At 41.7% G+C, this 60,948-nt stretch overlaps 2 protein-coding genes and 2 long non-coding RNA genes across 5 annotated transcripts; 1 reads left to right on the forward strand and 3 right to left on the reverse strand.

The window, feature by feature from the left end:
* The first annotated feature begins 4,527 nt into the window (after positions 1–4,527).
* Positions 4,528–6,682, forward strand: LOC115685733 (protein NTM1-like 9). 2 transcript variants are annotated; one of them, XM_030610824.2, is made up of 5 exons: positions 4,528–4,680; positions 4,770–4,973; positions 5,092–5,351; positions 5,846–5,956; positions 6,079–6,682. In XM_030610824.2, exons 2-5 carry the CDS (start codon positions 4,799–4,801, stop codon positions 6,487–6,489), a joined length of 957 nt encoding a protein of 318 aa, XP_030466684.1. In that variant the 5' UTR covers positions 4,528–4,680; positions 4,770–4,798; the 3' UTR covers positions 6,490–6,682. The 2 variants fall into 2 exon arrangements, with proteins under 2 accessions (XP_030466684.1, XP_056161039.1); XM_056305064.1 differs by having other exon boundaries at positions 4,637–4,973.
* Positions 6,683–15,517: 8,835 nt separating this feature from the next.
* Positions 15,518–17,368, reverse strand: LOC130135538 (uncharacterized). The gene is made up of 2 exons (XR_008814856.1): positions 17,186–17,368; positions 15,518–15,800 (listed from the first exon to the last, which is right to left on the reverse strand). It is a non-coding gene; the product is annotated as an uncharacterized LOC130135538 (long non-coding RNA).
* A 6,207-nt stretch (positions 17,369–23,575) lies between these two features.
* Positions 23,576–25,393, reverse strand: LOC130135537 (uncharacterized). The gene is made up of 2 exons (XR_008814855.1): positions 25,143–25,393; positions 23,576–23,858 (listed from the first exon to the last, which is right to left on the reverse strand). It is a non-coding gene; the product is annotated as an uncharacterized LOC130135537 (long non-coding RNA).
* Positions 25,394–37,150: 11,757 nt separating this feature from the next.
* On the reverse strand, positions 37,151–38,138 carry LOC115685721 (uncharacterized). The gene is made up of 2 exons (XM_056305010.1): positions 37,782–38,138; positions 37,151–37,705 (listed from the first exon to the last, which is right to left on the reverse strand). Exons 1-2 carry the CDS (start codon positions 38,136–38,138, stop codon positions 37,151–37,153), a joined length of 912 nt encoding a protein of 303 aa, XP_056160985.1.
* Between the last annotated feature and the right edge of the window lie 22,810 nt (positions 38,139–60,948).

A 60,948-nucleotide genomic window follows, 5' to 3' on the forward strand; every position in this document is an offset into this window, starting at 1 on the left:
GTTGCGTGGCGATATAGAACGTTTAATGGGGAAGAGATAGGACCCCTCCGATCTTTTGATATCCCGTTTAACGGGAAGGGTGAGATTGATCCCCAGTGCCCAGATGGAGACATAGTAGACCCCGATACCTCAGACGAGGAGAGCATGAGCTCCGATGGTGTTCCTGTGGAGTACGAAGTCGATGAGGTTGAGCCGATGGATATGGAGCCGGATGAGGATGAGCTGGAGCAGCCGATGGAGGAGGATCCCGAGCCCGAGGCAATGGACGCAAAGGACGAGCCCGAGGAGGCTGAGTCCGAGTTAGACTCGTTGGATTCTGATGAGGAGCTACCAGACAGTTCTTCTTCGTCGGAGTCTTCTGATTCTGACCCGGACTGGGTCCCCTAGGTTGACCTTAGCCCTAGATGGAGCGGCTGCACCTTTTTTACTGAAGCCGTTTTAGCTCAGTAACCTTTGGCCACTGACCCTTTTTGACCTTAGTGGCTGTTGTTTGTTTTTTGTGGTAGTTTGTACTTCCCGTAAATGGATATTGTATCTACTTTTAATAGTAATCAAATGTATATGTTTTAATCATAACGATCTTTCGTGTTGTGCTATCCTTGGTTATCTTATTTATTGTACGGGTGTATATATATATATTTATATACGTCGCTTTCGCATGTGTATTGATTCTCTGAGAGTTGGGTGTTGGGTTGGCGACGCGTCCTGGGACGTCGCAACAAATTCGACCTACGTTGGGATGCTCGCGCTTCATGAGGTGCGGGGCGTGACAAAATCTATGGCCGACAAATCTTAGATCATCAAGGCCGGCTTGGTCTAAACAAGTGCCAAGCTCATCGAAGGTAGGGATCCAAGAATTGGAGCTGCCTAATCTATCGGAGTGGCTTCTGATGGCGTTAAAATCACCAGCAACAATCCAAGGCTCACCGGCAAACTGGAGGCTTGACTGAATAAGATCAGACCAAAGTGCACGTCTAGCCATAAAGGTGTGCTCCCCATATATCACCGAGATATGGCAAGACAAGTTCAATGACAGTAGATGCATACGCCCATGAATGGCTTGAGAGGAATTAGAGAGGACAACAAAATCCACTTGTGAAGGGTTCCAACCCACCCAAATTCGTCCACGAGGGGAGAACATGTAGTTAGAGGACCAACACCAACCCGGTAACAACCCAGAGGAAATATTGTCAAAAAGAAACGGGTTGACTTTAGTCTCGAGTATACCAATAAAAGAAAGATTGTTAGATATAACTAAGGACCTAATCTCCGCTTGTTTGAGGGGGGTTCATGAGAACCCTTATATTCCAAACACCAAAAAACATATGTACAGGAGAGAAAGGAGTTACCTCCTTTTTGTGCTTTTTGTGCCACCCCGTTTTCTAGATTTCAGGAGAGGCACCTTGGTCGTCACAGGGGAAGTGTCAGGACACTCGGTTTGAGGTTTGCAACCTTGGTGCACCGAGGATCTCAATCTAGCAGTCGTCGGGCAGGGGAGGGAGAGAGCTCCTCCGGGTCGCTGCCAATATTACTGACTAATTCAATTTCAGGAGTATCCGAATCAGAACTATCCTCAGGGGAGGCCCGAGAAATCAAGCCTGGATCAGGGAGATACTGTATAACCGCAGAAGTAGCCATAATCTTGGGGGCGTGAGAGGAAGATGCCAAGGCAGGGGTGGGCATATGAGCAGCACCCAACTCTGTTGTAGAGGAAGAAGCCAAAACAGGAGTGCGAGTATTTCTCTTGCCGACTATCTCCCATATGTCTTCCCCAGAGGGAGGGGCATCTGCAGCAGCAGCTACTTGAGTTGTAAGCTTCTGAGTGACAGCATGAACTTCACTAGGTGGAGTACATCTGTGGCCAAAAGTTCCACAAGCAAGACATGAGACCGGTCGCCATTCATAGTCGACCTTGATCGACCAGGTTTCATCGTTCCAAATGACATCAACTGAATCAAGCAATGATTGAGTAGCTTTGACCTCGATGCAAACCCTGGCATATGAGATCATCCTCATTTTTTCAGTTTGAATATCCACATGTTGCGGCTTGCCGATTACGCTAGCAACCGCACTGATGCCCGAGGCTGACCACAGCGCATGAGGAATGTGCCTTAACTTAACCCACACGGGTAGCGACTGATGTTGGTCCTTAACCAATCTCAAAGCTGGATGCCATTGCTGGAGTATTAATGGCACCCTAAGGATAGTGAGCGGGCCTCCATTCATAATTTTCGGCCGAAACGAGGTGTCGAGGATATGAAAGAAATAGAAACCATCGACATTGGCTAGGACATCGACCACTTGAGTCTCCCAAAGATTCTTGACTGCATTTTCCGTCATCTTGAAAGGTAATTTCTTACCTACGAAATAGCCAACGAGGCACTCCTTCCATTTCGGGTTGATGTCTTCAAGGATTTCCTCTGACATTCAGGCGACTGGTTTACCATCCTTCATGGATGGTGGAATATAGGAGAGGTTAAAACCTTTCTCAGCAGATCTTGCAACAGCTGCCCAGGATCTCTGGGTTGGCACCGGCAGAGGTTCACGAGGTGTTGGCTTGGCAGATGGTTCCCCTTTACTGTGGTGACGCCTATCCACAGATCGATCATTTACATGCGGGTGTTGGGTTACCCGACCAACATCAGAGTCAATAGAAGGCATCTTGGAAGAGTTTCTTCTTCGACTATGACCACGACTTCTATGGCGCGGACCTTGTACAGCCGGTGACTTATTAGAGGATGCACTAGCATTTTTAACCCCAATCAAGGGGGTTTGCTTTGCGGGGACCACAGGCGCGGGTCGCGGGTCAACTTCAGAAGGACCAACATTAACACCAGAGGGGTGTTTGGATGGTACCTTAGGTAGCTTGTTCGCCAAATCCGAAGGGGGCTTCGGTAAGGAAGGGTCCGCAGAGATGGTGACTTTTTCAGCCATGGAAACCAACACTAAAGAACTTTCATGGGAGGTCAATAGTTCGACCTTGGAGGTCAGAAATCACCAATTCGAACAATCCTACTCCCGTAATTCGGGATTCCAGCAGAAACCAGAAGAAACCCAGGGAGAATCCAGATCTATCCGCAAAACCACTTGAGAAAACCAAACAGATATCCTAACGGTAAGAGGATAGGATACTTACCGGTAGTTCCAGGGTCCAAGTTCCGAAGAAACAACGGACGGATCAACCAGGGTCACCAGAAAACCAGCGGGTGAATAGTGGTGCGAACTCCAGAAAACCAAGACAAAGAAACCCAGATCTGCTTGTAGGTCCCGATCAAGGCACCACTCATGGATTCCTTTGAGTATGACCTAGAGTAGAACTAGGTGAAGTAGGACACCAAATTTCAGAGGGATTGAGCCGCCGGATTACCCAGAATCGCAGCACAACCGGCCGGGTGAACAGGGATACGAACTCCAGAAACAAGAGAGAAACTTGGGAGCCTGTAGTGAACAGTACCCGAGAATTGTGAAAAGTTATCTAAACTAGTTTTTTGATCACAAATAACCCTAAACTAGTACATTTGTGATAAATTTACCCTCCGTTAGTTTCGATTAATTTGGATTAATGCCACAAAAAACTGCAAACTTATACACTTGTGACAAACAAAGGGTACAACTCCAAACTGGTATACCCGTCAACTGCCACGTGTTATTCAACTCAACAATTTGACAGTAAAAGTTAACGGAACTAACAGAAGGTAAATTTATCACAGGTGTACTGGTTTGGGATTAATTTGTCACAAGTTTACCAGTTTGGAGTTTTTCGTAGTATTAACCTTATTTTTTATTAACATATTTTTGACACTTACCAACACTAGTTGAGATTTATTAGCACGAAATAAAAATCCATGTATTTGGGAGGGGGTAATCGAAATAGTTCACATGGGAAAAGTCGTGGGAACGTCAATATGTTCCATCCGTTCAATCTTTCATTTGCTCTTACTTCCCCGGAATCAAGGAATTAAAAAAAAACAATTATGCAAAGTCACAATACCGGATTTTAGTTAATTATTAGACGGACACCACTTTTGCTTACTTGATCTTCATGGTTACGTGCCCGTGCCTCATGGGTGAGGATGATACTTTGGTATTGAAAATCCAAGGGAGGGTGTTCAGTGTTATACTTTGCAAAAGTAGAGAAATTATACTTCCCAAAAGTAGAAGTAGAGAAAAAGACCATAAAAAGAGATGGGAATCCAAAGTTGTTCACACGTAAAGAATCGACTTAGGCACATTGCATCAAAGTGCAAGGCAAGCCAACTTTGCCTCCCATGCTGACCAAATTTCCTCCACGTATAGGCCCATATGATCATAATTGGATTTACTTCCCTTAATTAACTCCAAATTATCATTTAATTAGTTGTGACGTCCACGCAAAAAAAAAATGAAAACATAGTTTTAGGGTCGTCAAATCTTTTTGATGCGATGTAGTTAAAAAGAATTTATTTTTTTAGCAATCACCTAAGACCAATTAGAACTAGTTTAATCCGCGTTGTGGGCTTCGAAGAAGCTGTTCTTAGCGAAAATTTCGTTATTTTGAGCTAGAGGTGGGATCCACTTGAACAGTAGTTCCTTCTTTATCAAGCTAAAAGGAAATTTCTGGCTTTATTTGTGTTTATAAATTGACCCACTTGGAAGCGTTTGGAGTACAGCACTGTCAAGCAAAGCCAAGCCAAGCCAAGGGTAGACTCTCTTTCCTGTGTTTGTATTCTCTTCCTCTGCTTATTTCACTTGTCCCATTCTCTATCCTTCTCCTCTTTCTTCCATCGCAGAATTGAATGTGAGACAGCAACCGTATAGCATGGCAGGATCAATGGATGCGCGGCAGGTGGGATACGGATTCAAACCGACGGATGAGCAACTCGTTGGTCATTTCTTAAAAAAGAAGCTCAAAGGACAAATGGAAGGTAATTGCGCAATTCCCGAGCTATACATCTACAACTGGGAGCCTCCGGATTTATTTTTCCTATACGATGGTAACTTAAATTGAGTTCTTAGAGTTCTCTATTTCCCTATTTTCTTATGGTTTGATGGTAATTTGTAGTTGCCTATAAGACTTTAGTGAAATAACAGCTAAACAATCTTTGGTTGTAGTGTTTTCAAGTGAATCATCAGATGAACCCGAGTGTTTCTTCCTTTGTCCCCGTGGTCGTCAGAGGAAGACCCAGTTGGGATTTTGGAAAGAGACGAGTAAAAAGCGTGTTATCCAAGCACCGGACACCGGTAAGCCAATGGGGACCAAGAGGATTTTGGTTTACTATGAAGGTCAACAACCAAAGGGCCGCAGGACTGATGTGGCCATGCATGAATATCACCTAAATTCAGATGTTTCAGATAGTGAAATTTCGGACCCGGTACTCGACTTCTCTACTTTTGCTTCCCCTAATTGAACATCTTTAACATAGTTACAAGTGCAGGTAAAATTGATTTCTTTTCTCTTGATATGTTCCCCATTCAGCTTCTTGAGGTTTCTGGCTTTGTGATTTCATGATTGTGCCATAATTTAAGTGCGATTTACCTTTAACTCCAGCTGTACTTTGAAAATTAGTTTTCGCTAGTCAGAACTTTTCCTGCTGTATTTTGTAGAATTTCATAAGGAAGATCGAGAAACGAAACTTACCAATAATCATTTTAAGTTTTGGTTCCAGTGACTACTGACGGTTAGGGCTGCCAAAAATAGAGTGATTCTGCAGCAACAAAGGGGAAATTTTTTTCCTGAAATTTAAATTACTCCAACTTTGATAAGTGATGCGTGATGTATCTCATGTATAAAATACTTTCGGGCAACAATGGAGTTTCGGTTGCTGTGACCCTGATACTCATCACCAGTATCATTTTGTCTTTGTAGACGCCGTTGGTTCTCTGTCGGATAATAAACAGGAAAGGTAAGAAAGCAAAGTCAGCAACAGCGAGTGCTTCTACCGATTTAAGCGGCCTGAGTAATCCGAATAGTGCACAGGTGATCAAATGTTGCTTTAGGTTGATACAAAGCAACCTATGATCCAGAGATACATCTAACGATACTAAAGTTCGAGTAATTTTTGTTCTTTCTTTTTTCTTTTTTTTTCTTTTTCCGTTCAGGCAACTCCAGGAGTAATTATTGAATCCAACAATCCAACCGACACATTGTATACTGGTTTACCCAACTGGAACATGCCTATTCCTGATCAGCAGCTTCAAATGTGCAACGAGCAACATTTGTCTAATGTTGATAATCGGTATGTTGACGGACATAGCGATGGACGATGTTATATGCCATATTCTTTGAGCGACGGCATGGATCTCACGGATTTCTTGAACTTTGAAGAGAGCACAGGGCAGACTCAAACGTGCAAAGAGCAACATTTCGGAAGTGATGATAATCGCCATGTTGACGGACCTAGCGACGGACATCATTATATGCCATATTCTCCAAGCAACGGTATCAGTCTTGAGGATCTCTCGAACTCCGACAAGAGCAACGATTCGTATGCCAAACTACATCATGCGTAGATTATGCTCTATAGATTAGTTGTTAATCATGATAATGGATTGCCAGTGTTTGGTGGTCCTTTATAGATGTTAATCTCAGCCTAGCTTGTTATATCAGTGATAATGCTATGTACCAACTATGCTTCTCTGAGGATGGGACGTTATATCAATCTTGTATGCTTGTATATTGTAGTATTACTTTTTCATCACATTTGTATATTTATCTCGATATGATCTACTCAACACTAGTCAGGCATCAATATCTATTCGTCAAACCTTTGAGAGGGCTTGCAGTACGAGACTTTCCTCCATTGTTGTAAAATCCCAAGTCCATACTTATGTGACACGTCAAGTGATTTGTAAGTAAAAGACCCTTTCCTCATCAGTGCCTCGATTACTCCAGACGGCAGGTTTCTCAGTCTCTTTCGATTTCTTGCCTCTTACCCTTTCTCGCGGCCTCTCCTCCCTCTTTAATGGCAGTGCCACCCCACCATGACGACATAGGCAAAGTAAGGGAAAATTTTAAATAAAGTTCTAAAGTGAGATTATTTTTTCTTAGCGCCAAAGTGACATTCGAATTCGACTAGCATTTTTTGGAATTTATAAAACGTGTAATTCGTAGGTGTGCTTATAGTAAAATCTCGTCCTAAGGGAAGCGATCGCTCTCGGTTATCGTTTTTAAAATTGAGATTTATTTAGAATCGCTATTTCGATCGAATTTGGCCGTTATTTAGAGCCAGAATTTTGGTGTCAAATTTCTCGGAGTTTCGTGGCCAATTTAATTGGACGGTGTCGATATTATTGTGGCCAGCGTCAATATTGCCCGAGATATGCGAAAAGTGAAATTTTGACCGGGTGCGGATTTGGACAAGTAGACCTCCCTCGTAGTGTGTTTTAGTTATTATCTTTTGGCCTTTTTCCTAATTTATAATTAGGGTATTTCGTGGGCTGTTGGATTATTTTCGGATTTGAACGATGGTCGTCGGATCGCACTCAAGTACGTTTGACTTTCTCTCTCTTCTCTTCTCTCTCTCCTCCCCCACGTCGCCGTTGCCCCACGCCGCTGACTTCCTCCTCCTTCCCCGCTGCCCTCCTCCACGTTGTTGACTCCTCATCTCACGCTGTTGACACCCACGCCCGCTGCTCCCACCATGCCGTTTCTGCCTCTGTTTCGCTGACTTGCTGCTGACTTCTTGCTGCACCTTCACGTGTGCTTTGCTGACCATTGACCCATGCTGCCCCATGCTTTGCTTCACGTGCTTACGTCCATCATTCTTGCTGCCGCTGCTTCTTCTTCTCTTTGTTGCTTCTTCTTCACTTCATGTTGCTGCTGTTTTCTTCTTCATTTTGCTTCTTTGCTTCTTGCTTTTTCTTGCTGCTGCTCACCGAGACCGACCAGCTCCTTGCTCAGCCACCCTCGGCCACCGTGAGTGCCGGCGCTCGCCCGTCCAGCTGCGTGAGCTCGGCTCACCGCCGGAGTTCTTGTTGCCTCTTCTTCTTGGTTTGCTTGCTTAGGATTCCTAGTAAGTGGCTTCCTAACCCTTGACTAGGCTAAGGGGTGACTAATGGACATGTTAGAGATGGTTTAAGGACTGTGGATAGTTGGTTTAGTGGCTGGTTGTGCTTGGTTTGCTTGGTGGTGCTTGTTGGTTAATTTTCGGTAAGGTTGCTGCTGTGTCGCTGGATTTTGCTATTTTTACTGTGACTTGTGTGGGCCGAATTTGAGGAAGTGTTCTTCATGAAGTTTGACATATATTAAATCTGTAATTTTTAGAGATCATTTAGTGCCATTCGTAAGTCCATCTTTTGACCGAAATAAGTCTGCCGGAAACACTGTTCCTCCGACCTTCGGGTCTGTTCGAATTTTTATAAATTTTTCTAGACCTATTTTCAAAATACTTCCTTCACAAAAATTGTTGGAGACATTTTTGGCTATGACATATAAAAATTTCAAATCGTTCTAAGGAGATTTGGTTACTACTTCAAATGCATTTTGGAAGCCGGATGGCCAGTCCGAATGAAATGTTTTATGTCCGACTTTGGATGACAAAAAGAGGTGGTTCTAGACAGAAATGGATCTTGTGTTCTTCATGAAAAATGTTCATCAAGATGTTTTGTATAACATATGCAAATTTCAGAATTTTTGGAGTTGAATTAATATTTATTTCAAAGAAATTTCGGTTGTTGCGCAAACTGCCCAGAATAGCCCGAATGTGTGCAATTCCGGTTTTCTCTCTCTCGGGGACTATTCGATGTTATCGTGGCGTTTGACGGATTTAGTTGACATTGGGCTAATTTACAAAGATAAGAATTGATAATGATTGCTGAGGTGTGTGCATGGTCACGACACGTTCCGTCTAGGCGGGAGTTCTAGACGATGCCGTTGGGTACCCGGCTTGCCGGGGGGTGTTCGATCCCCAACGTTGCCGTCTGGTACCCGGCTTGCCGGGGGGTGTTCGATCCCAGACGATGCCGATCGCGGTGGAGGCCGGATCGATGCTCCTAAGTGGAATGCCGTTGGGTACCCGGCTTGCCGAGGGTGTTCGATCCCCAACGTTGCCGTCGCCGGCGTAGCGGGACGATGCTGGTTACGCGCGGAAGACCGGCGGGAGTTCGGTGGCCCGAGGGGTCGTTAATAATCTGGACATTTATAAACGTGTGCTATGCATTGGAGAATGCCATGATTGAATTTAATGTTGAGCACGTCTGGGTTATTAACCGTGTTATGCATGATTATACCTTGAATTGCGTTGTACAAGCTTGATGAGCAATTGGCCATGTTATGGCGATATTCTAACGTGCAGGGCTTGTGTATGTGCCGAGGCGAGGTAAGGGCGCCTGTGATTGTTATGACATGTTGGATGTTGGTATTGCATGTTTAGAATTGTTCAGGAGGTACGCTTTGGCCTAAGCGAGGCTTAGGTAGTTGCTTATTGAGAAATGTTCTCATGGTTGTATAACCAAACCATTTCGGACCGCGACCGTGATTGATCCGGAGGCATTTGCCAGGATACTACGGGGATTGAGGATAGATCGAGTTACCCCGTCTTTTGAGTGTACCTTTTTGTAGAGGAGTTAAGCTTACCAACCACCCGATCCTTGTTGTTGTACGTGGTTCGTAGATAGTGGCCTCGTAGAAGGCTTGCAAATGTATGTGTTGTAATCGACGTTATGTTTTTAAAAGTGTCTTGTTTATGTGTGTTCTTTGTCTTTCTACTATCCCAATGTTTATATGTTGTACGGAGAGTTCGAGGTTGCTTCCGCATGCATTACCCGTTAGTGTTTCGATTGGGTCGGCGACAAGTCCTGGGCTGTCGCGTACATTACGACCACAAAGGGATGATCGCGCGCTTGTAGGGTTCGGGGCGTGACATAGCCCAAAGTGGATTTTGTATCAAATTAGATTATAAAGTGCCAAACTTAGTCTCAAATAAGATCTGAAGCTCACCGGCTGGCCAAATCTTCGTCGGCCGGCAAGCACATTCAACTCATGCAACACTTTCCAAGCCATGGCCAAGGGCATTTTTGTCCAATAGTATGTTTTTAGTTTCTTTTTCTTTTTCTTTTTCTTTCTTCTTTCTCTCTTTTTATTTTTTTTTCTTTCTTTTACGTTTTCTTCAACTCAAAGAAAACAAAAAAGAAAGAAACCAAGGAAAAAGGAAAAAGGAGAAGAGAAAGTGTCACATGAGTTGTCGATGGAAGGAAGGAGAAAGAAAAATAAAACAAAAGAAAAGAAAAGGCATAAGGACACTAAAAGTGCCGAAAGAAAAGAAAGAAAAAGGAAAAGGAAAAGGAAAAGAAAAGGTGTCACATGAGTCATCGGTGGAAGGAAAAACAAAAAATAAAACGAAAGAAAAGAAAAGAAAAGAAAAGGCATAAGGACACCAGAAGTGCCGAAAGAAAAGAAAGAAAAAGGGAAAGGAAAAGAAAAAGTGTCATATGAGTCGTCGGTGGAAGGAAGGAGAAAGAAAAATAAAACAAACAAAAGAAAAAGCATAAGGATATTAGAAGTGCCAAAAGTTTTATAAAACGCTCACTTTAGTGTCAAATATTTTTGCCAGATCACTTAAGTGACAAATTGGAGGAAAAACAATCACTTAAGTACATCCGATGATAAATACCAATAAAAAATATTACGTGACTTTTATAATAAGGGCGCTTTTAGCAGGTTTTTCAGATTTAATTTGATTAAATATCAAGTTGGAGGTCGCTTCAGCTTCGCAACAATGAGACGGGGACTTCTTTTGGTCGGATTTGCTTTTGTTGTTCATCTGTGGTGTTTCACGATAATTCTCTTTCTAATAACACTGAGCCTCTAGCAAATTATTTCGATTTCAGTTCAAGGTTGAATGGTTGATTTAGGGTTTTGCATTTGGGAATTTCCTGAATGGTTGATTTAGGGTTTATATTTAGGGAAAAACATGTAGACGACATCGTTTAGGGGTATATATGATGATTGGGCACGCCGGCGAGCCACATTGGTCATAGAATTTAATAAAATATGACCACGTTGGATTTCTGGCGACCCATATCGGAGTTGGCACTAAGTGATTTTTTTTTAAGTGGCACTTAAATAATCCGAAAAAAAACTTTTGATACTAAAGTGAGCGCCATATAAAACTTTTGGCACTTCTAATGTCCTTATGCTGAAAGAAACTTAAAAGAAAAAGAGAACAAGGAAGAAATAAATGTTGAGAAAATCACCAATGTGGTGATTGTTGGGAAAATCCCCTATGCTGTTTTGAAGATGACAAAGACAATTAAAGGCTACTAATGTGTGTATTGGTTGAGTAGTGCCAAGTGATATATGCACAAGTCGAAATTCAGATGTTGTCATAAATAGCACAAAAACAATCTGATATGAGGAGTGCTCTGCCACTATCAAGATATTCTGCTGATATTTAAGATGAACAAGATATTGGATAATTAAAGATGTCTACAAGCTGGAAGGATCCTCAGATAAGGTGAACATCTGGAAGGATCTTGATTGAGGATGAACAAGCCGAGAAGAACAGGGATGTTCGTGATGATTTGGAAGTACAAAGATCGGGTGAATAGTTGGATGGACATGGTGATGGTGAACAAGCTTAGAACGTGAATGTTTGGTAAAGCTTGGAAGGACCATGAGAATGAACAGCTTGATAGAGTCGAAATTGCTAATATGTTTGGATAGACCAGAAAGATCAACATCGATATTGGGTGAGAGCAGCTGTCTTATACAGGTGAGATGGAAGGTTGTGATGATTTTTAAGGACTACATGATATTCATGGTGTGATCCATTAGGAGAAGATCGCAAGATATCCTTGTATGTTTACCAACAAACAGCACCAATGGACCTAAAGATCAGCTAACTGATGATGTTTATATCGAGGTTGAGACATCATGTCATTAGTGATGTTTGAATATCCATGTGAGGATGTTCGAGATTATAGCTGTTACAAAAATTGAGAAGCCTTGCCAAATCTATGATTAAGAACATTAGATGGGGTGAGTCTAGGGTCCGGTCACAGGAAAAGTTGGAAAATTTTTCCTATTTGGTTGATTTCTGATATAGGCTGTTTAACAATAGTAATCTGTTATGAATTGCATAACTCATTACAAAAGACAGATTTAACTTTCTGTTGTTAACTAGGGATATGGCCAATTCTAAGTATCACAACAAATATACACGACTTTATCCACCGTAGGAGTGACATTCCCTCCTAAACTTCCAATTGCTAACTCTCTGTTTGATTTAAACCTTGAAGTTCATCAAGGATTACGCCAAATAGTGTTGGATATTTCAACAGTTTTGAAAACTTGAAAGCCCTTATTTTGTAACGGCTTTTGTAACGTCATGTTCCCTCTATTTATTTTGTGCAGAGTATAGATGAAGCCATGTTGTATCCTAGGAGGATAGCACTTGTCACACTATGAATCGTACTTCAAGAGGTGGAATTATTCTTAAGGACAATACTTGCACGCCTCATATATTTGTTCTTATTTTCATCTTTTCTAACGGATTTTTCCAACAAATTTAAGGATAATTCAGATTGCCAATAATCTCTGTTTTAATTGAATTTTAGAATCTATTTTACGTTTAGATTTTCTTCGCTACCTTGTTTTTATATTTTGCTTCTATGTGTCTTCTCAAGCAAAACCATGGGTGAACTTTGTTTGTCATTCGCGCCGTAACACACGACAAAAGCGATGGAGACCAATTATGACGGAAGAGTCAATGGCGAGATTATTGATGGGGGGAGGAGTAGAATGATTCATTGGATAGCGATATTACTAATTCAGGTAAGTGAATTCTTTCCCTTCGATGGTGGTAATTGGTAGACTCCGTCATTAATGAATGTGGTTAATCTCTTCCGGTTATTCTTATGGAACCTGAAGTCAGTGAACGTACAAGTAGCTTGTGATCCTTTCATTCAAATTTTGAAATTTGACGTCTTGTAAGCGGAGTTTCTGGTGAATTCCTGTTTTGTATGTTCTCTTCGAATTTGACTGATCGAATCAAGCAAATTCTATGAATTTGTGTTTCTATACTTCTTATGGAGAATGCCTACAAATTTTCCAATTACCTAATTAGAGAAATCTTTAAACCGGCTTTGTGATTCTTTGTGGCAACTTAGAAAGAGAAAGAAAAGGAAAACTGAAAAAGAAACGGAAAGTAATCGAGCTAATCATTTATTTATTTATTTTCTTTTTGGGGATTAAAATGGTAAGTACTCAAGTTTCTGTGGCTTTTTTAACGGGTAATTTGACACTCTGATCTCATGAATTAGGTTACTGAAATATACATCCAATAAGTCTCAAATATCCCCTCGTTCTTCAACCTCGGGAGCATTCACACATGTTTCTTTTATGATATTTGTGCTATGTTCATTTCTGAATCATCCGTCGTTTACATGAAGAGATAGGATATCGTGATCAGCTAATCTCTTGGTTCTTGATTATTTGTAATTAGTCAACAAAATTTATGCAAATTGCACTACAAAAAAATGAGGATTTAGCCACGAAAATTAGCCACGAAAAAATATTCGTGGCTAATTTGCTACGGAATTTGTGACGAAAACTAAATTCGTGGCTAATTAGCGACGAAAAATTTTCCGTAGCTAATTTGCGACAGAATTTGCGACGAAAAAAAAATCGTGGCTAATTTGCGACGAAAAATTTTCCGTGGCTAATTTGCGACGGAATTAGCAACGAAAAATAAATTCGTCGCTAATTAGCCACGGATTTAGCCACGAAAATAAAAATAGTCGCGAAAGTGAAGAGAGAGTTTATTTTCGTGGCTAAATCCGTGGCTAATTAGCCACGAATTTTGCCACGACTTTATTTCGTGGCTAATTAGCCACAGATTTAGCCACAAATGTAAAAAAAGTAGGAAAAGTGAAGTGAAAGTTTATTTTCGTGGCTAAATCCGTGGCTAATTAGCCACGAATTTTGCCATGAATTTATTTCGTGGCTAATTAGCCACAGATTTAGCCACGAAAATAAAAATAGTGGCGAAACTGAAGAGAGAGTTTATTTTCGTGGCTAAATAGCCACGAATTTTGCCACGAATTTATTTCGTGGCTAATTAGCCACAGATTTAGCCACGAATGTAAAAAAAAGTAGGAAAAGTGAAGCGAAAGTTTATTTTCGTGGCTAAATCCGTGGCTAATTAGCCACGAATTTTGCCACGAATTTATTTCGTGGCTAATTAGCCACAGATTTAGCCACGAAAATAAAAATAGTGGCGAAACTGAAGAGAGAGTTTATTTTCGTGGCTAAATCCGTGGCTAATTAGCCACGAATTTTGCCACGAATTTATTTCGTGGCTAATTAGCCACAGATTTAGCCACGGATGTAAAAAAAGTAGGAAAAGTGAAGGGAAAGTTTATTTTCGTGGCTAAAGCCGTGGCTAATTAGCCACGAATTTTGCCACGAATTTATTTCGTGGCTAATTAGCCACTTATTTAGCCACGAACGTAAAAAAAAGTAGGAAAAGTGAAGCGAAAGTTTATTTTCGTGGCTAAATCCGTGGCTAATTAGCCACGAATTGTGCCACGAATTTATTTCGTGGATAATTAGCTATAAATTTAGCCACGAATATAAAAAAAATCAGGAAAAGTGAAGTTAAAATTTATTTTCGTGGCTAAATTCGTGGCTAATTAGCTACGGATTTAGCCACGAATTTTATTCCGTGGCGAATTTTGCAACGAAAACAGAAGTTCGTCGCTAAATTCTTTTATCTGCCCGCCCTCACCCCGATTCTCTCTCTCTCGGATCCCCCTCGTTGTTCTCCCTCCCTCTCCCACACCCCCAAGCCTCTCAAGTCGCCACGATCTACAAAATCCAACCTCTAATTTGCTTGCGTCTTCGGCGAATTTGATGCCTCATCGTCGTGAATTTGCGGAGTCCGATCCCGAATCCGTGGCGCTTCTTGCGGCCTCCGGCGATCGCCGCACGCGTCTAGGGTTTTCCTGACTCCAAACCCGATCGATTCGGCGGCGCTTCCGACGATGGATGGCAACAATAGTCCCCTCCCCCTTCTCCCTTTGTTCTCGCCTCTCGCCGGTGGTTTCCGCCCCCTCGGAGCTCGGAATCAGTGGTTTTCCGGTTCGTTATCTCGAGTTTCTTCCAGCGGTTCGCCTGAATTCGGCGAGGTGCGATCGAGATTCGCCATGGCTAGCTCCGGCGATGGAGAGAACGGCGAGAACCGCCGGACGCGACTGGACCGCGACGAGCCCGGCGATCTGTCGTCGATCGACGCGTCCTCGGTGGAGTCCGGGCCGAGCTCGAGGGTCTCGAGGGCGAGGAGATTGGGATGGCGGAGAGGGCGACGGCACGTCTTCATCGGGAGGCGACGGAGATCTGTTGATGCAGCGGAGCGATCGGGAGGATAGGGTTCTGCAGTGGCTGCAGGTTGTCACGCCCCGAACCCCTACGGCACGCGACACCGCCTCTGGTCGATTCAAGCGACGTCCCAGGAATATCGTTGACCTCAAAACCACATCAGAGATTTACTACCACAGCGGATATCAACAATTAAACCCGGACAATTAAAACTGGGGAGAATTGAGAGAATGTACATATCTTTTTCATTTCCTTCTTATACCATAATATTTACATTTATAAACTGTCCCATACATGTACATGCACACCGCCTTTCTCAAAAACCGATACTCCAAGGAAGAAGACCTGGGTTTACTACTACTCCAAAAATGGTGCTCGCCAAAAACCCACTCTGAGTCTGATTCCTTGTCCTCTGAGTCTGAGTCCCCTTATACCGTCCCATCCACTGAGGACTCCAAAATGTTCTGGTGGCGGTGGCGGAAGATTCATGGGTCCTGTCGGGGTTCTGAAATTGTTGGTTGAAACAACCGTGAGAACACTTCTCAGTAAGTTCACTCCTAAACCCAACCTAGGCCATCACGTACCTCCAGACAATTTCACCAAAACACAATCACACACTTATATTCACGCACGCTGAAACATCACATCGCAGGCACATTAAATAATATTACCAGGCTCAATCATGCGCACAACAGTATTCAAACTCAATCATGTCAGATGTAAACACGCGCATGTGCCACTCTCATCCCATTATTCTCTCCATTCTCATTTTCCATTTCCACTCGCCAGTGGCCCGCGTTGAAGTACACGCCTCAGGCACACTGCGACCATTCTTTTTCCCACTTTCACTCACCAGTGACCCGCGTTGAAGTACACGCCTCAGGCACACTGCGACCATTCTTTTTCCCACTTTCACTCGCCAGTGACCCGCGTTGAAGTACACGCCTCAGGCACACTGCGACCATTCTTTTTCCCACTTTCACTCGCCAGTGACCCGCGTTGAAGTACATGCCTCAAGCACACTGCGACCATTCATTTTCCCCACTTTCACTCGCCAGTGACCCGCGTTGAAGTACACGCCTCAGGCACACTGCGACCTCTTTCCACAACACTTCCGGGCCCGCGTAAACGTACACGCCTCAGGCTCAACATCTACCACCTACTGCGCAACCCGCGTAGAAGTTCACGCCTCAGGCTGGCAGTCTTCCGGTAATACCGGGCATCGTCCCGCGTTACAGTACACGCCTCAGGACGGTACAATTTTCCACAATTTCTCATGCCATGCCACACACCATTCTTTCTTTCTCAAGTACACGCTCAATACGCACCACCATCCACTGGCCCATTACACGCGGCCCGCACACGCACCATTTAACACACAAATCATGCTCACTCAGCATAGGACATGGCAATATCAATAATTAATTTAATCTAACTCACGTGTGCACCCGATAAGCATATTCAGTCACTTAATTGCACAGCAACACACTCAATTTAATCACCACAATTGATTAATAACTCAAATATACATCAAACGCGATAATTCCCATTTTTCTCCAACCAAATGGCGTCGGATTAATTCCGATCCTTCACGGGACTTTCTCGGCATAGTATCTAGGTTCCAAAAATTCAACTTGCGTCCCAATCGGACCATCACAGCTCGGTGAACAGTAATCCACAGCCAGTGAACAGTGATTCGAGGCATATGAACAGTAATTCGCAGCCCCTAATTTTCTGAATTTCCAATAAATATTACCCGAATTAATTCCTAAGGCCCGCCATAAAATTTCCACTCTCTATTCATACCATTCCGCACCTAATTCCATACTGATTTGTCCGAAATTACCCGTTGATACCCGAAGTCCTAATTTAGGTTTAGGCGCGACTTACCCGCGTTCTAGACTTCCTCGGCTAGAACGGAAAGCGGCGGCGCTTAATCGGGGACAACGGCGACGACGTACAACTTCCGGGTGGCGGCGATCGGCTTGGACGGCGACGGTGTGACTTGCGCGTGGCCGAGGGCCTCTCGGCCAAGAGAGAGAGGGAGGGAAACCGAGAGAGAGAGGGACGGCGGGAGGGAGTGGTGGTGGCGTATGGCGGCGTGGACGGTGGCTTGAGGATGGTCCGGTGTGGTGGTGGTGAGCGGCGGCCAAGGAGCTCACGGCAAGAGGGAAAAGTCACGACCAAAAAGAAAAGGGGGAGGGATTCACGAAGGAGGGGGATTTTCACGGGAAGGGGAGGAAAAAGAAGAGAGGGAAGAGAGAGAAAGGGGGTCAAGGGTTTAAATATCAATTTTGACCACTTTTTGGCAATTTACCAAAATGCCCTTCTCTCACACAACTAACCCTTTATTAATTCCCAAGGGTAAAATGGTCCAATTCTCCGTTTTTTTGCCCAAATCGAATTTTTCCGAAGGATTTGAGCGCACCAAAAATTCACACGTGTCACGTGCAACGTCGTCCTAGTGTTCCGGCGTGACTTCCTAATTTTCCGGTGTCCAATTTAGGCAAAAATTCAATAATTAAATTCTATTAAACGCAACTCGAGTGTTTCTCGGGCTAACGGGCGGCTTGCTGGGGAAATTCGCGAAATCGACTCATGACTGATACTAAATCGAGTCACGTGCAAGTCCGTCCGGTGCGTGACGACCTCGATTGTCATTAAAATCGCGAAGATCAATCACTTGATCCGAGGGGTACGATCGTTCGGTATAATTTCGGAATCGTTCGGCAAGTCGTTTCGTGGTCCAACGGAATCACCCGCGATCCACTACTAGGACAGTGGCGAACTGACCCCTAACTATCCTTGGATCGGCCAACAGTGGCTCAAAATCTCACTTGCGCGATTTAATGGTCGAAATCTATTCACGATCGAATTTTCTTTAGTCGTGCGAATTAAATTCCTCTATTAGCCTTTCCCTAACGGTTAGCATTCCCAAGAATGATCAGTTCCGGGCGAGAAATTTACTACAAGCACATCTCATAAAATTCAACTATTTAATAAATTCCAATTGGCGAAAATTTCGGAATGTCACAATCTTCCCCCCTTATGAAATTTCGTCCTCGAAATTTACAGTTTCACTACTACCCAAGATTCACAACTATTACTGCTACTCAAACAATTGGGGGTATTGACGTTGCATCATTTCTTCGCCTTCCCAGGTTGCACCTTCAGTCCCGTGGTGCTCCCAAATAACTTTGACCATCGGGATTGTCTTGTTCCTCAAAACCCGCTCCTTTCGATCTTCAATTCTGACCGGTTTTTCAACATATGACACTTTGTCATCTATTTCTATTTCTTCGTAATTTAGTACATGCGCGGGATCTGGTTCGTACTTCCTTAACATTGATACGTGGAACACGTTGTGCACTTGCGACAAATTTGACGGTAACGCAAGGCGATACGCCAAGTCTCCAATTCGTTCCAATACCTCGAAGGGTCCCACATACCTTGGACTCAATTTCCCTTTCTTCCCGAATCGGGACAATCCTCGTATGGGCGACACCTTTAAAAATACGTGATCTCCTACTTGGAATTCTAGAGGTCTCCGCCTTCTGTCTGCATAACTCTTTTGGCGGCTCTGCGCTGTCTTCAGCCTTTCACGAATGATCTTAACCGCTTCAATCGACTGCTCAACCAATTCTGGCCCTGTTATAGCTCGTTCTCCCACTTCGTCCCAACACACGGGCGTTCTACAAGCACGGCCATATAACGCTTCAAACGGCGCCATTCCAATGCTGCTGGAAACTATTATTATACGCGAACTCCACTAGGGGCGGTTGCTCTTCCCATTTACCACGAAAATCCAGCACACACGCCCGAGCATATCCTCTAGGGTCTGAATCGTCCTCTCAGACTGGCCATCTGTCTGAGGATGATAAGCTGTACTGAACTGCAGCTTTGATCCTAACGCCGTCTGTAGACTTTTCCAAAAATTGGCGGTAAACCTAGGATCACGATCCGACGTTATAGACACTAGTACCCCATGCAAACGAACTATGTGTTGCACATACAACTCTGCATACCGTTCTAACGCGAAATCCTTTCGCACTACCAAAAAGTGTGCCGACTTGGTCAATCTGTCGACAATCACCCAAATAGTGTCATGACCTCTTTGACTTCTCGGCAATCCCGACACAAAATCCATGGTTATATGCTCCCATTTCCACTCGGGGATTTCCAACGGTCGCAACAATCCTCCAGGCTTACAATGTTGCGCTTTCACCTGCTGACACGTCAAGCACTTAGCCACGTGCTTAGCTATATCCGACTTCATACCATTCCACCAATAAAATTGTCCCAAATTCCGGTACATTTTGGTACTGCCGGGGTGAATACTATACTGGCTACGATGCGCTTCAGACAAAATTTCTTCCTTAACTCCTGCATCGTCTGGCACACATAACCTTCCACGAAATTTCACTATACCATCCTCGGATATCTGAAAATCCGGCTTTCTCTTAGTAACGTCCGTCCTAATAACCTTCTGTATCTCCGGGTCCATAGACTGCAAAGCTTTAACTTTAGCCTGGATCTCCGGCTCAATCCTCAACGTCGCTAACAGGCTCGAGACTCGACCTACTTCCAACTTGAACTCTGAATCTCGCACTTTCTCCAATAAAGTCCACTCCTTGACCATCAAATGCGCGATGCTTGATTTCCGGCTCAACGCATCCGCTACTCGATTTGCTTTTCCAGGGTGATATAGGATATCACAATCATAGTCCTTTAACAATTCCATCCAACGTCACTGCCTCATATTCAATTCTTTCTGCGAAAATAAATACTTGAGACTCTGATGGTCAGTATAAATCTGGAATCTCTCTCCACATAAATAATGTCGCCAAATCTTCAGGGCGAACACTATTGCGGCTAATTCCAAGTCATGCGTCGGATAATTCAATTCATGTGGCCTCAACTGCCTGGATGCATAGGCTACCACTCGCCCATGTTGCATTAATACACCCTAACCCTTTCAACGACGCGTCACTGTATATCTCATATCCTCCAGGTCCTGATGGAATCGTCAATACTGGTGCCGTCGTCAACCTCTGCTGCAACTCCTGGAAACTTCTTTCACATTTGTCGGTCCACTCAAACTTCGTTTCCTTTTTCAACAAATGGGTCAACGGCATTGCTATTGATGAAAATCCTTCTACAAAACGACGATAATACCCCGCTAAACCCAGAAAACTCCGGACTTCCGTTACCGTCGTTGGTCTAGGCCACTTCATCACAGCTTCAACTTTCGATGGATCCACAGAAATCCCTTCTCCGGAAATCACATGCCCCAGAAACGCTACTCGACTGAGCCAAAATTCACATTTGCTAAGCTTAGCATATAACGCGTTCTCCCTTAAAGTCTGCAAAACCTTTCTTAAATGGAATTCATGTTCCTCAGAACTTTTTGAATACACCAATATATCATCAATAAAAACAATCACAAACTGATCTAAGAATTCCTTAAACACCCGGTTCATCATATCCATAAAGGCAGCAGGGGCGTTCGTTAATCCGAACGGCATCACCGTAAATTCATAATGCCCGTATCTTGTCCTAAATGCCGTCTTCGGTATATCCTCCTTCCTAATTCTTAACTGATGATACCCCGTTCTCAAATCAATTTTTTAGAATACCGAAGCCCCTTGTAATTGATCAAACAAATCGTCAATCCTTGGCAAAGGATACTTATTTTTAACTGTCACTTGATTCAGCTGCCTGTAGTCTATACACAACCTCAATGATCCATCTTTCTTCCTTACAAATAAAACTGGTGCTCCCCATGGAGATGCACTGGGTCGAATAAACCCCTTATCTAACAACTCTTGCATCTGCACCTTTAATTCCTTTAACTCCGATAGCGACATTTTATAAGGTGCCCTCGAGATTGGCTTAGTTCCCGGTGCCAACTCGATCACAAATTCTACCTCCCTTTCTGGCGATAATCCCGGTAATTCTTGAGGAAACACATCGGGATACTCACAGACTACCGCTATATCCTCAAGTCTCGGCTCTTCAGCCGTTGAATCCACTACTGCAGCTAAAAATCCTTGACATCCCTCATTCAACAATTTTGCCATTTCCACCGAGGATATCAACGGAATCGAGGGTCCTCCTCGACTTCCCACAAATTTAAATTCCGGATGTCCAACCGGATTAAATTGGATCACCCTGCTATTGCAATCCATTACAGCCCTCTGCTTAGACAACCAATCCATCCCTACTATCACATCAAAGTCATACATATCTAGAACCGCTAGATCAATCAATTCCTCCCTATCCCCAATCACAATCTTGCAGTTTGGACACCCCAACGGAATCAACATTTTATCATTCAAGGGAGTTATCACACATAGCACAACATCAAGCAATTGCGGTTCTATTCCTACTAACTCCACAAACTGTTTCGATATAAAGGAATGCGACGCTCCAGGATCAAATAAAGCATACGCAGCATGGTTGCACAGAGAAATCGTACCTGTGACAACCCCTGGTGCGTTCTCAGCCTCTCGTCTGGCCATCGCATACACTCGTCCTTGCGCTTGAGGCCTATTCTGATTTAGATTCGCTGTTTGAGCCGCTCCAGCTTGATTCTCATTCCAAGGTGGCGGCAAAGCAGGCGGTCTATTCTGCCTAGGATTGGGGCAATTCCTTATATGATGCCCAAATTTTCCGCATCCAAAGCACACTCCACCCCTGGTCGGACAAGGCCCGTTTCCATGACGACCTCCACAATTTCTACATGGACCATTCCCAATCCAGATAGGCTTTCCAATATTCCTTTTAACTGATGGAGTAAAACGCCTATTATCCACCATCGGCCTCTTTCCCGGATTACGGTTATTCCAACCCTGGACAAACCTCGGTCCAGATGCGGCGGCTCTATCCATCTGATCCCGCTCAAGAATCTGGGCCCTATCAAATATCTGCTCATACGTTCCCAGATTTACCAATAACAATTGGCTGCGGATATCGGCCCTCAATCCATCCAGAAATCTTCGCGCTTTATCCTCAGGATGTTCCACCATTCGCGGCGCGAACTTAGACAATCTCGCAAATTCCGCCTCATACTGATCTACTGTCATCTGGCCCTGGCGGAGTCTCATAAATTCTGCGAGTTTTCTCTCTCTAGCACTAGCTGAAAAGTATTTCTCATAAAAACTCTCGGTAAAAACAGCCCAAGTCTTGGCTGTACCTTCAGGAAAAATCCTATCCCTGGTGGCTTTCCACCAATCGTTCGCGTTATCCTGTAGCTGATAGACTGCCAGCGTCACTTTCTCATGATCATTACACTCCAGCACCTCAAAAGCCTTCTCCAGTTCCTCTACCCACCGAGGTGCAGCCTCCGGGCACCTTTCCCAGAAAACTTAGGTGGTTTCAGCTTTATAAACTGCTCTACCAGCTGATGCATCGGTCTATTCCCAACTCCTTGCCCCTGCCCTTGATTCTCATTATCATTAACAGCAGCAGCGGCCACAGTGGCCTCGGCAGCTTGGGCAAACGGAGCAGCTCTTTCCTGATTCTGCCGTTCTATTATATCACCAATCCGTTCCAACGTTCTCATTACAGCTTCCATTCTCGGGTCCACAACAGGTCTAACTTCTATTCCGGGGTTTGCTGCTACTCCAGCATCCACTCCAAGATCCTCGACGGCTCTAACTCGAGCACGTCCTCTACCCCGGGGTCCTCTACCAGCGCCCCTTCTTGGGACTCTTCCTATTCCTCTTCCTTCGCTGCTCATTGGCACGATTCTACCGTTCTACTACCTGCTGTAATTCCACTCAGGAATTAGCAGTCTAAACCAACTAGCCCAATCTGATTCTAAGCAGCGAGTTAACACAAAAATTCACTCAACAAACAATTTCCCCACTACTAATCACGAAACCACAATCGTAAAAGCCTGAACACTTACCTCAGGTCCAGACGTACCTGCAATTCAATTACCACACAACAATCGATTTACTCAAATAATCACAACAAACAATCTGGAGTACGTGTAGCACTGGGTATATCTATAGTTCACTAGAGTCTCCCTAAATTCCTACCCCAAAATTCTCTGCTCCTTATCACTCCAATTCGACCAATCTTAGATCGAGTTGACCTTGCTCTGATACCAATTCAAACAGGGATGTCACGCCCCGAACCCCTACGGCACGCGACACCGCCTCTGGTCGATTCAAGCGACGTCCCAGGAATATCGCTGACCTCAAAACCACATCAGAGATTTACTACCACAGCGGATATCAACAATTAAACCCGGACAATTAAAACTGGGGAGAATTGAGAGAATGTACATATCTTTTTCATTTCCTTCTTATACCATAATATTTACATTTATAAACTGTCCCATACATGTACATGCACACCGCCTTTCTCAAAAACCGATACTCCAAGGAAGAAGACCTGGGTTTACTACTACTCCAAAAATGGTGCTCGCCAAAAACCCACTCTGAGTCTGATTCCTTGTCCTCTGAGTCTGAGTCCCCTTATACCGTCCCATCCACTGAGGACTCCAAAATGTTCTGGTGGCGGTGGCGGAAGATTCATGGGTCCTGTCGGGGTTCTGAAATTGTTGGTTGAAACAACCGTGAGAACACTTCTCAGTAAGTTCACCCCTAAACCCAACCTAGGCCATCACGTACCTCCAGACAATTTCACCAAAACACAATCACACACTTATATTCACGCACGCTGAAACATCACATCGCAGGCACATTAAATAATATTACCAGGCTCAATCATGCGCACAACAGTATTCAAACTCAATCATGTCAGATGTAAACACGCGCATGTGCCACTCTCATCCCATTATTCTCTCCATTCTCATTTTCCATTTCCACTCGCCAGTGGCCCGCGTTGAAGTACACGCCTCAGGCACACTGCGACCATTCTTTTTCCCACTTTCACTCGCCAGTGACTCGCGTTGAAGTACACGCCTCAGGCACACTGCGACCATTCATTTTCCCCACTTTCACTCGCCAGTGACCCGCGTTGAAGTACACGCCTCAGGCACACTGCGACCTCTTTCCACAACACTTCCGGGCCCGCGTAAACGTACACGCCTCAGGCCATGTTTTTTGCCCGCGTAAACGTACACGCCTCGGGCTCAACATCTACCACCTCTTGCGCAACCCGCGTAGAAGTTCACGCCTCAGGGGGCGGTCTTCCGTAATCCGGGCATCGTCCGCGTTACAGTACACGCCTCGGGACGGTACAATTTTCCACAATTTCTCATGCCATGCCACACACCATTCTTTCTTTCTCAAGTACACGCTCAATACGCACCACCATCCACTGGCCCATTACACGCGGCCCGCACACGCACCATTTAACACACAAATCATGCTCACTCAGCATAGGACATGGCAATATCAATAATTAATTTAATCTAACTCACGTGTGCACCCGATAAGCATATTCAGTCACTTAATTGCACAGCAACACACTCAATTTAATCACCACAATTTATTAATAACTCAAATATACATCAAACGCGATAATTCCCATTTTTCTCCAACCAAATGGCGTCGGATTAATTCCGATCCTTCACGGGACTTTCTCGGCATAGTATCTAGGTTCCAAAAATTCAACTTGCGTCCCAATCGGACCATCACAGCTCGGTGAACAGTAATCCACAGCCAGTGAACAGTGATTCGAGGCATATGAACAGTAATTCGCAGCCCCTAATTTTCTGAATTTCCAATAAATATTACCCGAATTAATTCCTAAGGCCCGCCATAAAATTTCCACTCTCTATTCATACCATTCCGCACCTAATTCCATACTGATTTGTCCGAAATTACCCGTTGATACCCGAAGTCCTAATTTAGGTTTAGGCGCGACTTACCCGCGTTCTAGACTTCCTCGGCTAGAACGGAAAGCGGCGGCGCTTAATCGGGGACAACGGCGACGACGTACAACTTCCGGGTGGCGGCGATCGGCTTGGACGGCGACGGTGTGACTTGCGCGTGGCCGAGGGCCTCTCGGCCAAGAGAGAGAGGGAGGGAAACCGAGAGAGAGAGGGACGGCGGGAGGGAGTGATGGTGGCGTATGGCGGCGTGGACGGTGGCTTGAGGATGGTCCGGTGTGGTGGTGGTGAGCGGCGGCCAAGGAGCTCACGGCAAGAGGGAAAAGTCACGACCAAAAAGAAAAGGGGGAGGGATTCACGAAGGAGGGGGATTTTCACGGGAAGGGGAGGAAAAAGAAGAGAGGGAAGAGAGAGAAAGGGGGTCAAGGGTTTAAATATCAATTTTGACCACTTTTTGGCAATTTACCAAAATGCCCTTCTCTCACACAACTAACCTTTATTAATTCCCAAGGGTAAAATGGTCCAATTTTCCGTTTTTTTGCCCAAATCGAATTTTTCCGAAGGATTTGAGCGCACCAAAAATTCACACGTGTCGCGTGCAACGTCGTCCTAGTGTTCCGGCGTGACTTCCTAATTTTCCGGTGTCCAATTTAGGCAAAAATTCAATAATTAAATTCTATTAAACGCAACTCGAGTGTTTCTCGGGCTAACGGGCGGCTTGCTGGGGAAATTCGTGAAATCGACTCATGACTGATACTAAATCGAGTCACGTGCAAGTCCGTCCGGTGCGTGACGACCTCGATTGTCATTAAAATCGCGAAGATCAATCACTTGATCCGAGGGGTACGATCGTTCGGTATAATTTCGGAATCGTTCGGCAAGTCGTTTCGTGGTCCAACGGAATCACCCGCGATCCACTACTAGGACAGTGGCGAACTGACCCCTAACTATCCTTGGATTGGCCAACAGTGGCTCAAAATCTCACTTGCGCGATTTAATGGTCGAAATCTATTCACGATCGAATTTTCTTTAGTCGTGCGAATTAAATTCCTCTATTAGCCTTTCCCTAACGGTTAGCATTCCCAAGAATGATCAGTTCCGGGTGAGAAATTTACTACAAGCACATCTCATAAAATTCAACTATTTAATAAATTCCAATTGGCGAAAATTTCGGAATGTCACACAGGTGCTCGATATGCAAGTGGTTGGGGCCTGCCGCGCGGATGAGAGATTGAAGCCGTTGTTGAAGTCGAGTGAGTCGAGCAGCGCGGCTGCGGATCGGTTGTTGGCTCACCTCAGTCAGGTACTTATTGTTTCGATCCGGATTAAGTGTCTATCTGGCTCGAAGCGTTAGGGTTTTTTAGCGACGAATTTTGCCTGAGGATTGATTTCGAGATAATCGCGGCGTATGTAGCATGTATGGCTACGTTTTGGTGGCCTGTGAGGGGTAAACGCTTTACCGTGCTACTGATGATAGGGAGTCTCTTTTCAATTTTAATTTTCGTACGGATGGTTCAGAGTCCCTTATGAGATATTGCATGATTGGACCGTTATTGAGAAGGTTTGGGTAATTTGTTCAAGTTGTTGTTTGATTTTGGCTTATTGGATTTGCTTTTGTTTTTAATCATCAGCATTTCGAGCCTGCAGAAGTTGGAATACTGGCCATATGCTTTTGCATGCCACTTGTTTCGATTCGAGTTGGCAAGATAGACAAGCAAGGGACTCTTCTTTGCCCCACATCAACAAGGTAAATGAAGTTCTGATCTGTATCGGTTTTCGGATTCTTGTATGTGAATTGTCTGTTGGCTTGTGAGCAGCTTAGTTTGGTTTCTGCTGATGAGTTGCCAATGTTTTCCGGTAATATACATAGTTCAGCTGCAGACTAATTTTATCAGTGGTGCTCATTGGTTTACTATTAGAATTTTGTTTGTTATCAAGTGATTTTCCTTTACGTTTCTCAGTTGCTATATGGATGATTATAATTTTTGGAAGTTTAACAAGCTTAGAATTGGCTTTATTAGGAGTTGTATTGTTTATGTTCTGATCTGTCGCATTTAAGTGGCGCATTTTCTGTCTTGTATCTTGTTCCCTTCATCTGGAGTGTAGTTCTTGTAAGCTTTCATTTTGTAGTGCGAGTGCGTACTATGTGTTTTGATTGAGCATTTGTTAGTTTTGTGTTTAGAGAACGGTTCTTCGTACGATTTTTCTACAATGTTTAAGGAGGAGTATGCTTGCTGTTTTTCTGTTCCTAGAGTTCCTTATCCTCATTATTTCAAATTTGCTAGTTTTTATTGCCATTTTGTGTGGTGGAGTTCTGTCTTTTGGTTCTTATTACAGCTAGCTATGTAATGCTAATTGTGGGCACCTCATCAGGAGATCATGTTGTCAGTCTTCTTTGCAAGCAGCCAGTTTAAAATATTCTAGATGAAAGTATTTGACACATATTGATATACCAGTAAGTTTGTGTAAAGTAAACGTCAGATGCTGGACCGTAACAGTTTTTTTGTTTTCTGATGTAGTTCTCTTCTTGTTGGAATTTTTTTGGATACATATGGATATAGGTATTGATGGCAGTAATATTGGCTGATGGACAGTAGTTTATGTTTACCCTACTATTTTCTCTCTTCATAATGGGAGATTTACCCTCTTGACAATTATGTCATAGCATCAGAGTCTTCGAATTGAGCAGTTCTTGAATGTCGTTTGTGAGATTATTTTCCAAGAAATGGTGGATATTACTTGAATAATATCAACTTTGCATATAGTCCATGATATCACTGGAAATAATCTTAAGTTGAGGATTTAATGTTGTAGCTTCTTGTTGGTATCTGTCACGCCCCGCACTCCTCGGCGCGCCACATCCCTCGCAAAGGTCGATTCGTGTGCGACGTCCCAGGACTCGTCGCCGACCCAACACCCAACACAGAGATTTAAAGCACATGCGGAAGTAATTAAAACCACCCGTACAATAAAATACACATAATCCAGGATAGCCATACAACAACCAGCACGGATAAATATACACTTGTTTTGACATCGGGAAACATATACAATATTCAAATACAGCCCACACTCAAAAATCAAAAGCGGGTACGTGGCTCGGCGATCAAACACTATATCTAGCCGGGGCTCCTCCCAAAACGTTTCAATACGCCTGCCATCCTCAGGGCTGGGGGTCTGAAAAATTGGGTTTCAACAACAGTGAGAATAAATCTCAGCGAGTAATTCCCTAAACCTAAATTAGGCTAAAGTGCACCTCCTGACGAGTACTAAATCAACACCCCAAGCAAATCATAATTGACTTAGGCCCTCGGGCCCAAATCCAACACTCACCTTGCCCTGCAGGTTAGGCACTTACAGTTCAAGCATAAAACATAGGACCCAATCGCAGCACACGTACACATCATTTGATCACAACGCATGTCATGCTTATGCTCGTGCTCATACGCGTGCTCACGCCTCATCAATGCATTTTCGCACGCTTGCACTCTAGCATACTTGCCATTTATCAATTTCTCCTCCGACCCGCGTTAAACGCATCAGGTCCGACCCGCGTAAAACGCATCAGGTCTATCACTATCCAACACTTCCTGGCCCGCGTAAACGCATCAGGCCCAGTGTCTCTAGCCCGCGTAAACGCATCAGGCGCAACACCGATCTCCATATACGGACCGAACCCGCGTAAACGCATCAGGTTGGCCGTCTTCCGGCAATCCGGGCATCGTCCCGCGTTAAACGCCTCAGGACGGGTTCACTACCCCGCGTAAAAACGCATCAGGGTTTATTGTGATCACACATTCACAAGCACCAATTTTCATCTGAACCCCGCGTTAAACGCATCAGGGCATTTTAGGTGATCACAATGCACATGTCACTCGAGCACACTTGTAAATGCACATGCCGTGCCAATGCTCGTGATGCAAACTCATGGCCATAAACTTCACACTCGGGCATTCACTTGCACCGCACCACTAACTCAAATCACGATACAATCATGCGCATTTGCACCACGCATATTCAATTTCATAAATCAACATGCCCAATCAGACAATCAATTCAAATCAGCCATGGCATCAACTTGACACACAATCCATGCACAATCCACACAACCGGGATAACAAGAACCCTCGCATTCGAGGCCCGCCAAGCTATTCCATTCTTAGTCCCGCTAAACAAGCAACATGGCATCCTAAAATCAATCACAACAAGGCTCATTTAGCCAGTCAATTGATCAATGCGATCATTCCCGGTAATTGCACAATTAAACTTCAAATTGATCACGCCTCGCCTAAATCAAATCCTGTCGTGGCCAGCCACTATACCGCAATGTCTAGGCCAATAAATATCTTCAAAATGCCCCATTAAACTCCCCAAACCATCATTCTAATCAGCCACCACAAAGATCAAGTGAGGCACGCACTAAAATCCATATTTAAAGCCCGAACTTACTCCAAACTTGGACCGCTCCGAACCAATCTGTCCAGCCATCTCACGGCACCTCGCGGGTCACTAAATCTCAACTAAATTGTCGCACTAAGCCCGTAAAATAGCCACCATTCGGTCTCCCAATTTCACCCGCTAAATCCACAATTCCGTCCAAATCACGGCACCTATGCCTCGCCACATCACAGCACACTATAGTCCACTAAACCTCAATTAAATCATCATTCTCGGTCACCAAACGGGCCACAAAAATCAGCCCCTAGCGGCCTCCACTCGGTCCTCAATTTGCACCCGCCAAATTCTCATTTTCGCCCAAATTAAGGCGCCTATGCCCAGCCGACTCACAGCACAATACGGGCCTCTAAATCTCAATTAAATCATCACTCTAAGCCTCGAAATCAGCCGCCATATCAGCCTCTAACAACCTCCACAATTTAACCCCTAAAATACCCTAATTAACCGCTAAAACCCATCTAGAAATGCAAATTGTCCTAATTAGGGCTTAGGGTCAAACTCACCGGATGTCCTAAGCTTGAGACGGCCAAACACGCGATGAAAAGGGGCTGGGCAGCGGCGGTCCCTCGCCGGAACAGTAATGGCGGCGGCGGCTCCGGCGAACGGCGCGAGCGGCGGCGACGGCTTAAGCTAATCCACGGCCTAGAGAGGGAGAGAGAGGGGCACGATCAGAGATAGAGAGAGAAATGGAACGGCTGGACGGCTGGGCGAGGCGACGGATCTGCGCCGGAACAGTGGCGGCGGAGCTCCTCCGGCGAAGGGCCTCCACGGCCAAAACAAAGAGGAAGAGAGGGGGAAGGGGGCTCACGGGTTGGAAGGGAGAGGGGGTTGACCGGCTGAGGTGAGAGGAACGGCGGCTCACGGCGGCGGCACCAGAGACGGCGACGGCGCTCCGACGAAGACGCACGGCGCCGAGAAAGGGGGGGCGAACCGGTGGTGACGGCGCAGCAAGGCGACGGCCGGACGATGGCGGCGACGTCCGTGTGTCGGGCGGTTCGGGGAGCTGGCCGGACGATCGGACGACGGCTGGGAATCGCGGACACGGCGGCGAGCCGAGCTCGCGCGCCGGGAGAGGAGGAAGGCAGCTGCCGGGCGGAGCTGCCGCGCGGCGGCGGCGGCGCGACTAACGGTGCGAGGAGGACGGCGGCGTCGGCGGCTGCTGGGCGGCGCGGGCGGAGCCGGATGGGCGGTCGAGCGGAAGAAATGCGGCGAGCAGAGCAGAACGAAGGAACCGGTCGGGCCGAAGACGAAGAAGGAAGAAGGAGAAAAAGGAAGAAGAAAGAAGGAAAAGAAAAGAAGAAAGGAAGAGAGAGAAAGAGGGAAGGTGGGAGTTGGTCTGCATGGCAGGGCTGAGGGGACGTGGGCAGGGGGAGACGTGCGCGGAGAGGACAGGCGCGGCAGAGGAGAGAGAGAGAGAGAGAGAGAGAGAGAGAGAGAGAGAGAATAAAAGAAAATATTTGAACATTCAAATATTATTTGCAATCCGATGGCCCAAATTAAAAACCGAGAGTGGTCTACCGGTCCAAAATAAGCCTCGCACATAAAAAGGGACAAATGCCAAATTAATTAGACCAAATCATAACGAGGGAGGTCTACTAGTCCAAATTCGCACGTGGTCAAAAACTCCCCTTTTTCCATCATTCCTGACAATCTCAACGCTGGCCACAACAATATCGACACCGTCCAATTTATTTTGTCCCGAAACTCCCGGAAATCGACTGCCAAGTTCGGGATCCAAATAACGGCCAAATTTGATCGAGTGCGATTCTAGCGAAATCTCTAATTTAAAAATGATAACCGGGAGTGATCAGTTCCCGGGCGAGATTTTACTATAAGCACACTGACAAATTACGCGTTTTATAAATCCCAAAAATGGGCCGAAATTCGGGATGTCACAGTATCCATGTTCATTCTTCCCAATAAATTTGTCTTTTGACTTGTAGGTGAAGTGGGCGTATCTTATTATGATCTCTGAATTAAGGGGGAGTCAAGGTAGTTTCATGCTCCTATATTATCTTGTCGACTGTTGCTTTTTGAATGTATATAGGATCTGAATTCAACAAGTAGAAAATGTTAGTGACTATTTTTGTTCTTATTCTTGTCATTTAAGTAGGTCTCGTGACACTGTAATTCTGATCTCATTAAGTTTTCTTCAGTCAATTGGTTGTTATTGTTTGCATTTGACAATTAATAGTTATGTGAACTGACTTTTTATATTACCCTCCGAATTTGTCACATTTACATCTCCATTTCCTTGAACATAGATGGTACTTGCTGTTTATATCTATGTCACCGAATGGTACTCATTTCTGGAACTGCTTGGTCTTTCAACATATTGTTAGAATTTGTGGAGTTATTTCGGATGCTTGAAAGTCATGCAAAGGAAATACCTTTTGTAAGATGTCCTAGAACTAAATCATAGGTGCAGCCAGAATAAGCATGTACACACAAGGATGCAGTTAGTTACATGATGATTCTTTTAGGTCTAAAGTTACCTGAGAAATTTAGCCAAAGTCAAGTATTGATATACACGGCAAAATAAAAAAGGATTCGAGATAAATCCATTACATATGTGATAGGCGATAGATAATCCCATTTAGTGTTTTTACAGGAGATTTGCTTATTAGGCGTTGATACCAAACTTGCACATTGCTATAGTAATCTTTCCGTCACCGGCTAGTTAATTTCTTAGCTGTCTCAGAGAAATAGACAGTTTAAATTGTTTCTTGGTTATATCCCTGTTAATTTCTGAGCTAGAGAATAGAATTTTTTTTGAAAATTTTTTTTTTTCGAAATTTTTTTTAAAAAAAAAAATATTTTTTTTTTGTTTTTTCAGGACAAATTAGCGACGAATACAGTTCGTGGCAAAAATTTTTTTAAAAAAATAGAATTTTTTTTTAAAAATAATTTTTTTTTGCTTTTTCGAGGCAAATTAGCGACGAATTTTGCGACGAATACATTTCGTGGCAAAAAAAAAAATTTTAAAAAAATAGAATTTTTTTTTTGTTTTTTCGGGGCAAATTAGCGACGAATTTTGCCACGAAAAATTTGCGACGAATTTTGCGACGAATTTTTTTTCGTGGCAAATTAGCGACGAAAATTGAAATTTTTCGTGGCTAAATTTTGCGACGCCGAATTAGCGACGAATTTTTTTTCGTCGCAAAATTCGTCGCAAATTCATTTAGCGACGAATTTTTCGTGGCAAAATTCGTGGCAAAAACCTTATTTTTTTGTAGTGTTGGTTTTTCTTGTGATGCGTCCATGCTGGATGTTAAAAGAAATATAAAAAATTTGTGTCAATTTGCCATTACGTAATTCATGTTTGTCTCCAAGTGGATTTGGTATCCAAGAATATTCTGATTTTTAATATTTATTGCTATGTTAGTATACATTAGCTTTGGATGGTTGCTGAAAAGATTCACTGCCATATTCAACCACATGTGATGAAATTTGAGTTCAATTAGACCTGGTTTTGTTACGAGGTGATACTGATATATGTGTGTTTGATTGAGTCTACGTGTGCGCCATTGAAATTGACTATCTCTGTCCCCCATGCTAGACTTTTTATGAATCTGCATACTGTTGAGTTACTGTACATCGTGTAGCGACATTTGTTGATTATGTTGGACATGATCCTGCATGTAAATTTACTAAAAAAATGTTTTTGATAGTAATATAATAGTTGAGATAAAGAATGTAGCATTGTGCAGAAAGAGAATATTGACATTTTGTTTAGTGGATTTCCCGCTATATCAAATGAATATAGTGATGCTAACTGGATCTCAAATTTAGATGAGACAAAATCCACTAGCAGATATGTATGTACCTTGGTGGAGGTGCTGTAACTTAGAAATCAGCCAAACAAAAATTATGAGAGAAATAATAATCCTACAAAACCAAATTAGTTGAAGGAGATGATTTATTCTAATGATGTACTTACTGTGGTCATATCCCAAGTCAATATTGTGGTCAATGTGAAAGAATGGATGGTAGACTCAGGTACTACAAAGCACATATGTACAAACATAATGTTTTATCCTTCTACACTTGCAGGGGAAGGAAAAGAAAATATTATCTTGGTGATTCAAGAACTGTTCAAGTTCTTGGGAAAGAGAATGAACCGACATCTTCTGTGTCTATACATTGTGATTGCCAAGCGGCAATAGCCATTGCAAAAAATAAAACTTTCAACGGTAAAAATAGACACATTCGGTTAGATGGGATGTGGTAAATTGATTGCTTAAAGATGGATTTAGGTCCACTGATTATGTGAAGTCAGAAGTGAATTTGACCAATTCTCTGACTAAACTTTTGGGAAAAAAATCAATGATACATTGAGGGGAATGAGACTTAAGCCAATTAAGGAAAATCAATAGTGACGGTACTTCAACCTATGTGATTGGCAATCCCATCAATTATGTTCATATGGGTAAGAACAAGTCGCTTGTTAATCTAGTAATGTACTATTAAAAATTATCCCTCATAAGGTGAGAATAGTGCAATACTACAATAAAAGAGAGGTTGAGCTAAGCTCAATGAATTCCATCAACATTAGTGGTGGTGTATCAAATTGCGGAATACACTTGATGAAATCATCTATGTAAGTGTGAAGTGTGGCTGCTCCTATGAGCACTTATGAATAAAATAAGCATGTGCATGGCCTATTAGTGCAAAACCGCGTTGAACAACAAAATTTATGAGGGTCTAATGTAAATGGTGAAAATTATAATCTATGCAAGAAATTCTTAGTTCATAGAACTTTTAAACTTCACCAATGATTTCGTGAAGTATATTCCATTCTTTCTAAGTCTGATTCATACGTACTAATTCCGATGTATTACATTAAGTTTAACCCAACATTTTTTATTTCCTTTCTTTTTAAAAACCTTTGAAATATGTGGGTGATTATTTGATATTTCAACTGTTTTGAAAATCTTAAAGCCATTATTTTGTAATGGTTTGTAACATTTGATTTGATTTGTTTCTTAATTAACCCTCTCCTTCATTTGCCTATAAAGACAATATCCAAATCACAATCAAAACATACCAAAAACAAAAATTTCTCTTTTTCCTTTCCATTTATTTGTTGAGTTTTATATATAACATTATTGTTATTGTTCACTCTATTTATTCTGTGCAGAGTAAAGAGGAAGATTTGTTATATTTTGGAGGATAGCTGCTAGAACCTGTTGCATCGAGTATCATACTTTGAAGGCCAGAATTATCCTAAGGACTCTACTTGCACGCCTCATTTATTTTTTATTTTTTATCTTTTCTAACATATTTTTCCAACAAATAGTCTCCCAGAGTTCTCTTTATGGAAGAGCTCCTCTCTAACCCTCTTGTTTAGCCCTAACTAGTGACATTTCCTTTTGTTCCTGCTTCATTCCTGGGTTCCCAGAACATTGCAACGAACATGGAAGGGAAGATGCTGCGGAAGCTCGATTAGCCCTTCTCTGCAGAAAATTAAGTAGGCTTTGGTCAGATGTGGATGTGCCTGTGATAAACGGTGTCGTATCCTGGGAAAAAAATAAGTGAATGTCGTCTTACACTATTTGGGAAACTCTAACAAACCCTAACATCAATTTTTAAGCATTCCAAAACACAATGAGGAATGCTCGGAGATTAGCTTCGGTCACCTGTTCGCAAGTGGAAGCTGTTTCACATTTAAATCAGAAAATGAGAAGAATTGTATTCTGGAAGCTGGTCTATGGTGATTCGCTAATCAGCTGTTAATTCTTAACCATGGTAACTTTATACACCGTCTCAGTACTATGAATTTACTCACTGTGCTTTTTGGGTTCAAATACATGGGCTCCCTTATGAATGGTTCTTGGAAGAAACAATGCTAAGGGCCTTTTAGTAACACTCTTATTTTTCTATTACTCTGTTATTTTGTTTCTCGGAACAGAAAAAGAACCGCAAACTTTCGCGATAAGTTTTAGGACACCCAATGCAATTATCCCAAAGAAAAATGTTTTCTTCCCCAAACACACACCTCAGACCACCTCTACAGGTCGTGAATCTCGCAACTCGAAGGAGTAGCCGACGAGAGATCGAGCCGCTTACAGTCCACCCCAACGCAGCTGCTTTCCACGTTTCAGCACCAGGCCAGCTCATTACCGTGGTCGTATATTGCAACCAGCCATCCTTAGCAGGTCAGGCGAAGTAGCCACAACTCCGGCGGGCGTGCCTCCTTGACGTTCCCTGCTCGCTGTACGGCCTGGCCATGACGCTCCTCCGTACCAGCACTCCTGGTGTCTCCTTGCGCCAGTTTCCTTCACGATCGCAGCTGCAGCAAGCCACCACGACCAGTCGTCTCTGCCACTGCTGTCCCGAGACCCCACCATGACTTGCTGTCCAGCCAAGGCACGATCTTTGACGATGATCACCCGCCAAGGAGCTTCCCGCAACGACCATGACGATCTGTACCTGCACCGATTCTCAATAGTTCTTTGTCGATCACTAAGCCAAGCACCCATAATGAAGACTTCGCTGGATTACTTTGCAAGAAAGCTCACGACAATCATATCCACTTGACGACACTGAGAGATCAACATAGAGCGAGAGAAAAAAAATATATTTTTGAACCATAGCAGAATCTCGCCCATCAGTTTCCTTGCACGTCTTTTTCTGACATGCTCACGAAACTCCGCCGCGCCATCACCGAGAGGCCCGAGGAGCAATCGATGAGTCCTCACAGCGAGGACCAGCACCGGCGGTAGCTGTCCATGATCCAACGTCCGCCAGTCAGATTTAGGAAGCAAATCATCAAACTAGGTAATTATCCGGTCTAAGATCTAAATCACATATTTTATTGCCTAACTAGTGCTCTCAATATCTAGTGTTGCATATTTTGAGTGATAGCCATCTCCCAATTTGGAAACTTTCCTAATTAGCAATGCGCCCATAATCAGTAACTCAATCTCCAAGACTGCGTTTGGTCGTCGGGATTTCTGGTCAGGATAGGATTGGATAGGCTAGGATAAGAAATCCAGGGATTTGGCCATACCTATCCATTGTTTGGTGAACTGCGGATTTAAAGTTGGATATTCTCATATCATATCCTATCCTGCGTTTGGTAGAAACTGTATATCAATATAAAGAACATATATGCCCCTACGTGATGCTCATGAAAATTGTCATCATCATCTTTATGTTTGCCCCCATGAACTTGAAGCCTTTTCCATACACAACCAAGCAGAGGTTGCAATCTAAGGAAAATAGAGCGCCCACTCCGAGGAAACCTTTTCATGTGTAACAGCACAAGATCCGTCAGAATAATGAACAAGTTTTTCTTGGCGTTATCTTAGCGAGCTGACCCTCTCCAATCTATACTGACTTTCACCGCTGAATATCTTGCCTAAGAAGGCAGTGGCGAATGAGCATAAAGAAAAAGAACCGAGCAAAAAAATAATAATATGAAAGCAAGGGTACGATGAGACTACAACAACAACTATGAATAAAGCTCCAAACTTCACAAGAAACAACACATTCCAAAAACTAAAGGATTCCAATAAATAGTAAAATCAACATTGTTCGATGTTGTTCATTGTCTAAAAAACAGCAAAAAGAGACTACACACGACATTACTCTTCTATCATCTCTTGGAGAAGCATGTCCACAAATGCCTTCCTGTCATCTCCTTGAAATCCAAAAAAAAGATGAATATTCTCAGGATCTTTCACAATTTTTCTGCACAATTTTATTCTGTCCATGGTATCTAGAGACATCTTAAGAAGCTCTTCGTTGATTTTTCTCTTGTCATCATCCAAATCTTTAGCATGTCCGATACGGCTAGCAATCATCGCCATCCTCTCTTTAGCTTTTTCCATAAAAGAGCCAAAAGTGCTTGCAATTTCAACTAACCCAGCAGCCCACTTGTCACTTGCTTTAGCCCTTTTTCTTCTTGAAGAATCAGTAACATTTTGCATTTGAGAAGATGATAGTGGCGGTAAGTTTTGATTTGCACCAGTAGTAGCCACGTCATAATGATTCTCACTTTCTTCATCATCTACGGCCTCATGAGCTTCTGAAGGGTCTTCAATGAGATTTCCCTTGGCACGGTCTTTTCCAAGTACAGTTGCTAGTCGATCATATTGAGGGAAGGACTTTCCTCTCAAAGAAGCAGCTCCTGGATAGGCCTACAAAGAAAATATATTGTTTTTTTAAAAAAGAAACAAGTTGTAAAGAAGAAAAATGAGAAGAAGTAACACTAACCTTGCAATATTTTTGCCAACTATCTTCCGAATGAATATCAACGGAATGTTTTTCGTGATCCCATCCAAAGCCACTTTGATCCTTCAAGTCATAAATCTGATTATACAACTTTTTCAAGTTTCTCATTTTCGACTCAATATGAGGATTACCCTTAATGCCAGAACCAGGAAACTTTTCTTCAAACCACTTCTCTAACATAATCATGTAACCATTCTTGAAGCCGTTATCGACTTTCATTCCTCGCGCAACTAGTTCTTCAAGACTATCTAGAAGTGCATTTTCTTCATTTATTGTCCATACACGTCGGTCTCTCTTTGTTCCCCTTCCTTGGGTTTGACTAAAATCGCTGCCTTCCATTCCTAAACATCTCATTGCAATTTTACAAAATTTAATGATAGATGATAGCACGGTAGAGAAAATTTAATGATAAAAACAGCATAGTATTAAAAATTTAAAATGATATAGCCAGAATTCAAACATTACATAAGGAATATTTTTCTCCATGATGACAAATCAGCACCATATTATACATGTCTAATAGCAATGGAAACAAAAACATCTTACAAAACAAGCCTTACAATAATTAGAAATAAATGAGACAAGGACTAATGTCAAATAAGGCGACTCCTCCATGTCCTCGACTTGCATTCCACTCATTAAACATTTGTATTGCCAAATTTTGCCTCCATGTTGTCCAATGATCCGATGGCTCAAGAACATTAATTGTTTGCACATCTTCAATGGTGTTAGCAACTTCATCTAATTGTGCCTCAATTGGATCAATAGCCATTTCTCTTCTTATCAAGTTGTGTATAAGGCAACAAGCTATAATAATTCGACCTTGCGTTCTAATTGGATAAAAAGATGGACTCCTAAGAATAGCCTACCGTAACTTTAGTAGACCGAAGCATCTTTCTATGACATTTCTAGCTTGAGAATGCTTCATGTTGAAGTACTCCTCAGGGGAATTTGGCATAGAACCTTCTCTCCACTCGGATAGGTGGTTTCGAGTACTTCTATAAGGAGCAAGAAAGCCCTCCCCATTTGTGTATCCGGCATCGACAAGATAATAATTACCTAATAACAAATGATAACATTATTAATTGTCTTAGAATCGTCAAAACCTACACGTTAAATAATGTAACATATTGATAAGGGCTTATCTTACCAACGGGAATCTTCAGACCATTGGGTTTAACTAAAGCATCTCGAAGCACTCTAGAATCCGCTGCTGAGCCTTCCCATCCAGGTAAAACGTATATGAATCTCATGTCACGTGAGCAAACTTTGGAACACGTACCCTAATGTATGTGCCATCTAATGCTCCTAAGCAACCCTAGAAACATGAAATTAATAGAATAACCTTATGTTTAAAGTATTAAATTAATCCATGTAATAGCAAAGCAAACATACCTTAAACCATTTCCATCTCTCGTCGGTACATTCCTCTGGAACTGGTTCAGGTGACACAAGAAGCACACTATGCATTCTTATCACAGCACTTAAAACTAAGTTAAAATACCTACTTATTGTCTCCCCAGACCTCATAAATCTAAACTTGATAACACGATTTTTCACATGATGGGCAAGTATATGTAGGAACATTGCCACTTGTTCTTCTATAGTCACAATTCCATCTTCTTTTAACCCACCAATTGTACGTGCCAACTCGCATAGTAGAGTAAATGTATGTCTATCCATTCTAAGTTGTTCCACACAATTCAAGTCACTATTGTTAATGAGGCGATCAAGGTGATCTAAACGAGCTTGCCTTTTAAAAAATGTGCGATCCTTCAATATATGTTTACGGTAGTGCCTTTCAGCAGCTGTGGATGCCACAATCATATACATCATACACAAAAGCAACATCTGCAGGTTCATCTCCTCTAATATCAAAATGCTAAAAATTTCCTCTCTCTCATCGTGATCCATTTCTAATAAAGGAAAAAAAAACAATAACATTAGGCAAATACTAACTAGTAGGTTAGAACATTGACAAAATCTGTCATATTCACCAAATATTAAGTGCTTTTGGATAGAAATGTCTCATTAGTTTAGCTGCTTGCAATGCAAAACAATGCTATAGCTTTTATCATAGAAATGGAGCTAGTTTTTGCACATAAGAGAACCAGAATAGCTACAATACTACTCCCCATAAATCAAAACAGTGACTGCTTCTACTTTGCTTTTCTTTATAGTCCTATCAATCATGTTATATTCTGAAAACCCACACATCAAACTCTATTTAAAATATAGCCTTCTTATCTCGATGAAACATTATCCCAACTAGCTGCAAAATAACTCTTTCCTTAAATTCTCACATAATTTGGTTGTCAAACAGCAATGTTTTCTTTGGCAACTAAAAATTTTACTCTAACAAGATCAAACATTGCTGCCTCGTGAAAAGAGAACTCAACGGATTAGTTTTCACAAGTTCTCTTGCAGGAGAACAAACACGAAACTCAAAGCCAACCACCACCCGAGAGAGAAAAAAGAAAGAGGAACATGATAAAGAACTCTCATCATCTAAAAGCACTCAAAACTCACACAGCACGCAGACACGATATCCACGACATGGAGCCCAGCGAAGGACTCGTTTACGACAACTTCGTCGTTCGATTACCGGTTAACAAAGAATGAAAATTATAAACCCAAACTACTGAAAAAAAATTGTAGAAGCAAGCTGTAGACGATCATGGATGAATACATACCTTCGCAAATTGCAGAAGCAAGCTGTAGCGTGGGTGAAGGAGTGCGTGAATGAAGGGGTAGGGTTTCTAAAAATTAGCTTTTATATGATGGATAAGAGAAATCCTATCCGACCTTATCCTACCCCCCCTCCCCTCGGATTTTTTAATTCGGGTTATATCCCTTCTATATCCGACATTATACTATCCAGGACACCTACCAAACACAAGATAGGATAAAACATATCCTATCCCGAGTTTTATACGGACAACCAAACGCAACCTAAGACTTTATGGATTTGCACGGAAAATTGATAATTTGATCTTTAAGCGCTAAGATTATGTTATCGATTTTATTTGCTACAAAATTTGACTAGAGTGAACATTTGTTGCCATCTTTATTTTTATCTTGTTTGCTTTGGTGCTTATCTCGTGCTTATAGATTTTTTAGATAACATTCCATGATAGATAGATTTAGTCATTTGTTGACACCTAATTGGTGAACAATTTAGAATAAACTGCATATAAAATTAAATAATAATCTTTAACCTCTAAACAAAAGTATTAAAATTAAATTCATAGCATATAGTTTTAGGAGCATATAGTTTAATTCATTAATTTCATTTTAACTGGATCAGCGGTGGTGAACGGACCTAAATTAGTTGAGCGGACTTGGCTCACACAACAGATGAGATTGGGCCAGCATAAAGGGGGAGATAGCTGAAATTTTTAGCCCATAAATAAAGGGTATTGAGCTTTAATTAAGTTGGGTTTAGCCTATAAAGTTAATAGACCTTGAGTTTAATTAGAATAAGCCTTGAATTGGTCAAGCCTGTCATTAATTGAGCCCATAAGGAGTAAAATTTCGGCCAGCCCATGTCCATATAAGGCTTGGCCGAGAATCACAAAGGGATGGACCAAATTTAACCCAACTCAATCTACTTTCAGCCTATCATGAGCCTAACTAGGGGTAGGCTTTAGGTTACTTGAGCCTGTTAGTCGTGAAAGGCAGAATATCAAAGCCTGATCAATTAACCTACGCTAAGCTCTATATAAACACACTTATGCCTCAATAATTGAGGTCGGCAATCAGAAACTCAGCATAATTCAGAGTACATGAGAGAAACATGGGAGGAAGAGAGGAAAAATGGAGAGAGAGAAAGAGAGAGAGGGAGGGTCACAGTTGAGCACCAGTCCCCGGCAATGCCTCCCTATCTCGGCCAGACTTGGCCCTTGGCTAAGCTCGGTCCCTGGCTGTGTTCACTACAAAAAAACAAGGATTTTGCGATGAAAATTTGCGACGAAAAATTTTTCGTCGGAAATTACCAACGACTTTTGCGACGAAAACTAAATTCGTCGGAAATTTCCGACGAAAATTTGCGACGAATAAATTTTCGTTGGAAATTTCCGACGAAAAGTTATTCGTCGGAAAATTCATCGGAAATTTCCGACGAATAATTCTTCGTCAGTAAAATTAGTCGGAAATTTCCGACAAAAAATTCTTCGTCGCAAAATTCGTCGGAATTTTGCGACAAAAAATTTCTGGTCGCAAAATTCGTCGGAAATTTGCAACGACAAATTTTTTGTTGGAAATTTCCGACGAATTTTTGCTGGGACGAATTGAAAAAATTTGTCACTACCGAACTTTCGACACGGAAAATAATTTTTATGATATCCATCCCCACTGATTCCTCATATCCCCCTCAATGTTCTTTCTCCCTCTCTCTTTCGTTTCTCTCGATTTACCCATCTGCGCACGCGCAAATCAATCTCGGTAAAGCTTTTCCGCCGGTAAGTGTCGTGGCTAATTTCATCATTGGATTTGTATTTTTTGGTGTTATTGAAATTTTTTTTTCCTCTTCCTTTCTGGTTTGGCCGGTCGCCGGAGACATCGTCGGCCATGAGGCGAGGTCCAGCGGCTTGGCCCTCGCCGACGCTAAGATGGGCTAGCCTCGCCATGGCCGGCGAGCTCGAGCTCGCCGGCCATGGCTAGCTCAGCCCTCGCCGGTGCCGGTGAGGGCTAGCGTTGCATGGCCTGACGGCGAGGGTTAGCCTCGCATGGACTGACGGCGAGGGCCGAGCTCGCTGACACTGGCGAGCGGGCCGAGCTCGCCCGCCATGGGGAGCTCGGCCCTCGCCGGCACTGGCGAGCTGGCCCACGCCGGCACTAGCGAGCTGGCCCACGTCGGCACTAGCGAGCTGGCCGAGCTCGCCGGCCATGGCGAGCTGGCCCTCGCCGGCACGGGGCGAGCTCGGCCCTCGCCAGTGCCGGCGAGGGCCAAGCTCGCCCAAAACTTGCCCAGGCGAGCTCGACGGTCATGGCGAGCTCGCCGGTCGCCGGTGACCAGACCGGCGACCGGCCAAGAAGAATGAAAAAAAAATAAAAAGAAAAGGAAAAGAAAAAGAAAGAGAAAAAAATAGAAAATAATTACCAAAGCATCTTAAGTAATTTGTTTTTATTTTATGTACGTGTCCATTTGAAGGTTTCGCAATTCAAGTGATCGTTGCAATTCTCATCAAATTGACCACTTTCTGCTGCAAAGATTTCAGTCAAATACTTGGTAAGTCTTCTTGACATGGTAATTTTTTCATGTTTTTCAATATGAAAGTAATTGTTTCGTTAAAAACGAAATTTAAATTTTTAGAAATTTATGGTTTTAATTAACAATGTTAAACAATAGATATGATATTTTTTATATTTTATGAGAATTTTTTAATTTTTATACAGACACAATGTAAAGAGATAGGGGTTGGATGTATAATAAGAACTTACCTGGACGTCGAGGATTGACCGATGAGTTTCGTATCGGGTTGGAACTATTTTTGGACTTTGCTAGTAGTAAATATGAGTTCATGGATGGAAATAAGTTAAGGTGTCCATGTAAAAAGTACAGTAATGGAAAATTTCAAGACGTTGATACAGTTAGAGAACATCTTTGTAGATTTGGGTTTACTCCGAACTACTATAATTGGACTTGCCATGGTGAACCATTTATATCTGATGACGGATATCGAAAAAACGATCAATTTTTAGTTGGGGAAGAATGTAGCTATTATGACCAATTGGACCCATACCAGAGGATGGTGTTTGATGAAGCCAGTCATAATTTTGTTTCAGAATCGAATCATGCAAGTACTAGTTTTACTCCTACACTTGAACAAGTTGGAACTAGTCATGCATCACAATTGGAAGAGGCAGGAGTTACAGGTTTTGATGAGAATGTGTCTGATCGAACTTTTCAATCTAATCAGTTCTGGGATGTATTGAAAACAGCAGATGAACCTTTATGGGCAGGTTGTGACAACCACACGAAGGTATCGTGATGACAGAAAGCTGTTAAATATCAAAGCGAGCATAATGTGTACGTGGATTGCTTCAACTCTTTTGTTGAAGTAATGCGGGAAACAATGCCTCATGATAACATCATGCCAAGTGACTTTTACGATATGAAAAAGCTAGTGGATGACTTAGGTCTTCCAGTTGTAAGAATTGATGTATGTAGTAGGGGTTGTATGTTATATTGGAGAGATGATGAAAATGCAGAATCTTGCAAATTCTGCAGCCAACCTAGGTACAAGATTAACAGGAGGCAGGGTCGTAATTAGAAGCGTAAACCATATAAGCAAATGTTTTACTTGCCCTTAATCCCCAGGTTACAAAGGCTTTATGCGTCTCAAGCCACTGCTGAACACATGACTTGGCATGCAAATCATGAAACAGAAGAGGGTCTAATGTATCATCCTCCATATGCAGAGGCATGGAAACATTTTGATAGAACATACCCCGAGTTTGCGATAAAGCCTCGAAATATCAGGTTAGGTCTGTGTGCTGATGGATTTGCCCCATTTGGGAAATCAGGAAAAAGTTATTCATGTTGGCCAGTTATCTTAACTCCGTACAATCTTCCACCCGGTATGTGCATGAAGACACCTTATATGTTTTTGACATTGATCATGACTGGCCCGCAAAATCCGAAAAAGTTGATAGATGTTTATATGCAACCATTGATTGAAGAGTTACAACGGCTATGGGATGAAGGTGTCCCTACGTATGACGTTTCTACCGATCAAACATTTGTAATGAAGGTTGCTCTTCTTTGGACGATAAATGACTTTCCAGCTTATGGAATGTTATCTGGATGGAGTACAGCTGGGATCTTAGGATGTCCGATATGTATGGAGAGATCAAAGTCATTCCGATTAAAGCACGGTAAGAAGCCCAGCTATTTTGACTGTCATAGGCAATTTTTGCCGCTAAAGCATACGTTCAGAAGGAATAAAAAAGAGTTTTTCAAGAATAGGATCGAAAGAACACATCCACCATTGAGGTTGACTGGTGATTAAATTTGGGAGCGAGTGCAGGAGTTTCCAACGGTTGTTGAAAACCCTCACGGCACAACTATTGGGTACGGAAGTACACATAAGTGGACTAAACGCGGTATATTTTGGGATCTACCATATTGGAAGGCCCATCTTATTCATCATAATCTTGACGTCATGCACATAGAGAAGAACGTTTTCGATAATGTCATAAATACTATTATGGATGTCACTGGAAAAACAAAAGACAACTTGAACGCAAGAAAAGATATGAGGGATATTTGCGATCGGCCAACACTAGATGTGGATGCAAGCAGCAGGGGACCAAAATCAAAAGCAGTTTATACATTGGACAAGGAGCAGAGACGAGTCGTTTGTCAATGGTTGAAATCGGTGCGATTTCCTGATGGATATGCTTCGAATCTAGGGAGATGCGTTGATTTGAATGAATGCAAGTTGACAGGTCTGAAGAGTCATGATTGTCACGTATTTATGGAAAGACTAATTCCAATAGCCTTCAAGGAACTTCTACCAAACTTTGTTTGGGGCGCCATTACAGAGTTAAGTAATTTCCTGCATGATATTTGCTCAACAGCGTTGAAAGCATCACACATGGAGAAACTAGAGAGAGATATTCCAATTATTCTTTGCAACTTAGAAAGGATATTTCCTCCATCGTTCTTTGATTCAATGGAGCATCTCTTAGTTCACTTGCCTTATGAGGCCAAAGTTGCAGGTCCCGTCCAATTTCGATGGATGTATCCATTTGAGAGGTAAGTTTTTTGTTAAATAAATTTGAAATTACTTCATTATATATTATGTTCCGATAATTTTTTTTTCTATTGTAACTAGGTTCTTATATCATTTGAAGAAAAAAGTGAAGAATAAGGCATGTGTCGAAGCTTCAATTTGTAATGCATATATTGTGGAAGAAGTGACAACATTTGCATCATACTATTTTGAGCCGCACGTGCAGTGCAAGAGGCGGAGAGCAGGAAGAAATGATGAGGGCGCTATTGATCCCAATTGCAAATCATTCTCTATTTTCAATTATTTGGGTCGACCAAGCGGCGCAAGTAAGTTTCGGCACTTAACAGGTGAAGAAAAGCAGGCAGCCCATACATATATTTTACTGAACTGTCCAGAAGTTGAGCCATACTTCAAGTAAGTGTACATTTGTAAGTATATGTATTGTGTGTCAAACATTTGCTAATATATAAATGGTATTTGTTGATAGGATTTTCCAAAATTCAATGTTTGGACTACCACCAAATGAGTTTGACCGTTTGTGCAAGAAATAATTTGCAACATGGTTCACAACATATGTAAGTTGTATGTGGACGAAATTCAAGTTATTTGAATTTTTTATACATCATATATTAAAATATATATTATTGACATTGCGTATGTGACCTTAGATTCACAGTAATCATGATCATGCGACAGAGCAATGATTGCTATATCATCTGGCGTGGGGTCCAAAGTCCAGAGTACAAACTTGGCCAGCATATTTCATAAACGGGTATAATTTTCACACTCGAAAATATGGAATGGGAAAAGCCACAATGAATAGTGGTGTGTGTGTTCAGTCATCCAATGGTGGCAGTTCGAAAGATGATTTTTATGGCTTATTGGATGAAATCGTAGAGATAGAGTACCATGGACCATTAATTTTGCGGGTTGTGCTATTTAAGTGCATGTGGTTCGACCCCGTCAAAGGAATGAACGTGCATACGAAGTTTAATTTGGTTGAAATAAATCACAAGAAAAGATATATGAAATATGAACCATTTGTCTTGGCACAACAAGCAATTCAAGTATATTATACATCATATCCTAGTTTGAAACGTGACAAAGCCGATTGGTGGGCTGTATGTAAAACCAAAGCACGAAAAAAAATCGAGGAACACTGGAAGGACACAGCATATCAACAAGAGAAAGTTCGTCACACGATTGAAACTGATGAATATACCATTCCAACTTTACGAGATCCATGTGGAGCGATGATCGATGTGGATCCAACTGAAATTCGCGAATCAAATTTTGAAGTTGGTACAGAACTTGATTATGAGACAGAGGATGAAGATGATGCGCATGAAGAAGATGAAGACGAAGACGAAGACGAAGACGAAGACGAAGCTGAAGACGAAGATGAAGATGAAGATGAAGAATATGATTTTTGAAACTTTTTACTATTTATGTGCAATTATTATTATTATTGAGACATGTGTTTTTTTTCTCATAAATTTTTGTTATTGTTGTTGTCGTAATTATTATCGTTGTTGTCATCGTTGTTGTTATAATTAGAATTCGTGGCTAATTAGCTTCAGATTTAGCGACGGAATTGAAATAGCCGGGAAAAATATTAGAATTTTCAAATTCATGGGAAAATTCCTTGGAAATTTCCCACGAATTTAAAATTCGTTGGAAAATTCGTTGGAAATTTCCCACGAATTTTCCAACGAATTTCGAATTCTTGACAAAATATTACACTATAGACTATTGCGTTGGAAAATTCGTGGGAAATTTCCAACGAATTTAAAATTCGTGGGAGATTTCCCACGAATTTAAAATTCGTTGGAAATTTCCCACGAACTTAAAATTCGTTGGAAATTTCCCACGAATTTTCCAACGAATCTCAAATTCTTGACAAAATATTGCACTATAAACTATGTCGTTGGAAAATTCGTGGGAAATTTCCCACGAATTTTCCAACGAATTGCAAATTCTTGACAAAATATTGCACTATACACTATGTCGTTGGAAAATTCGTGGGAAATTTCCCACGAATTATAAATTCGTTGGAAATTTCCCACGAATTTTCCAACGAATTTCGAATTCTTGACAAAATATTACACTATAGACTATTGTGTTGGAAAATTCGTGGGAAATTTCCCACAAATTTTCCAACGAATCTCAAATTCTTGACAAAATATTGCACTATAAACTATGTCGTTGGAAAATTCGTGGGAAATTTCCCACAAATTTCAAATTCTTGACAAAATATTGCACTATACACTATGTCGTTGGAAATTTCCCACGAATTTAAATTTCCCACGAACTTAAAATTCGTGGGAAATTTCCCACGAACTTAAAATTCGTGGGAAATTTCCCACGAACTTAAAATTCGTTGGAAATTTCCCACGACTTTAAAATTCGTGGGTAATTTCCAACGAGCATACGATTCGTTGGAAATTTCCCACGAATTTAAAATTCGTTGGAAATTTCCCACGAACTTAAAATTCGTGGGAAATTTCCCACGAATTTTCCAACGACATAGTCTATAGTGCAATATTTTGTCAAGAAAATCGTGCAATATTTTTCCACGAATTTTCCCACGAAAATCGTCTACCGGCAAATATTTTGCCACGAATTTTGCCACGAATTTCAAATTCTTTGTAAAATATTGCACTATAGACTACTTTCGTTGGAAAATTCGTGGGAAATTTCCCACGAATTTAAAATTCGTTGGAAATTTCCCACGAAATTAAAATTCGTTGGAAATTACGAATTTAAAATTTTCGGAAAAATGGCGAACTAATTTGAAATTTGTTGGAAAACTCGTTGAAAATTTCCCACGAATTTAAAATTCGTTGGAAATTTCCAACGAGTTTTCCCACGAAAATAGTCAATAATGCAATATTTCCAACGAATTTCAAATTTTCGGCAATGGCGGACTAATTTGAAATTCGTGGGAAAATTCGTTGGAAATTTCCAACGCATTTTCAACGAAATTTCCAACGAATTTTAAATTCGTTGGAAATATTACACTATAGTCTATTTTCGCCGAGACTTCATTTTTGTTGCAAAAACACCATCGCCACAAATCTCCTCATCGCCATCCTCATCGCCGTCCTCCTCGCCATTGCCGCCTTTGCCGTCCACATCGCCGTCGACTTCGCCCAGCCCGGTAGGTAATCCTAAACTATTCCTTGAATAAAATGGTGTCGCGGATTGGCTGTGAGGGGGTCGCGGGGGTCGTCGCGGAGTTGGCCGGAGTGGGGGTCGCGGCGGAGTTGGCCGGTGGGGGGGTGGCTCGCCGAGTTGGCCGGAGGCCGTGGGTCGCAGCCGAGGGGGCCGGAGGGGGTTGCGGGAGTGCGGCCATGGGGGGGGTCGCGGGCGACTGGCCGTGGGGGTCATCGGCGAGCTGGCCGTGGGGGTCGCCGGTGAGCTGGCCGGGGTGGTCGCGAGCGGTGGCCGTGGGGGGTCACCGGCGAGCCAGCCGTGGGGAGTTTGCCGGCGAGCTGGCCGTGGGGGTTTCGCCGGCGAGCTGGCCGTGGGGGGGGGTAGCCGAGCGAGTTGGCCGTGGGGAGGGGGTCGCCGGTGAGCTCGCCGGAGGGGGGGGTCGCCGGAGGGGGGGTGGCCGGCGACCTCGCCGGAGGGGGGGCTTGCGGCCGTGATTCCGGCATGGTTGTCGATTTTTTTTTAATGATTTTTGTGCTAACATATAAACTTAGGTAAAATAAAGCTTAAAAATGGAACAAATTAATGTGTTGCATTCGTGGCAAATTTACTTGTTGAACGTAATTTATGATCTTTTTTCTAGGTCTGTACTAGAACTTTGCGAAATAACATATTTCGGGCATAAATTTGTACAAATGTGGCATCAGAGTTGATACTTGTTGTAATTCGTTCTGCACATTTAATATGCTTCATTTTATTTTTCGTGGAATCTGATGTGGTCCAAATTTCAATAGGTTGCTTCGACGAGGGCCAAAGATTGCTATTTATCTGAGGCAATAGTCGGTTTGTTTCAATTTGTCGAGTTTATTTATTGTTCTCTGAAACAAAAATGGTAAGCAAAATGAATAACGTCATTTTCAGTCCCTAATACATGTTCTTATTTTTAAATATATTTGTCTAACCTTTTTACTTGTCAGTTTAAACGTGGAGGTCTCATGCGTGGTTCGGGTTCACAAAGAAGATTAGCCCCTTCCGCTGCCTCATCCCCGACCCTGTCCTCTTCCCCTGCCCCTGCCCTTTCATGTAACCCTCAACCACAACATGTTCATGGACAACACGAACACATTGGCCCATCCTCCGACCCTCAACAACATATTAGGGTAGAACCTTGGGACATGCGAATTGAATTTACTTCAGTTCCATCTCCGATTCCATCTCCTTCGGTTCCACTTTCTTCTTCAGTGCAACACTCGAATGATGAAGAAGATACCCGATTTATTATATGTCCATGTGGAGATTCGTAAGTACTTCATTTTTTATGTATATATAAATTATTGATGTAAATAAAATTCTCCGTGTTGCGAATTATCCGTATGCTTCATTGTCTCATTGTCCATATTATTATAACATGTTTTCAGATTCACAGATTCTACGCATGTTGTGAGGGAACTTAATAAAATAGTCAATAACTGTTGGATGGGCCAGTTTATTACTTTCAGTAGCGCTCCCGCAGAAGTAAAGACTTTGTGGTGGAATGAGTTCAAGGTTAGTGTTGTTTTTCTTCACAAACTAAGTTCGGTGTAGCATACTGATGGTCAATAATGAATTTTGTCACGAATTGTTTGGTACATTGTAATGGATATGTGACATGTGACCCTAGTGGATAACTTTTAGTTGCTTTTCTATTGGTTGTAGCGTAAGTTCATGTGGGATGAAATGGAAGAGGATGAGATTAGAAGAATTTTCAAGAAGAAAATCGGTGATGACATGCGATATGTGATAAATAGAGCGAAGAGAAGAAAAGAAAAGCCGACCTTTTTTACAACTGACAATTGGACGGAAATTACGAGAACATGGGAAACTGAGAAGCATAAGCAAATGTGTGAACGGAACAAGAAGAATCGAGCTTCTAGTTCTAATGATGGGTCTGCGTCTGCCACATATGCTGGAGGCTCTATCAGCATCGGGGAGCATAAAAGAAGAATGGTAAGTCTATTTATACATGTCAGTGCATTTAATTCAATGATTACTCATTTATACATGACAGAACCCACTTTTACAGCTACATTTGAACGCACATTCCAAAAAAAGGATAAGACATGGACTGGCGCTCGAGCAAAGGTTATTAAGGTATGTAAGGTTATAGTTCGAACTTTATGGATACTAGAATGAAAATCATGAATGTTTTTAATATTTATGGTAATATATATGCATTTATTTTATTTCCATCTATAATGTTAATATAGGAAAAATATGATGAACTTTTAATGAGCACTGCTAGTGGTGATGGCGGTGATGGTGGTGATGGTGGTGGTGGTGATGGTGGTGATGGTGGTGGTGGTGATGGTGGTGGTGGTGGTGATGGTGTTGCCGTGTCTGAGCCATCGGTTGATAATATGGCATTATGGGTGGAGGCAGCGGGTGGGATGAAGGGAGGAAAAATATTTGGGATGGGATCATTGTCAAGGATGTACAAAACGAAGGTTGCTGCAACTTCATCCTCCAATGTAGCTGTTTCAAGGAGGACACGACATGAGGATCATATAACCCAAGAATTGAGCCAACTGAAACAGTTGCTTGTACAGAAGGACGAAGAAATGAAGCATTTACTTGGACAGAAGGACGAACAAATAAGGGTGATGCAACAACAAATGCAAATTGTCATGCGACATCTCGACATCGATCGCAATGAGGTTCCTCCTCTATCTCATATTAATCCAATTGATGATGGGTATAATGCTGAGCCACACAATGATGCGGCGATTGGTGATGATGATGATGCTGATGATTTTATTGTCAGTCCTTTTTAGTTCATTCTCGAGTACCAAAGCTGCCAACGTTTAATGGTTGTCCCGCGTTCTTTCAATGTTTTGAATGTATCACCCGATGCTCATTAGTGCTTAGCTGCCTCTTTGTATTATGAGATTGAATATCGAATATCATCATGTGAGACTTTGCAACTTATGCATTGTAGAAATTAATATTGCTTTCTTACCCAAAAAAAAAATTAATATTGCTAATAATTAGATTTAAAATCGAAATTGTCGCTAAACAAAATTCGTCGCAAACTTAGCGACGAATTTTGTCATGAATAGATTTCGTTGCAAATTACCAACGAAAATTGAAATTTTTTGTCGAAAAAATTCGTGATTTCTCACGGTTTTTGCAACGAATAATTAGCGACAAATTTTGCAACGAACTTTCCCACGAATTTTGTTTTCGTCGGAAATTACCAACGAAATTTGAAATTTTTTATCGGAAAAAAATCGAATTTCCAACGATTTTTGTAACGAATAATTAGCGCCAAATTTTGCAACGAATTTTCCCACGAATTTTGTTTTCGTAGGAAATTACCAACGAAAATTGAATTTTTTGTCGGAAAAAATATCGAATTTCCAATGATTTTTGCAACGAATAATTAGTGCCAAATTTTCCAACGAATTTTCCGACGAATTTATTTTTCGTCGGAAATTTCCAAAGAAAATTGTAATTTTTTGTCAGAAAAATTCGCCATTTCCCATGAATTTTTTTTTCATCGGAAATTACCAACGAAAATTGTAATTTTTGTTGGAAAAATTCGCGATTTCCAATGATTTTTGCAACGAATAATCAATGACGAATTTATATATGATTTTTCCAACGAATTTACCCACGAGTTTAATTTTCGTCGGAAATTATCAACGAAAATTGTAATTTTTTGTCGGAAAAATTCACGATTTTCCCACGAATTTTGTTTTCGTCGGAAATTACCAACAAAAATTGTAATTTTGGTTGGAAAAATTCGCGATTTCCAACTATTTTTGCAACGAATAATCAAGGACGAATTTATATACGATTTTTCCGACGAATTTACCCACGAGTTTAATTTTCGTCGGAAATTATCAACGAAAATTGTAATTTTTTGTCGGAAAAATTCACGATTTTCCCACGAATTTTGTTTTCGTCGGAAATTACCAACGAAAATTGTAATTTTTGTTGGAAAAATTCGCGATTTCCAACGATTTTTGCAACGAATAATCAAGGACGAATTTATATACGATTTTTCCAACGAATTTACCCACGAGTTTAGTTTTCGTCGGAAATTACCAACGAAAATTGTATTTTTTTGTCGGAAAAATTCGTGATTTTCCCACGAATTTTGTCTTCGTCGGAAATTACCAACGAAAATTGCAATTTTTTGTCGGAAAAATTCGCGGATTTCCCACGATTTTTGCAACGAATAATTACCAACGAATTGTTAGCGCGAATTTTGCCACGAAATTTTGCAACGAACTTTGCCACGAATAAATTTTCGTCGCAAATTACCAACGAAAATTCAAATTTTTTTCCGTCGCTAATTTCGTTGGAAATTTTTGTTCGTCGCTAATTTCGTTGGAAATTACCAACGAATTTTGCCACGACGTTTCCAACGAAGAATTAGCAACGAATTTTCCAACAAATTTTTTGCGTCGGAATTTACCAACGAAAAATTAAATTTTTTTTTTGGAAAAATTTCCAACGCCGCATTACCGAAGAATTTTTTTTTGTCGGAAATTCATTTTACCACGAATAATTACCAACGAATTTTCCAACGATATTCCAACGAACTTTCCAACGAATTTTCCAACTAATTTTGCCACGAATTTTGCCACGAATTTTCCATCGAATTTTCCAACGAATTTTCCAATGAATTTTTCCAACGAATTTTCCGACGAAAAAATTTCGTTGCTAATTACCAACGAAAATTTAAATTTTTCATTGGAAAAATTTGCGACGACGAATTTCCAACGAATTTTTTTTCGTCGGAAATTTCGTTGGAAATTCATTTTCCAACGAATTTTGCCAAATTTTTCGTTGGAAAACTCTTGTTTTTTTGTAGTGGTTGTTCCCTCGCCGACCACTCCAGCCACCATGCTCCTGGTCACGCCTAGATCTCAACCACGACATTGTTGCCCTAGCCGAGACACTCCAGCCACTTTGACTTGCAGCCTACTGGTACGAGCCGTTTCCTCAATGACGGCCACGTCCTTTACTGTTTGGTGATCATAGACCAGTCACGTTCTCCTCCCTCCGACGAGCCTGGTGCTGACCCAAGGCCATTGCCAATTTCCAGCTTGCACCACACCTATTCCAGCATCGATTTACAACCCACCGTGACGATGAGGCTACTCAAGATCTTTGCACCGAGAGCCTTTGTCCTTGCCTCACTACCAAGCCAAACTCGACTTTGTTACTGCTTCCCCGAGGCAACGATGCTATTGTCGCTGCCCGTGATGCGCTCAGACAAGCCCCACCACGAACTGGCAATGTTGTAGTCTTGCTTCCGGTCCTATGACAAGGAGCTACCACTATTCTGTTCCTCGAGCTGACCATCCCCCCGACGTCGCTGCTTTGCCACTTGCCGAGATTCCACCGCAACGACCCTTACCGTTCTAGCATTGCTGTTTCTTGGACCCAGCCCAGCAAGTCTCTCCTCAATTGAGCATTGCGAGCCCTACTGTCGGCCTCAACATTGGCCAGCTAGTGTTGGCCAACCATCGAAGCATCCATGAGAATCACCATCCACCACCACCACGAGAATCGCCATCCTCCGATCAACAAATTTGGAAGCAAATCTTCAAATTTGGTAAGCTTCATATCTAAATTTGAATATTTGTTTTTTTGTCTAATTTTATTATTCAATGTCTAATCAATGTTTTGAGTGATAGGCGCATCCCCAAATTAGGATATGTTTCCTAATTCGCAACCGCACATGATCTTTAATTCTATCTATAAGGCCTTAGATGGAATTATTGATTTCATGGGTTATCTTTAAAATTGGCAAAGCCGACACTATAAAGTCGCCTACTAAACTTGCGCAATGTGCGGAGTAATGATTTGGTGCCATAAGCTTTTTTTGATCGAGCTTTGGTGCATGTCGGAGTTTAAAAACGATCGCTTAAGTGTCGTAAGTTTTTTTTTTTGATCGGCTTAAGTCTGGTTAAAATTTTTGAAAAACGATCATTTAAGCTAAAATTTTGAAAAAGCTTGATCACTTAAGTGCCAATCTCCGACTCTAACCTCCGCGAGCCACGCTCCGGCTTCAGAAATTAATAAAAAAAAGCCACGTCGGATTTCTGACTTAAGTAATCGTTTTTCAAAAATTTTAGCACTTAAGTGATCGGTTTTCAAAAATTTTAGCACTAAAGTGATCCAAAAAAAACTTATGGCACCAAAGTGAGCGCCGTACACAAGTTATGGCACTTGTAGTGTTCTTTTGCCCTTTAAAATTGATACTTGGACCCTTGTTGATATGATGATGGTGAAATAGAGTGATTCTCAGAATCCCACATTAATGGTCGAGACAAAATAGCCTTCCTAAATAAGAGTGAGTGAAAGCCCTTCCAGATTGAAAGTCTATCATTTAGCATTTTCAAGATATTCACGTTGTGAGTGAAAATTGTCTTAATGACGATTCTACCCTGTGGAAATTTGGTGATGCAAGCATGGTAATACTATTATGTATAACCTTAATTGAGTTGATCAAACCCTTAATGAATGTCGTGACCTTCCTTGGGGTGCACCACCTAGGGGTTCGACTAATGGATTACTATGGTTAAACATAGCTTGGGCTCTCCCAAGCCTATACCAGTTCGCGACTTATAGTTCAAGTTCTTAACATGCAAATAATTTTTAATTTGGAGTCGCCACTAATCAGTCTGCGGTGGGTTAATTAGAAACCCAAATAAAGTATAAGGAGATATTCTTTATTCCTACGAACCAGAGATTATAGGTACGGGAACTTGGTTACGCTAAATTACTAACGCCCTTTCGGTACCTTTTCTTTTCATGAAAAGATTTGAGCAAGCAATTTGGATTCATTTTAACTTAGTCACTAACATGTGAGGTGACCATGCGGGTGCGCAATCCACCTAAGTAACACCCAATAATTAAAGCATTAAATAAATTGCGAGACAAGGATAATTACTTATCTCGAAACAACGTAAGCATCTACAATGTTAGCTAGAAAATCACATTGACATCCTAAAAATGATTTCTAATTAACATACAATTCCACTCAATTTTTTTTGGGTTTTCTCTTATTTAAAAGAAAAACTAACCTATATGCAATGCATGTAATGCGATTACTCTAAATGCAATGATGTACAAAATATGTCTATTCTAACATGACATGCGACTTTTAATTAAATAAACCTAAAATGCTAGCTATATGACATGAGACTTATGAATCTAATTTTATGTGACAGGCACATGATATACTTTTGTATTTTTTTAATTAAAATTCGTAATTAAAAATACCATTATTTAAACATGCAATTAGACAAAGTAAAGAAACCTAATCTATTCTAAAACATTTTTTTTGGTATTTTTTTATTAAATTAGGAATTGAAAATTGCCCTAAATAAACTATCAAGATTAGAATAATATCTAATCTAGACTAGGAAGTAATCTACGTTAAATCCTAATTTAAACTAGAATATAATTCTAATTTTATAGAATCAATTTAAACGAGACTTCTACCAAAACTATCCTAATCTATTGAAGGAAAGCAAAAAAAATTTATGCTAAACATTCAAAGTTATCTATCAAAAAGTCTATTCTAAACATAGCTAAACACCTATCATCAAATCATAGCCATGCAATCCGTAAAAATTATCTTATTTGTTTAAATTTGGAAACAGAATAAACTAGCGATCATATCCAAGCGGTTATAAATATTGATGAAAGGTTTTCCATTTGAAATTGGAAACTAGAATAAATTAACAATCGTATCCAAGTGGTTATGGATAGAATTGAAAATTTTCTACCGGGTATTGTATCTCGTGATTTGAGATCGGATTGCCATCCAATCACATTATTAAATATTCGAATATTTTACGGATGCGGTATACCATTCATAGATCAAATTAAGATTGCAATATCCACAAATTAGGCAATGACATATTTGAATTGATATCGGATAAAATTCTTACTTAATTTGTAAAAAACTTTTGAATTCGAACTCGACACCGGATCTGGTTTGCGGATTACGGGATTCAACGGCGGCGGTGGACGGTGGTGTGATCGGTGAGGCTCGCGGCTCGGCAAGGCTCACGGTGGTATCTTGGAATTGGACTCCCCAACTTTAGTGGTCAGCAAAGCAAAGGAGTGGTGGAACGTGGATAACCTGCAAGAAAGAAAAAAACAAACAATCTTTTTCTTCCGTCTTTTATTGGTCCTTTATGCCCCTCCCTCTCTTCGTATCTTGCATGGACTAATGGCTGGACTACACGCCAAGGGAACTTCAGGACGCTTGTGGAATTTTGGGCACGTTGCAACAAAACAAGCACCACAGGAGGAAGGAAGGGATTGGACTGGACACTCGTTGGCTTGACTAGTGCCAGGCTGGACTGGAGACTTGACGACAAAGAAGAGTCCCACCTACAGCGGCACGGGACCGTCAAGGGTAGCGCTAAGCTACTTCGTCGATGGCATCAAAGGATCCCAGTCTCGGGGACAGCAGATCGTGCGGAGCTTCGCAGCTTCGTCGTCGATGAGAAGGCGCTGAGTTGGGTCACTGTTTTATGGCAGCAGCAGCGGCAGGGATCGTCGTTGAGGCTCACGGCTAGCTAGCGTCGGTGTTGGGTGGCAGAGGTTCGCGAGCAAAGCACGACTAGGAGAAGCTAGGCTGCGGGCCCTCCTCTTCTCTCTTTTTTCTCTTTTGTTCTCACCTCCCACGACCTTTTTTGTGTTTCTTTGAATGGCCGTGTATGAATTGTGTGGCCTCCCCCCTTTTGATCGTGAACCTATGAGCCTTTATAGACAGTGCAATTAGAGTTTTAACTTTCCAATCTTCAAAGATCTTAAGAGATATACCTATTTCCCCAAAAGAAAACTTTTCTCTTATCGAATCTAATTATGATAATATCAAACGAAATTACCCAATTATTCAATATTTTCCACTTGGAATTTCAATTTTTGGCCTCTTATGATGTACATGGGCTTGGCCAAATTTTGTTTCACTTGTGGGGTTAGTCTGGATAATTCATTAAGTTCTGAGCCATTGACTCGAGTTCATCCGCTGCCGGTCCAATGCAAATACAATTATATGGGCCTAAGTACTAATTCAAATACTCCTAATTTATGTAAAATTTAACTAAATTTTTTTCTAGGGACCGGGATCGATCCCTAATTTTTATGCAATGAACGATTAAATGTATCGCCAAAATTTAGGTGTCAACAATGAACTTTGAAATATGATAGGTTGTCTATCTCCCTAATGAATCATGCATATTTTACTCTAATAGTGTCCGACAGGTAATGTTTCCTTGAAGACCAAAGAATTCATGATTTTCGAGTTGCTTTTCAAGCCTCGAGATTCATCTAAACATTCTTCTTTCTATAGGGAATCGACCTGGCAAGCTTTCGCACCCTAGAGTCCTCTTTTTGCACGACGAGCTTATGTAGCCCTAAAAATCTCATCGACCTAGCAAGCTTCCGTAGCATGGAGTCTTCTCATCGACCTGGCGAGCTTTTGTAGCCCAGAGTCCTCTTTTTGCATGGAGAAATTACGCATAGCCCAGAGTCTCTTCATCAACCTGGCGAGTTTTCGCAGTCCAGAGTTTTCTTCTTTGCACGACGAGCTTACATAGCGCAAAGCACCTTATCGACCAGGTCAGCTTCTGCAACCTAGAGTCTCTTCATTGACATGGCGTGCTTCTATAGCCTAGAGTCCCTCTTCATCGACACGGTGTGCTTCCATAGCCCGGAGTCCCATCTTCATCGACAAGGCGTGCTTCTGTAGCCCGGAATCCCTTCTACTTTCAAACAACAATGTAAAAGCATTCTTACCCTTTTTATTCATTCCTTACACTACATTTTCATTGCATTAGAAAAGGGTGTGGGTTCATTATGACCAATATCCCGACAAAAAAGATTCATTACATGCATTTACATGGTCAAAATTTAGGTATCATTTTGTCTTTGAATGAAACCTCCTCGAATTTCCCTTCAAAGAGAGATAGCTGTTGAAACCTAAATTTCCACAGCCCCATTAGTCTTTCATGCATAGAAAATAGGGATCAACCTCGGCCCCTAAACAAAAATATTAAGTTAAATTGCATATACTATTAGGAGCACTTCATTAGTAGTTTGCATATTAATTGGACTGACAACAGATGGACTTACCAGATAAAAGGCTCTAAATTTCATGTTAATACAGCCCATTATTTCATTAATGTGGCTGAAAATAAGCCCACAAGTATTTAAAGAGCCTAGCCCATAATTCAAGGTTAGGAACCAAGTAACCTAATTAACACTCTAAATTGGTGTATGTAGGTTTCACAAAGGGGGTTCCACATATTGAATACATGGTAGCCACAATTGAGAGACGACCAAAAGAGAGATAGAAAAGAGATGATTCTTCTGGAGGTCTTTGACCGCCACACTTTCGTGTTATATTTGGGCAGGTCACCCAAGATGGGCTGACGGCCCCTATGCCTCACAGATAGGCATACGTGAATTTCAAAGGTCGGAGTAGTTTTTTTTTTTTTTTTGTAACTTTCCACCATCTCATTCACTTTGTGGGAGGTTAATAAACTTCCCATGATTTGCTATATATAGGCATTTATTCTCCTCTATAAAATATGCAGAATACAAAACTTATTGTACGAAGGCTTCTATTGTTGCTTTGAGGAGGTAATTGGCATTTGTGTTGTGGAACAAGGATATTTTCCTTGTGATCATATTTCCACCATTGTGGAGTTGTAAATTCATCCATCAAGTGCTGCTGATTGAACCTATAAATCTTGTTGTTCTACAAGAGGTAAGTCAATATTTTAAGAATTTAGACTGTGTAATATAATCTAACATTAGTATCAGAGCTAGATTGGTTGTTTCCTAACATTATTATTGTTCGAGTATGATTGAAATTCGTATTTAAACTTGTTAGGAGTGTTAAATATGGAATATGTGGTTTCTTGAATGCTTGGATAGATTTTAATGGCAAGATTTTAGAACCTCAAATTTAGTGATTCCAAATTAAATTAATTAGTGGCCTGTAATAAGTATATGAAATGTGGGAAATTTTGTAGGCTAAGTCTCATTATAGCGAGAGAAATTTCAAACCCTAGCCCTAATCCCGTAACTTTTTGGTGAATTTTTTCTTGTGATGCAATGAGTTTCGTGTCTGTATGTTAGTATATCTTGTAGTGCTTGAAAAGCTTTCCAATGATATGTCAAACATAAAATTTCGTGTTGTGTAGAGAGAGACATAATGGTTTGAAGTTTGACGGCGTTTTTGTAAAAAACCGATGGCTGGAGGTGGAGGATGACCTATAAATGGTCAATCCCACTCTCGGCAGTTTTTATGGTCAGAGATTGTCGTTCACCCCTGGACTTCCGAACTCCCATTGAGATACCGTTTTTACCATTGTGTACTTTTCTTACTAATGGATAATATGCTCATATTTACATATTTGTGACTTGGATTATTTATTAAACATGTATATTATAGGATGATAACTGAATATATTTAATAGAATGCGATTATTGCATCATGTCATTAAATATTTGCTTATCAAATTTTATCATCCTTTCTAGTGGAAGCTCATAGATTAGTAGAATTTAGAGGAATTCTGACCTAGGACTTAAATTTTGTGCAAATTGAACAAAATTCATGATAGTAAGACAATTGTAATATGGAAGATGATTAGGAACAGAGTGAACTTTCAATTTAGTGTCTTTTGTCGAACTATCATTAATTTAGTTTTCTTTTGCCGCAAAAAAAATACATGTGTTAATGTGAAAAATGTGCTTGTATTAATTCTGCATTTACTATGTCAATGTGTAGTTTTCATTGATTATAGATTCGACATCTAAGACCTTTGTGCTTAACCTCAACAAGGGTGAGAAACGGAATGGTGACAATTTTGACATTTGGCAAGGAAAAATTTAGTACATCCTTAAAGACCAAGAGGCTTTAGAAACCCTAAACCACATCATGGTTGAAACTGAGCAACAAACTTCTTGTCAGTATAGAAGAGATCAAGAAGTTTATCAAGCTTGGAGAAAGAAAAATAGCATTGCTCGCATTGTGACATTCTGAATTTCGCATGCGACGTCAGATCATCATCTTAGTCGTCAGATCATCATCTTAGTCATCAGATGCAATCATCTGACGACAACTTACATATAAGTTTGTAATTCGCATGTGACATTTTGAATTTCGACCCACTTCTGGGATAAATGAAATGTGTATATTCTTCAATCAATTTGTAGTTAAATCTCGCCGGAACTGA

The sequence above is a fragment of the Syzygium oleosum genome, unplaced genomic scaffold (assembly GCF_021117445.2).
Source record: "Syzygium oleosum isolate NSW1041296 unplaced genomic scaffold, Sole_v2.1 Sole_v2.34, whole genome shotgun sequence".
NCBI lineage: Eukaryota > Viridiplantae > Streptophyta > Magnoliopsida > Myrtales > Myrtaceae > Syzygium > Syzygium oleosum.

What these genes read in the sequence shown, in the direction of transcription:
- LOC115685721 (XM_056305010.1), bottom strand. Translation starts at nt 38,138, where the DNA reads ATGGAAGGCAGCGATTTTAGTCAAACCCAAGGAAGGGGAACAAAGAGA. An exon ending in GTTGGCAAAAATATTGCAAG is followed by an intron (nt 37,706 to 37,781) that starts GTTAGTGTTACT and finishes TTTTCTTTGTAG; the next exon opens with GCCTATCCAGGAGCTGCTTC.
- LOC115685733 (XM_030610824.2), top strand. Translation starts at nt 4,799, where the DNA reads ATGGCAGGATCAATGGATGCGCGGCAGGTGGGATACGGATTCAAACCG. An exon ending in TTTATTTTTCCTATACGATG is followed by an intron (nt 4,974 to 5,091) that starts GTAACTTAAATT and finishes CTTTGGTTGTAG; the next exon opens with TGTTTTCAAGTGAATCATCA. An exon ending in GTAATCCGAATAGTGCACAG is followed by an intron (nt 5,957 to 6,078) that starts GTGATCAAATGT and finishes TTTTCCGTTCAG; the next exon opens with GCAACTCCAGGAGTAATTAT.